This window comes from Poromitra crassiceps (assembly GCF_964638095.1).
Source record: "Poromitra crassiceps genome assembly, chromosome: 19".
NCBI lineage: Eukaryota > Metazoa > Chordata > Actinopteri > Beryciformes > Melamphaidae > Poromitra > Poromitra crassiceps.
The window spans coordinates 29,277,973-29,349,314 of record NC_139646.1 but is presented as its reverse complement, the minus strand read 5'-3'; the positions used below and the strand labels follow the sequence as shown (position 1 = coordinate 29,349,314).

General features: G+C 45.4%; 4 protein-coding genes across 5 annotated transcripts in view; 3 read left to right on the top strand and 1 right to left on the bottom strand.

The window, feature by feature from the left end:
* naf1 (nuclear assembly factor 1 homolog) overlaps positions 1-1,217 on the top strand; it is a 14,191-nt gene extending 12,974 nt beyond the window's left edge. Inside the window, exon 9 of the mRNA XM_083655236.1 lies at positions 1-1,217. This exon is cut by the window's left edge and continues 216 nt beyond it. Within this exon, the coding sequence (XP_083511362.1) occupies positions 1-221 (221 nt within the window). The 3' untranslated portion in view covers positions 222-1,217.
* A 4,271-nt stretch (positions 1,218-5,488) lies between these two features.
* On the top strand, positions 5,489-12,324 carry LOC310793822 (uncharacterized protein). 2 transcript variants are annotated; one of them, XM_083655716.1, is made up of 6 exons: positions 5,489-5,717; positions 6,241-6,330; positions 7,687-7,908; positions 9,106-9,188; positions 9,587-9,690; positions 10,622-12,324. In XM_083655716.1, exons 1-6 carry the CDS (start codon positions 5,618-5,620, stop codon positions 10,770-10,772), a joined length of 750 nt encoding a protein of 249 aa, XP_083511842.1. In that variant the 5' UTR covers positions 5,489-5,617; the 3' UTR covers positions 10,773-12,324. The 2 variants fall into 2 exon arrangements, with proteins under 2 accessions (XP_083511842.1, XP_083511841.1); XM_083655715.1 differs by having other exon boundaries at positions 9,034-9,188.
* A 2,238-nt stretch (positions 12,325-14,562) lies between these two features.
* LOC310793407 (thioredoxin-related transmembrane protein 2-B-like) lies at positions 14,563-23,122 on the top strand. The gene is made up of 8 exons (XM_083655221.1): positions 14,563-14,849; positions 15,390-15,450; positions 16,496-16,609; positions 16,983-17,059; positions 17,193-17,299; positions 17,790-17,855; positions 19,213-19,342; positions 19,659-23,122. The coding sequence occupies exons 1-8, from the start codon at positions 14,661-14,663 to the stop codon at positions 19,839-19,841; spliced, it is 927 nt and encodes a 308-aa protein (XP_083511347.1). The 5' UTR covers positions 14,563-14,660; the 3' UTR covers positions 19,842-23,122.
* Positions 23,123-35,175: 12,053 nt separating this feature from the next.
* LOC310793532 (palmitoyltransferase ZDHHC5-A-like) lies at positions 35,176-61,985 on the bottom strand (the record flags this gene model as incomplete). Its single annotated transcript, XM_083655336.1, is given in 13 exon segments — positions 35,176-35,464; positions 37,431-37,465; positions 37,467-37,676; positions 37,678-38,511; positions 40,502-40,611; positions 42,458-42,566; positions 43,346-43,457; positions 44,268-44,359; positions 47,666-47,768; positions 48,644-48,816; positions 55,339-55,496; positions 58,729-58,850; positions 61,761-61,985. Coding segments are annotated over 13 exon segments (2,514 nt in total). The 5' UTR covers positions 61,928-61,985.
* Positions 61,986-71,342: the final 9,357 nt, after the last annotated feature.

Below are 71,342 nucleotides of genomic sequence, written 5' to 3'. Positions count from 1 at the left end.
GACACGCACAGGCACCACCCCCACACCCACACCCACACATGCCTCCCATGTACCACCTGCCTCCTCCCTGCCCCTACCCTCCCCCGTTTGCACCCCCCAACTTCCCCCTCTACCCTCCCCCTCCTCTCCTCCCTCCGCCTCCCCGTCATCCCTTCTGCCATCCCTCTCTCTCCACTCCCCTCTGGCACCTCCCCCCTCCTCCCCCACCACCTCCTCAGTGACACCCAAAATGCGCTCATCACTTGTTACATGTACACCCACTTACCAGCATTCATACTGGCAAGTTGTTTTGTTGTTGGTTAGAGGAATACAGCTTTTGGTAGATCACCCTGTCTGTCAAGGTGGCTGTTTAGTGATGAGAACATGGCCACCAAAATCATCAGTGTGTAAGGTAAGTTGGTGGCCCTGGTACACCATGCTAACATTTTAGCGTAAGCTATGTTGAGCGATAGTTGGCTCCATGCTAACACTTAAGCATACAGGGCCTCAAATTCACTTTTCAAACTAGGGGGGAATTCCCCCCTTATGTTCTTTAGATAGGGGTGATTTATACACTTTGAGGGGGATTTTTTTCAGCCAGTACGATAACCGACATCTCTGCTTCTCCTGTCCAATAAGCGATAATAATTTCATATTTTTGTATTTAAAAAAGGAAGTTCTTAACCTGTACTTGATGCACACCTGAGTCTAAATTACAATGGCTTTTGTTATTGTGTTTTATCTGCAGACTAAGCAGCCATAGGTTTTCAATTCTATCAAAGCCTTTATTTTTGGTATTGAGTGATACACTTGACTAAAACACTCGCATTATATCAGAAGTGTTCATGTTATATCAGAAGTAACCCCCCAAAATAATCTCACGACCCCCAGGTTGAGAACCACTGTTCTAGTCTATCTAGAACCACTGTTCTAGTCTATCGCACAAGCATGTTTTCTGCTTTAGACCCGCAGCCTGCTTCCAGGCAGTCAGACGACACACGAACAAAAGGACCCGTTTGAAAATGTTTTTCCCTTGCCAAAATGTTGCTTATATTTGGAGCATTGTGTAGTAGGGACGGGCAATGAATTTCTAATTTTCGACTTAAAAAATGAAATATAAATCGACTTTTATTATTGAAAGTCGATTCATGGGACTGATTATGGACCAACACCCCCCAAATTTGGTGTGTTCCTCTTTAAACAAAAAAATCAGTAGAATTATAAGCAGTCCCAAGTGATACTGTATATATGGTTGGTTGATGGTTTGTTTTTCTTTGTATTTTTTTTTTATCAGAAGCTTTGTAAATGAACATGTCTACATTTGTGCTGATTGATGGGCTGATCCAGTCTCAAATAAATCTTTATTTTGGAATTTGTTGTCGTATGTCCACAGCATAATTTATGCAGTGTCACCCTGGTACTTATGGGAATTGATACGATTTGATTCATATCATTCTTTATCGATTCCCGATCAACTTTCTGTGTGTGTGACATTCACAGTGGAGAATGTCATTGTCTAATAACATTTAAACATGATGCTCCTTTTATTACAAGGATATATAGTAACATATATATATATATATAGCAAAGCTTAAAAAAAATTGTGTGTGTATATATATATAGCAAAGCTTAAAAAAGTGTGTATAGATGGTTTTCACCAACTGCAACCCCACAGCACTTCCTTTTTCTCAGCTTCTTCTGTGTTTTATGGCGGTTGGCATCCTTAAATGTTGCATTACTGCCACCTGAATTGTATCAGCTTCACAGTGCTAACTATTGACAGTGTCCACTTTCTCAGCTATTCAGGGGAAAACACTGACATAGCCTACTTCTATTTTTTATTTTTGCTATGTAAACGTTTAAATGTAAAGATAGGCCTATGTGTGCAATAACGTACTGATAGTCAGCTTACTCTGTAACATGTAGCTTTTATTAGCCTCTCAGGCTAGCTCCGGGACGCAATCTTTTTTTTCCCATGATGGCGAAGGCTAGGCGAAGGCATGACCCGCCCCTCTCTGCCTCTAATTGGCTGACTGCACTCGCCTCGCCTGCTTCCCAGGCGAGCCAGAAGTCATCTCAAACGAGCCATTATAGCCTATACTTTCATTCAATGTCACATTGCTGCCTCACTGCACTGGTCGGATGGGGGATTACATCAGAATGGCACTATTTTCCACAGGAGCACTTCTGCCCAAGTATGCCTTGTTACTGCTGCTGTGTTTTGTGTATTTGTTCGACTCCTTGCAAAAAAATAAATTAGTTGCCGCATTTTCAGGATGGGAGATATATTTTAGTGTTAAAAAAAAAAAAAAAATGCCTGGCTCCAGCGCCCCCCCTAGTGGCGACGCCCCTTGAAGCTTACCCCTTTACCCTTATGGGCGGACCTGTCCACTACACAACACTGTATTTACGTAGGCTACTTTACATATTTGCGGGAATGAGAGGGATCTCACACTTGTACTGATGTCCAGCATGACTGGTGACGAGGGAAACATGAGTTTGTTTACTGCGTCGCGCCATGCACCGGGTCTGCCTGGTGCGCGGGGTTCTGGAGGGGGGTCTCGGGCGGGGGTGTGGGACCCGGGCAGGGTGAGGGGCAGGGCGGGTGGTGGCAGCCTGGAGGTTGGGGTGGCTGGCCTGGGTGTCTGTGCCCAGCGGGGTGGTGCTGCTGGCGGCGCTCTCCTCTCCTCTCCTCCCCCCTCCTCTCCTCCTCTCCTCTCCTCTCCTCTCCCCCTCCTCTCCTCTTCTCCTCTCCTCTCCCCCTCTTCTCCTCTCCCCCTCTCCTCTCCTCTCCCCCTCCCCCCTCCTCTCCTCCCCTCTCCACTCTCCCCTCCTCTTCTCCTCTCCCCTTCCCCCCTCCCCCTCTCCTCTCCCCTCCTCTCTTCTCCCCCTCTCTCCCATCCTCCCCCTCTGCTCTCGTCTCCCCCCTCCTCTCCTCCCCCCTCTCCTCTCCCCCTCTACTCTACTCTCCTCTCCCCTCCCCCTCTCTTCTCTCCTCCTCTCCCCTCCCCTCCCCTCCTCTTCTCCCCCTCTCCTCTCCTCTTCTCCCCCTCTCTCTCCTCCTCTCCTCTCCTCCCCTTTCCCCTCTCTCCTCTCCTCTCCCCCTCTCCCCTCCTCCCCCTCTCTCCTCTCCCCCTCTCCCGTCCTCTCCTCTCCTCCTCTCCTCTCCTCTCCTCCTCTTCTCCCCCTCCCCTCTCTCCTCTCCTCTCCTCTCCTCTTCTCTCTGCGTCCACCCCCGTCTGCGGTCGCCTTTTATACACGGTAGCAAACAGCACAGGACAACGCGATTGGCTGGCTCAGATTTGAACAGATCTCAGCCAATCGCGTTATCCTGTGATGACGTAATGTCCTGTGCCCCATGACCGGATAGACCATATATGGACTTCCCCCCATCCGTCAGATTCCTCTGCAATGCCTACCCCGTGCAATCCATAAAGGTACATGGACGTTACTCTGCAGAAACTACAGTAACAAAATCACGAATTGCTCTGTGTTTGTCTAGTTAACGCGTTAATGTTAGCTAACGGCTAACATTCGCTAGTTAGCCAACCAACCAGCAGCTAACATTAGCTAGCTAGCTAGCTTACCGGAAGCGATATTTTTTTCGGATGATGGCGAAGGCATAACCCGCCCCTGGCCCTCTCTGCCTCTGATTAGTGGCAGCGTTATAAACCATAGATATGACTATATTAAAAACATAAACACACTGGCGTCTTTCATGCAGGCTAGCAAGCGTAACCCACTGAGTCTGACGGTCTGACCACAGACTGTAGAAAGAGATGTAATGCAGGATAGCCAAGCGAATGTGTTTGGATGGAAGTTTGACGCTAGGCCAATCAGAGGCAGAGAGGGGCGGGTTATGCCTTCGCCATCATACGAAAGAAAATATCGCCTCCGGGACAACAACGCTTCCTACCCAGCCTGTGCACGTCTTTCCGACAGGGGTGGTTGTTATGGCAACTATCAACAACAACAACAACAACAACAACTACTACTAACTACTACAAGACATAAAGACCGAAATAGGCTACCTTGTTAATGTGTCTGTCGGAGACACGGCCTAACGTTAACATTTAATATGAGCCGAATATCAGCCTGCGCTCAGCTATGTATACAGGAAGTAAACCGGATATTCAGGTGGGTTGTGACGGTTGTTATTGTTGTCAAGTTAAAACTGTCTATATATATATATATATATATAGAGCAAAGCTTTTGCACAAGTTCAATGAAGCAGCAATTAGATCTACGGTAGTTGGGCTCACTTCCATGCACACCAATGTTATAGTTTTGCATTTTTTATTGGTCTTTATGGTCCAGGGTGAAAAAAAAACACGGAATTCTCCGCTTTAACAGTATTTTCCCTTTACCTTCAATTCAATATTCAATATCCCCGCCCCCCCAATATATACATTTTATATTATATATAATTTCATATTTTCAATATTTTTACTTTCCCATTATATTTTCCCTTTTGTATTGTTAAACTCAATTTATACACTTTTGAAACCGTCGCCAACAGAAATTAGGTCTTTGTCGACACTTTTAAAGGAGAATTTCGTTTTTTTTTTTAACCTGGAGCCCTCTCCTCACATTAATTATTATCTGACGACTCACCCAGTGTCCTAGGCGTTGTTTTGAGATCAATAGTGTCCAAGCCAGTCCTAGAATGGAGCTCCTTCGGGGCCACATGGCAGCGTGCTGTTCCTCCATGTAAATAGACAGTTTGCCTCCATGTAAATAGACAGTTTTATTCCCGTTTTCTACCCATATCTCATTATATGATCCCTAAAGAAACATCAGACTGCTATTCACCCCCGGGCTATTTCAGTAGTCTTTACAGGGATCTCATTTCCTCATTCGGGGTGAGTTTCACCAACTATTGATCTCAAAACAACGCCTAGGACGCTCCAAATCGCTGCGGAGAACACTGGGTGAGTCGTCAGATAATAATTAATGTGTGAGGAGAGGGCTCCAGGTTAAAAAAAAAACGAAATTCTCCTTTAAGTGTCGCTGAGAAGGGTCTCCTACCAAGTGAAATTTGTAATGTCGCTGAATACGTCACATAGTGTCGCGCAAGTGTGATTGGCTAGATAGACGAGCACGCGCGGTTGACTTACTTGCTTTGGTTTTCGCTGTATTGAAATGAATATGAAAACGTGTCCCCGCTATTTTTATGGGCCTGTCCTGGATGTATCACAAAGGACACCGTCACCAACTTCCCAGAGAGAGAGGAGGTGAGTTGTGACACTGTGGTTGTGCTGCAGCCAACGTTACATCTTGCAGGGACAGCGCGGTTTACTCGTTTGTTAACCGTTTCCATTATGTTGAAATCTGTTGAAGTACAGTTTCACTGTAGCGATGTTATTACTGCACATCAAACACAACACACACCTCAAACACAACACACACCTCTAGCCTACACACATCAAACACAACACACACCTCAAACACAACACACACCTCTAGACTACACACATCAAACACAACACACACCTCTAGCCTACACACATCAAACACAACACACACCTCAAACACAACACACACCTCTAGACTACACACATCAAACACAACACACACCTCTAGCCTACACACATCAAACAACACACACCTCTAGGCTACAGTGGAGAGCTGCTTCATCATGGCTGTGTTTTTCCGCTCAGGAGAATCTGAAACTGCCGTCTATGAAGAATTCCCCAAGGCTGAAGCTGAGCAGACTGCTTCAGACGCTCCAAAGACAAGTAGGACATCAGATGACTTATGGAGTCATTTTCAGTTGCATTTACTCAGCGTTGCATTGGTTTTGTTTATAGCACATTCTGGCATTATGAGTAGGCTGCTATTAGAAATATTATGCATGTTATTATATCTTAGTGGCTTTACAGGTTAGTTCTAGCTTTCACTATACAAGTCAAGTCTGGTCACCAGAATAAAATGTCTGCAATGTACATTTCTGCAATCTATATGTAGAATATCATGTTTCTGAACCAAAATGTTTCATATCACGATACGTGTATAACAACGTTCTACACATTGGTTTTGTTTCATATCTATGTTGAGATTGTACGTATCTGTGGATTGCAGATATACAATGCCAACATTTTATCCTGGCGATTGGGTTGCTGTTCTATAAGAAAGTGTCTGTATGAATATTATGTAGAATTCCATATGTGCGTATGTTCTTTTATTTGCTCTGTGTGCACGTGCATGTGTGTGTGTGTGTGTGTGTGTGTGTGTGTGTGTGCGTGCGTGTGTGGTCCACAGAGTGTCGACACTTCAGCGTGGTTCTGCTGAGCTTCGGGCTGCTGTGTGTTCTTCAAGCTGTTCTCAACATCTCTCTGAGACTTGCTCTGAGTGAGTCCAACGACTAACATCACTTTACCAAACTGACTGACAGCTGAACCTGCTGCATAGAGATGGCGACTCCTTACATTGATATCATCTGGTAGTGATGCAAAAAAAAATCCACGAAGGACACGCTAATGTGCAATAAATAAAGTGAACAGATATTATAGTAACTATCTGGACTGTTAGTAATTACTGTAAAAAAAAACAGGCCTAAATGAGAAAATAAGACAATGAGAATCAAAAGGCTTTAATAACCCTAAAATACTCATATATACATTATATATATTATTATATATATATACATATATATATATAATATATATATGTATGTATGTATGTATATGTACATATATATATATATATATATATATATATATATATATATATATATATATATATATATATATATATATATATATATATATATATATATATATATATACAGTGTATATATATGTGTATAAAATATATAGAATGGCGACTTCTACTTTTTTTTATTTAAAATGTTTATTTGACGATCAACTCCTTGAGATGTAACTCGCCTTCCAGGAATAACGTTAATGTCCGCGGGTCTTACCCTGGACATTCCAGGCCATCAGGCAGCACATCTGCCTTGGCTTTCAAACAGCACTACACGCGGAGGCAGCCAGTTCCTCGGTTCTCTGCGGATCCCACTCGTGTAGCGCCACAAAACGCTGAATCCCACTGGATTTGGGGGCAGAACACGCCAGGATAAAAATAGGATTTTTAAGTCTCCCTGACAACTTCGGTTTGATTGGCATCAGCAGAAACGATAATTGGTTTTGAACTGCGACGTGAAAACAGGGCATCTGAAATGTTTGTATTTATGTCTTGTCAAAAGCTTACTTTCCGACACACAGCGGCTCATATGCTTATTATATCATAGAGAGAACATAAATTAGCAATGTAACGTACCTCCGTGCTGCTGACAGCTTGCTCTGTTTGCTGTCCGTCACAGAGATAGCAGCTCCTGCCGTATCTCCCGCCGCTGTTTGTAATCCATATGACGTTATTCCATATGGGCGGCAATTGAATTCAAATGAATCGTCCATAATCTTGAAATCAGATAATATCTGCTACGCAAGGCTTAGCTACACAACAAACTGAGTGAACTATGACCTCTCCTGGATGTGCTTCTCGTCTTCTTCTGTGCTTCTCTTCTTCTTCTGTTACCAAACAGAAGACATCATCACACTTAGTTACTTACCTAATGTCTTCACAGGAAATTCCGGGTGTTTACATTTCACTCCCCATTTCACTTTTAGCCTCTTTTAATCAATGCAGGCAAACATTTTGCAAGCTATCCTTACTAAATCACTTGTCCCTGCCCCTGCCTACCAGGCCCAACAGATGCAGCTTCAGGCCCAGGACCACTGACTCTACCTAGCCCTACCCCAACCAATGAACCAGCCCTACTCGCAACTACCCCAACCAATCAACCAGCCCTACTCACAACTACCCCAACCAATCAACCAGCCCTACTCACAACTACTCCTACCAATCAACCAGCCCTACTCACAACTACTCCTACCAATCAACCAGCCCTACTCACAACTGAAGGAGGTGAGCAGCATCGTGTTGAATGATATGTCAGTTGGCATAATTGCAGGGGGTCCATGGGAATTATTTGTATTATTATTATGGAATAGATAGATAGATACTGTAGATAGATAGATAGATAGATAGATAGATAGATAGATAGATAGATAGATAGATAGATAGATAGATAGATAGATAGATAGATAATATTGTACTGTAGTGTATTGTGTTGTGTTGTATGTCGTGTGCGCCATGATGTGGCCAGTGGTGGAAATATGGGGGGGGGGGGGGGGGGGGGATTTGGAAATGCCACGAACAGAGTTCCCAGAGTGTAAACGTTGAGAGGGAACGGCATTCCTCCTCAGGTCCCCCTTAAAAAATGTCTTGCAATGCAGTGGAGAGCAGAGCAGTGGAGAGGGGGGCAGTGGAGAGCAGAGCAGTGGAGAGCAGAGCAGTGGAGAGCAGAGCAGTGGAGAGCAGAGCAGAGGAGAGCAGAGCAGAGGAGAGCAGAGGAGAGCAGAGCAGTGGAGAGCAGAGCAGAGGAGAGCAGAGCAGAGGAGAGCAGAGCAGAGGAGAGCAGAGCAGTGGAGAGCAGAGCAGTGGAGAGGGGGCAGTGGAGAGCAGAGCAGTGGAGAGCAGAGCAGAGGAGAGCAGAGCAGTGGAGAGCAGAGCAGTGGAGAGCAGAGCAGTGGAGAGCAGAGCAGTGGAGAGCAGATCAGTGGAGAGCAGAGCAGTGGAGAGGGGGGCAGTGGAGAGCAGAGCAGTGGAGAGGGGGGCAGTATGAAAGGAGCAGAGAAATATCAAGTCTGTCATGAATAAAATCAAGGGGAAATAATCAGTAGAGCTCGGCAATCTTATGTAAGTAACTTTTGCAATATTTTAGATTTTTAGGTATCTGTATATGGTTTAATCATTAAACCATATACAGATACCTATTTTGTATTGATTTGACTCATTAAACTTGAATGAGTCAAATCAATAAAAAAGACAGTCAAGCATTCAGAAACAATATTGGCCGGGGGGGGCGGGCCGCGCTGCATCCGGAGGACCCCCATCCTGCATAAGTAGGGTTCCCAGAATGAAACCTGGCCATTTCCACCACTGGCTGTGGCGTGTTGCATCATGACATGTTGTGTTATATTGGCTCAGAGGAAACACAGAGAGAGCGTTGCCCAAACACTTGGCGGAGGTTTGGCTCCAGCTGTTACTTCATCTCTTCAGAGAGGAGGAACTGGGACCAGAGCCGACAGGCCTGTCGACAGGACAAAGCTGACCTGGTCATCATAAACAGCAGAGAGGAACAGGTACTTTTGATGTCAAATCATCGTTATTCAGTTAAAGTCGTAGAGTAACGGGAATAAAACACATGAGTATAGGACATTAAGCTCAAAGAATTAGATCTTGATGTAAAACGTTTGTTCCCAAAAATGATATATATATATACACCCTAAAAGAGAGAACTGAGGCACATAAGGCTTTTACATAGAAGTTTGTTTTAAGAAGAGATTTAAAAGAATTATCCACATAAGAGATGAAGGCATCTGAGCACTACAGTAGGAAGCCAGAGAGCTGGAATCCAATTAAAATGTGCCTCCTTATTATAGGCTTAAATATGACCATGAGAAAAATGCAAATAAGTCAAAAGATGAAGATCTGTCTGTCATCTGAACCTGTTGTTTCCTAACATCTTGCTTCCTGACAGGACTTTCTCCAACCATTCATCGAGGCAGCGTGGGTTGGTATGACTGACAGGGATAAAGAAGGAACTTGGACATGGGTGGATGGAACATCAGTGAGAAGAGACATGTGAGACAAATTATGTTGGCCTAAAAAGTGGGCATATAATTATAAAAATGTGGGTTGTGTAAATAAATACATTGTTGAATCCAGTTTTAGGTTCATTAGAAATTAATTTAATATATGTTACACTTTCTGGTTTTGAAATGGCCGTCATTTCATTTATGGACAGTAGGCTACCACAGATAGTGATTCACTCTATAGTATCAACTGTATTGTATTATAGGGTATTTGCCACAATAATGCCTAATCATTTTTGAAACACAACATACTGTATCAATGTTAAAACATACATTATACAACAGTTAGTTCCGGCCGGGCAATTTGATTGGACAAGAGGGATCCTACCAGTGCCAATATTTCATGATAATGCACTGGCGCTTCACTGTGTGTAGATCACTCCGCTTCACAGCTGCCCTAATCAACAAAACGCTTCACAGCTGTAGAGTAGACAGTAGTAAAGTAGGCAGCCTGCAGTTAATTAGGCTACATTTTCGGCAAAGCAGAAAGCTGAGGGGACTATTTTTGTTGGCGGAGGAATAAATAGAGAAAGCATATATTTTCTCAGCTTTTTGTCATTTTTTTAATCAGCTTTGTTTAATAGAACTGTTGCATAAAAGCAATATCACACTCGAGGTCGTGCTGTTGTTGTCTAATATCGTCACTGCTGTGATGATCTTCGACCGAATCACAGCAGTGCCGATATTAGCCAACAACCGCACTCCCTCTCGTGTGATATTGCTTAATTAAAACACAAGACATTGACAACAGGTTCTGCATCTGCCATCTGACCTGTACCTGTCAAATTGCCTTATGTTGATTTGAATGGTTTCCCTTCTAATTCAGTCACTGTACAGTATGTGTTGCTCGGTGGTCAGGTTGCTGTGGGCACCTGGACAGCCTGATGATTCAGTCACTGTATCTGTTCCTCTCTGGTCAGGTTGCTGTGGGCACCTGGACAGCCTGATGACAGCCTTGGGGCAGAAGACTGTGGTGACATCCGTATGCAGCCTAGGTTCCGTGGTCTGAACGATAACGCATGTAGTGCCATCAACTCCTGGATCTGTGAGAAACCATTGTACACTTCATAATAACCGTCATTAGTAAATGTAAATTGATAGTTAACAGGCACTACGTGAGTATTTTTTACTACAGGGTGCCACGGAATGTCCCTAACATGGTGAGAGGGTGACTTTAGTAAAACACCCCAAAAAAAAAGACCTGGGCTTAATTTCAGACCCCTAGGACCAAATTGTTTAAAAAAAAATCCATGCCATGGACTAACAGGGTACACTTTAGTTTAATTTATGTTAGTTAATACCAGTAGTTATTTTACTGTTAATAAACAATAAAATGATAATGAATGATGTTTACATGCTGGTATTTTTCAACCATTACAAAGTATGATATAAACATCTGTTGTAACTTAATAATAGCCATTTTGGAGGTCAGAGGAGGTCAGCGGGGACACTGGGGACAGAGGGGACACGGGACACAGAGGAGGACAGATAAACAATATTTGGATGGCTATTATAACGTTGCAACTGATGTCTATAATACTTTGTAAATGGTTAATACATACTGTGCAAAGATTATTAGTTATTTCATTGTTTGAGAACGGTAAATTAACTAAGGTTTAATGAACTATCAATTTACAATTGATTAATTATGGTTATTATAAAGTCTTACCGATTTGACTAATGCGTTGTTTTGCGCTTTTACGCACAGACTCATCTTCTCAGCCTTAACCTGCTGTTAGCCTGCTGTTAGCCCTAGCCTGCTGTTAGCAATCCAAGTCTGATGTGTCTCGCTCATGATGCTGCTTATTGTGGAAAAGCACATTCCAGGAAATCCAGTAAATTCATGATGATGGAACATGTTTATGAAATACCTTTAAGTTTGTTACTTTTCATTATTTCATTGTAGTTTTGGCCTTTTGCTACTGAAGCACCTTGGGCGATGTGCCGGTAATATTACGTGTACAAGTGGTACAGCAATATGACGTTTAAGTATGACTTGCAATGTATTAGATACGCCAACATTCCCCAAGATTCTGCCTATCTGCCATATTCCCGATAGTAAAACGTGAATGTAGATGTCTTTCTCTCTGTGCGTGCAGGAGAAAGTGTGTTTCACCCATCACTGCTAGTGAGCTTAGCACTACAATGGCAGCAGTCTATGGTACAGCTGTCTACCCCGTTCATTTGCCAAAAATGCACATTCCAACAGCGCCAGAAACACACATGTACATGTTGTGACTTGTGTGCTCACCACACGATGGAATAATAATCCAAAGTTACGGGAAACGGTCATTTTCGAAGTAAATCCATAGCCAGAACTAATGTGGCCGAACCAAAGTTACTTCCGCGTTTGCCTGAGGCGCACACGCTGTGTGCAGTCATCATTCTTCCTGGTATGAACGGGGGTAGGCTCATGTACCAAATACTGCCATTGTAGTGCTAAGCTCACTAGCAGTGAGGGGTGAAACCATTGGGTGAAACACACTTTCTCCTGCACGCACAGAGGAGAGAAAGACATCGACATTCTAGTTTTACTATCGGGAATATGGCAAATCGGCGAATCTCCCAAAATGTTGGCGTATCCCTTTATTAAGAAAAAGAAAAAATCAAGTTACAAAAAAATAAAAACAAATTCCCATCACTTTGTCATACTGTGAATATACAAGATACAAGATACTTTTATTGCCACACAACCAGGTTGATGGTATTTAGTTTCAGTACAGATATATTATAGCTCTGAAAACATGAAACAGCACATGACAGGACATCGATACATTTAGACATTTTACACAATGACCACTTTCCCAACAATAAATACATAAATACTAGATACAAGACCAACAGACGTTTAGTTAAGGTGAGGGGGGAGAGGGAGTGGGGTGCTGAGGGAGTTCAGAGTCCGTATGGCTGAGGGGAAAAAACGGTCTTTGAAGCGGGTGGTTTTGGTGGGAATTGAACGGTAGCGTCTCCTTGAGGGCTGGAACAGGGGGTGGGCTGGGTGGGAGGGGTCCTTAATGATCTTACCAGCACGGGTGATGGTACGGGAGATATAGGTGGAGTCCAGAGTGGGGAGGTCACGACCAATGATTTGTGCTGCCTTTTAAATGACGCGCTGTAGTTTGGATTTGGAGAGTTGGTCAGCTGAACCATACCAGACAATGATTGATGAGGTGAGAATGATTTGAATGATGGCAGAGTACAAACGGAGCAGCAGGTGTTGTTTTACCCTGTACTTCCTCAGTTGTTTTACCCTGTACTTCCTCAGTTACCCTGTACTTCCTGTACTTCCTCAGTTGCCTGAGGAAGTACAGTCGCTGTTGGGCCTTCTTGATGATGGAGGTGATGATATGGGTGCCGAGGAATTTGAAGGAGTCTGTGAGAGTTATGGGTTGGTCAGATATTGTCAGTGAGGGTTTGGGTGTCTTTTTTGCAGTCCTGAAGTCTATGGCTATTTGGATGGTTTTGGAGGTGTTGAGCAGGAGGTTGTTATTAGAGCACCAGGTCACTGCTCTCTCCACTTCTCGCCGGTATGATGATTCCTTATTGTTTGTGATGAGGTCAAGGATGGTGGTGTCATCTGCGTATTTGAATGTTTTGACTGAGTTGTCCAGGGAGGTGAGTTGATTGGTGAATATGTTTGAAACCCAGCAAAATATTCTATTATTATAAAAATCTAGTGCTACAGCTGGCACCGTTTCTTTTATTGTGTTGTATTTATAGTTTTGCCAAAGAAATCAGGAACTCTGGTTACAGTCACAGGAGGCAGGCTCACAGTGCCTGCACACATGCACACAAAAACAACAACCTACCCCTGGAAGGGTACACACACACACACACACACACACACACACACACACACACACACACACACACACACACACACACACACACACACACACACACACACACACACCATGCACATGTCTAGTAGTGGCTAAAACGCGTGCGCAGCACACAACTGCACGCGCACACACACACACACACACACACACACACATCAAAAGTAAATAAATAAAATACATAAAAACAGTTTGTGTTTAAGAAAATGAGCATGCTGCATGACTTTCTGAGGGAGAAGCCGATATCTCTCCTTACTGAGTGTGTCCCCAGCTGTGGAGAGGAGGGCTGAACACAGAGGTCAGTGAGAGAAGAGGAAGTGTGCCCTTCTCACCACTAGAGGGCAGCAGGGTCTTCTGAGGTAGGAGATTCACTCTTCACTCTTCATGGATGGTTGGGGCTGTATGAGGCTTCTCTAGTCGTCTTCTGCAAAGAGACTGCAGACTCATCATCCTCCACAGCTGAGAGGGAAATTACCAATGTTGCTACTTGCTATGTACATTATTACATTCAAAATGAAAATACACATTGTAATAAACATTTGCACACATTCTCAACCTACATTTTGATGGTTACTAGGCTTACTGCTGCCCCGCCCCCTCACCGCTGTTTTTATCTGCCATTCGTCCTCATTGACCTCTGCACTTCTTTCTGCCCCTTTAAATCGTGATTCCCATACATTACGCCGACTAGAAACGACAAAGCTATCTATGCCAAGTTAGACAAAATTAACCAAAGTACCACCGGAAGTTACGTATTTTGCCTTGAAAGTTGTTGCTTTTGGACAGACAAAATTAACGGAGTATTTAGTTGTGGACAACAAAAAGCATGTCAACATATTTACTGGCATTACATTAATAAAAAAAAACGTATATTCTGTCGTTGTGCATCAGTGCATGGAATTTACTCGCGAAAGAGGGATTTTATTTTTTTAATTTTATACGGAAGTTATATTATGCATCCTGGCTAGCTTGACACTGGTAAACCACAAGCTAGCAGCGGTGGTTCGCAGTGAGCTAACGGTGCAATATCATCAGGCTAGACTCTCTGCTGCATCACTCTCTTCGGGCTTGACCTCCCGGTATAGTCGCAGTGCGTTAGGGAGCTAAGCTTAACGTTAGCATGGCGCTGCTAACGCCGCTGCTCGCCTTCCTGTACCACCTGCCGCAGGTGTACAAGTGGCTGCTGAAGCCCTACTATGTGGCCTCTCTCTTCATGTCTGTGGCCTTCCTCTCCGTCCGCAAGACGCCCGGCCTCTGCGACCATCTGCCCACAGAGCGAGAGGACGGCAACTCCTGCGACTTCGACTGGGTGCGTAACACATGCTACAAAGTGACACTTAACTAACAGTCGTCATTTTAATAAGGAACATTCACTAGTAGCTAACGCTAACTAGCTAACGCTATGTAATGCCAGGATGAACAGACACCAGATGAGAATGGTTGGGCCACTTCAGAGGTTGTAAATTCGTGCTTTTGCTTGAAATGAATAATGAAATATGAGTGGGCCATGTGAATAAGTCTTTTACTGGGTCTTCTGTTTTTAGAAAACAAGAAGCCCTGAACTATTTCAGAACTACTCACAGAACAAAGTGGAGAAGAATATGCATCAGCCATGTAGGCTGAATAGCCGGAAGTTGTTTCATGCATCATGTTTGTGTCCCATGGCAACTGATCTGTCCACACTCCTGGTCCCACGGGTCAATTTAGTGGAGTTGTACACAGGGCCACACAACTGCTAATTATGATCTTTCCAACAGCACTTGAAGGCAGCAGCAGACTGGTGAATCTGTCTGGTCATGGTGTGTGATGGTCATGCACTTAACGCCTAACTTCATGTTTGTGTTCTCAGAGAGAGGTGGAGATCCTCATGTTCCTCAGTGCCATTGTCATGATGAAGAACAGAAGAGCCAGTGAGTAGATGTTCTGGATTTATTTGTCATATAGATGGTCATGTTCAGTCCCAGACACCGGGCCGACGGTTAGGTTGCTTCCACACTGGTGCCCCGGTACTGTTCCCGAGCACACTTGCCCCCAAATTGACCCCGGTTTCAGAACGTTTGATGAGTGTGAACGTTCGGTTCCGCGCCCGGGCGTCCAATGGGGAACCGTGACAGGATCCACTTGAAAAGGTGGTCTGGGGAATGCTTTGGCGTGCCCGGGAATGGAACACTAGCGAGTGTGAACGCCAACCGTTCCCAACCACATAGACAACACACGGGCGAGGATACACTCCAGGCGTAGTTGATGACGCAATTAAGTGCACTCTCTTCTGTTCCCGAGCGCAGAAGAAATGTTATGAATACAGGTGTGCCTTGGACACAAAAAGTTTGAAAACCACTGCTCTAGTCCAAGAGTTCCCAAACCTTTCAGCCCGCTACCCCCAAAATAATGGTGCCAGAGCCTCGCGACCCCCACTACCCCCGGAGGTGTTTGATGCCAGTGCGCATGCGTCTGGACTCTGTTTCCAGGCAACCCAGTGATTCTCGTGAAACTTTGTCTTTTAAAAGAACAACTGCTCACTTTTTGGCGCAACTAGGCTTCCGATATAATAAGGTTGCCCCATGCGACCCTACCTGTGACTTCAAAGTGCAGAAATAAGGTGAGTTTAATGCCCAACACAGATTACCTAACGAAAAATGAATGGTCGGTGTGAGGGCTGTTACTACAGTGAAGTCCTGAGACGAACATAGAAAGAGCCTGAGGGCTAGTTTGCCGCTAGTTCGTTGATGTCGGGTTGGGGCGGCCTTGAAAATATGAAAGCTGAATTGAAAACTAAAAGCTTCATCCCCCTCTTCCTCTCTCTCTCTCTCTCTCCCCCTCTTCCTCTCTATCTCTCTCTCTCCCTCTCCTCTCTCTCTCTCTCTCTCCCCCTCTCCTCCCTCTCTCTCCCTCTCTCTCTCTCTCTCTCTCTCTCTCTCTCTCTCCCTCTCCTCTCTCTCTCCCTCTCCCCTCCAGTAACGGTGGAGCAGCACGTTGGAAACATCATCCTGTTCACTAAGGTGGCCAACGTCATTCTGTTCTTCAGACTGGACATCAGGATGGGACTGCTCTACCTCACACTCTGCATTGGTGAGGAATAGTCTCTACTGCAGGGCCGCCACTCCCTAAACACGCACAACGCGCTGAGCGTAGGGCATCATCCAGAGCGGGAATACCACGTCAAACTACACGCACACACAGACACACACACGCACACACACACACACACACACACGCAAAATGCTTTAGTCTCTCTCTCCCTTTCCATTAGGGATGCAAATTTTTATTTTTATTTTTTAATGACCTGTAAGCCTCCTCTCTACATCTTCTATGTGTTTTTAATGACCTGTAAGCCTCCTCTCTACATCTTCCCACAGTGTTTTTAATGACCTGTAAGCCTCCTCTCTACATCTTCTATGTGTTTTTAATGACCTGTAAGCCTCCTCTCTACATCTTCCCACAGTGTTTTTAATGATCTGTAAGCCTCCTCTCTACATGGGACCAGAGTACATCAAATACTTCAGCGACAAAACCATCGATGTGAGTCAAATGGACAACATTTGCAATAGTGACAACGCTTGATCAAGAGCACATTTCTGGACATCACTTACTTTCTTCAGAAGTCAAAATTGAAAGTGTGTGTGTGTGTGTGTGTGTGTGTGTGTGTGTTCAGGACGAGCTGGACAGAGACGGTCGTGTAACGTGGATCGTGGAGTTTTTCGCCAACTGGTCTCCAGAGTGTCAGTCCTTCGCCTCCGTCTACGCCGACCTCTCCCTGAAGTAAGGCTCCATTCAGGCAGCTTGTCTCAGCGTCTGGGACAACGATTGCTTTCCCCGGAGCTCACAGTGCAGCAGAGAGGCTGCTCTCTAACATTATACGTACATGCTGCTCTCCACTAAAACAAGCAAATTGTCCGCAAATTCCTACGTTAATGATCAATCAATCAATGGATTAATTTGAATTAAAAATATAAAAGTTTTTCAAACAATACCAAATGCATTGTTTCCTCAATAAAACCTTAGTACATGTTGCTTTCTGAAATTCATGTCAATATTATGTGATTTAAAAAAAAGAAGCTTGTGTCCATTATTCAATAACATTGCTATTGGCTATCCAACTAGCTAGTAAGGCTAGCAAACTAGCTAGCACAACCATGCTAATGCAAATCAAGGTTACGGAGTAAAAAAAAAAATGGAGTTAAAGTACCCAAAATGTTACTCAATTAGAGTGACCAGAGTCAATGTAATTACTGCCACACCTGTGTTTCAGGTATAATTGTCCCGGGCTCAAGTTTGGCAAGGTAGACATCGGACGGTATGGAGAAGTTTCCAAGAAGTAAGTCTCTTCATTTCATTTCATATTTCTCTCTCACTCAACCTCTCCCTCTCCCTCTCTCTCTCTCTCTAGGCTCTTTCATACACAGATCGCGCAAAAGTTGCCGTTTAGGAGTCCCGTAAAGCGAGCCGCCTCGCCACAGAAATTGCTTTCACACGAGCCAAGCAGCACGGCCACATTACCGTGCTGCTCTGTACTTTCAGGTGAAATCCCCCGCTCCCGCATTGAAAGGCGAGCGGAGGGATTTCCAGCTCCTCCTAGCCCAAATTAATATTTTCATAGGTTAGTGTAGCCTAGGCTACTGTATGATGAATGAATTAATTCAACAACAGACTTTCCTCCTTCTCCTAGTCCGCTGAGGAGATCTGTATCGGCATTTTCATTGGCTGTTTGCCGATATCATAACTTGATAAAAAAATGCGCTAATTTGCGGCTGCTGCACCTGGAAGAATCCTCTCCTACAGTAGTTCTGTGTGTGGAGCAATGTCCCGCCCACAGCGCTATCTGATTGGTTACACATCAAGCAATAGCCTATCAGAGGGCTCAGAGATGAAATCTTGACACCTCACCTCAGTGCTCTCTGTTCAGCGCAGCCTGCACTAGACAGGGGGACAGTGCGAGGCTGCCTGAAGCGAGAGCAGCGGACTAGTTGGCTGTTGTGACTGTAACAGTCACACTGTGTTAAGGTAAAGCAGCAGATATTGCCATGCCAAAGTTGTAATAAAGTTAATATACATAATAATTACCTACGCTGACATTGCAAAAACACCACGATCTTATGAGCGATTCGTATGAAGCGCTGCCTCGCACAGTGCAAAGTGTGGTGTGTGGAGATAGGTCTGTCTATCAGTCTACTTTTTTTACTTTCACTCGTCACTTTCTTGATACATGAGGTGATTTCCCCTGTAATTTTTTTATGAATGAGCTGACCATTCGCACCTTTTCCGGCTCGCTGCGACAACCTTTCAAGTGGAGGCGGGTTGTCCGCCAATACGGCGATGTGACAACCTTTGGTGCCGGGACAAAAGGCGTACAAGAATTACCCACCAACGCGCGTTCATGCCTTTCACATCGGAGCCACGAATCCTAATTTCCGTGCATATTTCGGCTTTCAAGGCCGGTGTGAAAGACCCTTCTCTCTCTCTCTCTCTCTCTCTCTCTCTCTCTCTCTCTCTGTGAGAGGGAGATGACTAAAATACAAAGTCTCTCTCTCTCTCTCTCTCTCTCTCTCTCTCTCTCTCTCTCTCTCTCTCTCTCTCTCTCTCTCTCTCTCTCTCTCTCTCTCTGAGAGGGAGACGACTAAAATACAAACGTGTCTCCATTTGTCTTTTTTTCATGATGCTGTCCCCTCCTCCAGGTACAAGGTGTCGGCGTCTCCTCTGTCCAAGCAGCTTCCTTCCTTGGTGTTGTTCCAGGGAGGGAAGGAGGTGATGCGACGCCCCCAGGTGGACAAGAAGTGCAGAGCTGTGTCCTGGAGTTTCACAGAGGTCAGCTTGTCATATACATTGTAATATATATTTCACTTCAGGGACGGTTTATTGAAATAATTTGCAATTTATGCAAATCATATTGTGATGAGCAATTAGGGCTGGGACAGGGCAATATATCTCATTTATTATTATCCGTATTGTGATATGAGACTAGATATTGTCTTCGATTGTGGATATATTTTCCTGATTTGAAAGGCTGCATTACAGTAAAGTGATGTAATTTGATGAACTTACCAGACTGTTTTAGCTGTTCTATTATTTCACTTGACCAAAGGCCTGATATAAGAACCCCTGTGTCTCTCTCTCCCAACAGGAGAACATCATCCGCGAGTTTAACCTCAACGAGCTTTACCAGAAGTCCAAGAAGCTCAACAAGACCCAGGCTGGCCTGGGAGACAAGTCCAGCCCGTTCCCCCCGCTCCATGAGGAGGAGGAGCCTGAGCAGGAGGCAGGCCATGCCCAGGGGGAGGAGCTGGAAACGAAGAAGGACAAATAGGAGCGCTCCTCCGGAACGCCGGGATGAAACTTTGGACTCTGGGATCTCCGCCTCCTCCTCTTTGCTCTAAGTGTCCATTTGTTCACTCCTGCCCATGTTTTCTCCCCCCCCCCCCATTTTTCTCCCCAGTTGCACTTGGCCCCTCCCCCCTGCTGTCACGGTCACTGCTCCACCCCCTCTGCTGCTCTGGGGAGAGTTGTAGACTAGCACATGCTTCCTCCGATATATGTGCAGCAGAGATGGGGACTTAGACTTTGGACTTGGACTTGAGTCGCACACACAGTGACTTGAGACTTGTCCTCAAAGACTTGAGACTTGACTTGGACTTGAGGTTTGGGACTTGTGAACAATCTTTATTTTTTATTAGTATTTTTTGGGGTGCATTGACATTAAGGAAATCTCTACTGATGTCATCCAATCAATGCTGATACTGTATGCTAATAGATAAAGGAGTGAGGATAATACAATACATGCTTTGAATTCCTTAGTTTTAGCTCTGCAGTGTTCTAAGCAGACCGGATGGCATCCAACACTCCTCCATAAGAGACTTGACTTAGACCTGCCCCTCAAAGACTTGAGACTTGACTTAGACTTGCAGAAAATTACTTGTGAGCATCGCTGATGTATAGTCGCCAGCTGCTTCTTTTCACCTGACAGCGAGGGATTTCCCCGACGAATAGACCGACCAGAGGAGGCGCTAGTGCAGCAACCAGGACACGTACCCTTAATGCTTCCCACCTGCAGACATGGCCAGTTGTGACTGTATAGACGTGCGACCAAAACACCTACAAACCTGATGAAGCCTAGAGTCTAGGTGGTTTTTGAAGGTGTTTTGACCGTAACAGTAACAGACCTTTCTATTATTGGTCACATTTCCCCCCCTCTTTCCAAGTAACAGATGGTTTTTAGACCTCTCCATTGAAACGCAACAACATTATCTCACTGCCCACAGTGACCTGACACCATATTTCCTCCCTTTTTTATTTAATAAATCAACAAAGTGAACACGCGGCACTTTAGCGGAGTAGCGAAAAATAAGAATTGAGATGCAGCCAGCTGGATTATTAACCGGTCCAATAGGTTTAACCTGTGGAAATGTGTCATGTAGACCTGAGCTCCACACGACACACAGAGAATGCCTATTTAGAGTTTTTACTCATTAACAATAAGCGAACATTGATTGTTATTTTGATTTTGTGTTTTTAAGTTGCTGATTCAATTTGTTTTGTTTTAATCATTGATCGATTAACTTCTCTTAATGTCAACTAAGTTAAATCTAGACGTGTAGGTGAAGTAAATAGTTTGGTTGTTGAAATCATTGGCAGTGTTACTGGTTCAGGTTTCTAATGGTTTTGGCTTGACCTTGAAGAAACATGGCTACTTACACTACAGAATGAGCCGGGGCCGGGGGACACCATATTTGTAAGGAGTCTCAAGGACAGACTTGAATTTGTATTATTGTCCACCTACCAAGTGGAACTGTTTTCCCCACTAATTCAAGCTTTTCGGACACATTCCATTATGATTATTTTCGTGGACAATCCTACTGATTCCTGCCACTTTATTTCCATATTGTTTTACGTTTGTATTTTTTGTGTGGTGATTATGTTCATTCGGTATTTACCTCTCAAACTGACATGATCTTGATTGTATTTAGTGTGTATTTAGCTCTCAAAGTTAACAGAGTATCCTGCTATCTGAGTGGGGCAAGTTGTTTTGTTTCCCTGGAGATTCAAACATCCCAAATTCTGCTTTCTTTTTCCATTAAGCTTGGTAAGGCTGCATTCACGTCATATGGCAAAGACGGGAGAGAAGCGTTTTCTGAGGCTATTCCCATATGCAGTGGTGGAAAGTAACACAAAAGTACATTTAACTCCTGTACAAATTTGAGGTACTTGTACTTTATTGAGTATATTTCTATTTTCTGCTACTTACTACTTCTACTCCACTGCATCTCAGTACTTCTTAAGACTTAGTTACTGTTATTAGCCTTAATCTCAAAGTACCTAGTAACTAAGAACAGATTTTTTTTTTGTTTTATTGGTCCCCGGGGGAATTTCACAAGCTACCCAGCGGTATGTAAAGTAATCTATAAAATATATACAAATAAATTAAACTAGCTCCAGATTGACCAGCTGCGACATTAAGGTGCTGAACACAATGTATCGATAATTGTAGTCCAATAATATACATGATTCTGAAATGTGCCATTCTGCCTAATGACTACTTTGACTTTTGGGAGTACATTTTGAGGCTAATACTATTGTACTTTGACTTGTATATCATTTTCAATGAGGGACGTTTATTTGTAGCAGAATATTTCCACACCGTGGTATTGCTGCTTTTACTTAGGTCAAAGAGCTGAATACATTTGCCATGTGACGTGAATGCAACAAAAGCACAGAGCCACCAATAAGACCACTCCAACTGCCCGTTAGATGGCATGTGGTGGAATTATGGAAAATCTATATCTGAGCCTCCTGTCTGTCTTTGCCTGCCTCTGGCGTAGCTCCAGTTCACTTTTAGTGTCCTTTTAGCCAATCAAGTGATGTCAAATGCTATAACTGCGAGTTCATTGGTCACAAACCGGTCAGACATTTCATGCTACCTACCCCTGATTGGCATCATGATCAAATGCAAGCGTGTCTTTTGTTTGTTTTTGTTTTTTATGGCTTGTTTATTTGAAGCTACCTGAAGTGAATTTATTATGTAGTCCATTACCTATTCCACTCATTCCATCATAATGGTATAGGTAGCATGTTATCTGATCAGTGCTATGCTAACTAAGTTCTCCTGCTGAAACTTTTCTTTTCTTGCTTTACTTTTTGAGTCTAGATAAAAGGAGAAACAAGACAAGAAAGTCATTTAATTAATTCCTTCCTTCCATTTACAACCATTAACATTTACAACCATTAATTCCTACTTTTTTGTGTTGCCTGATGTTGCCGGTTATGAGCTTTTTCACCAGGCTGCAACAGGCTTGTAACAAGGTAACAATGTAACATTTGTAACAAGGTTTCTGTAGGTTTCAGCAAGTGACATTTAAGACTATAATGAATGCAATTTAAGACCTATTTCACGTCCATACTTGATAATCCAATACATTTTTTAAGACCTGTCAAAATTGTAATCAAGACATTTTAAGGCCTACAATTCAGATGATTGGATCTTAGATGGGACTTGCAGAAACTCTTAACACCAAATACAATGTACACCCTGTTGAGGTTTGATCCCTAATGACTGTTCTGTTACTAAAAGTTTGTTTTTTGTTGTGTTGCGTACTTAGGGACTGTTCCATTTCTTCGGGGGGGGGGGGGGCATTTCGATTTTATTTTGACTACTGGGGAGGGCAAGGTGTTTTATTTTCAGGCATAACTGATTGGTAGTTGTCAGTTTGTGATGTGGTTTTTCCACGAAAAAGGTGCACATAATGCGTCAAAGCTGTGAGAGCGCGATACAAGAGAGACAAACGTTACATCATATTTGTCATGCATTCAAATTAAAGTAACTAGCCTGTTTTGAAAATGTAAGGAGTAGAAAGTACAGATATTTGTGTTAAATTGTAGGGAGTAAAAGTAAAAAGTCAGAAAAATACTCAGTAAAGTACAGATACCTGAAAATCCTACTCAAGTACAGTAACGACGTATTTGTACTTAGTTACTTCCCATCTCTGCTCATTAGTCAGCTATAACTGACGGCACGACCAAATATATGAATATGAAAACATGAGCCTACTGGTGACGGGCGCACCTGCACATACACATCCTTTCTGCGCTGCGCCTTTGAAGAATATTGTTCTCATAATTTAGTGTAGGTTCAATAGAAGGCTTGCAGTCATGTAATGGAGTAGAAACTTCAACAATCGATCAATATAGCCTATTTCACCTGTATCTTCTGATTGACATTAAATGGATTGAAATGGTACTAGGATCGGTGATAACTAACATCTCAAATCACATGAAACGTTACTGCCATTGCTGCTGCACATACAGAAATACAATTTCAATCAGGCTCTCAATATCTCACCAGATATGAAGGTCGGGTGATAAAAAGTTAATATTGCTGTTTTGTTTCAAACAAACTAAGTTGTGTATAAAATTATAAAACAAACTGGGTGGGGGAGGGCAGATCTCTTTTTTTTTTTTTTTTTTTTACATGTGCAGGGGGAGGGCAGAGAAAATAATCTAAATGTCAGGGAGGGCAGTTGATTTTTTTTTTATTATATATCATATTTTACCCCATCCCACGTAACTATTGGACAGTCCCTTAACTTTAAAAGTTTGTTTTTTGTTGTGTTGCGTACTTAACTTTGACATCGGTTCAACTTTTTTCTGTGTCATATAAATTGCATTTGTTTTGTTGAAGGATGTGTCGGTGAGCTCATGTGAGTGAAGGAAGAAGCTGCTGAAAATAACTAGGAGTAAAATGTGGCCTGTTTCTCTTTCTTTCCATGCAATAAAACAATGTGCACATGAAACCTAACAAAGCCACCTAGGTATCATAAGTATTTGAATGAGCGGTATTCTACACCAGTGTGGAATATTGACAACACATTAAACTTAATATAAAAGAAAAATGGCAGTTGCTATTTGCACCCGGGTGTAAATGTGGGACTATTTACACCCGGGTGTAAATATCCGGATTTGGCTCCACTCCTAGTTCAGACCTCTAGCAGTTTGTTTGAGGATTTGTTTTCTGATTGGCTGTTGAATGAAGTAATACATTTAAAATGACACGTAGCAGAGGTTCCCCGGTAGCTCAATGAGTTGAGTGTGTGTTATGTAAGACTCAGTCCTTTCTGCACTGACCCTGGTTCAAATCCAGCCTGTGATCATTTGCTGCATGTTCTACTCTCACTCAGATTAAAATAGTGTAAATTAAAGAAAAGTAGGGCATATGATGCTTTATTGACAGATGTAGAGTGAGAGTCTGAATTGTGCAGATAATCATAGTTATGTACAGTAATAATGTTTCCAAGAAAGGTTCCCACAGCAGGTCTTGAACCCCGGTCTCCCAGACTACAAACAGCTGCACTACCCACTCTGCTACACAGTCACAGCTGCACTGCCCACTCAGCCACACAGTCAGATGGACCAGCAGCTATTTAAACATCCATGACACATATGCAGACAGCAGAGAAAACAAATCATGTTTAAAACATTTGTACAAAATAAATGTGTAAAAAAAAAAAACACACACTTTGTGCTTTTCCGAATATTATTTGGATTTGGCTCCACTCCTAGTTCAGACCTCTAGCAGTTTGTTTGAGGATTTGTTTTCTGATTGGCTGTTGAATGAAGTAATCATTTAAAATGACACATAGCAGAGGTTCCCCGGTAGCTCAATGAGTTGAGTGTGTGTTATGTAAGGATCAGTCCTTTCTGCACTGACCCTGGTTCAAATCCAGCCTGTGATCATTTGCTGCATGTTCTACTCTGCCTCTCTCTTTCTCTCCCACACCCTTCTGTGTCTCTTTCACTCTACATCTGTCAATAAAACATCATAGGCTATGCCCCCAAAACCATTTAAGATTAAAATAGTGTAAATTAAAGAAAAATAGCATGTGATGAAACCACCTGACCGTAGTATGATTTTAACTTAGTTTATCAATTGATGTTATTTATTATACATAACTATGATTATCTGCATGTTAAAAATTCAATATTCTTCTACCATTACAAGTTTTCAGGAACTTTCTGAACTGTTAAACCACATTTCAGAGATCCCACCCACCCACACACACACACATTATGTTTTACAGCAGCGATTTAACTTTTTTACCCTGGGTTTCCTGTGGGCGAGAGACATAGGCAGAGTGATAGAGAGAGAGAGAAAAAACAGAATTTGGTTAAAAAAAGTTAAACACGAGATCCCGCTGTAAAAAGTTCAACCTGTGTGTGAGACAGGCAGAGGCAGGTTGAACTTTTTTTAACCAAATTCAGCTTTTTCTCTCTCTCTCTATCACTCTGCCTAGGTCTCTCGCCCACAGGAAACCCAGGGTAAAAAAGTTAAATATCTGCTGTAAAACATCATAAATATGATGTGTGTGTGTGTGGGGGGATCTCTGAACTGTGCAGTTTATCAGAACCAGTTCAGAAAGTCCCTGAAAACCGGTATTGGTAGGAAAAAATATTGAATTTTTAACATGCATATTAAGGCTATTCCAGCTCCAAGGACAGTGCAGATAATCATAAAAAAAATAACACTAAATAATAAATTAAGTTAAATTATATTTACACTAAAGTCAGGTGCTTTCATCACATTCTTTGTTATTTTCCTTTAACTTGTGCTTTTTTGTCTTCCATCCATAATGGATTTGTATTTGAATAAAAGTGGAAATAGGCATAACAATCTTCTTTTAGTTTTTATTACACTTCTAATTAATTTGAGCATATTAAAATGGGCCGCTAGGCGTAAACAGCTGGTGACGTAAAGGATAGGGGCGGTGCTGTAATATGTCTCCTCCATCGGGAATCAAACCAATAATCCACCTGTCAGGTAGCAACACAGACACAGGGACTCAACCTGCTGAGCTATGAGCTGTTTGGAGTTAATCTTCTGAATTCTACACACTGTGTTCAGACTGACAACAACACAGAGCATAAAGAGTGAAGTAGGTTGGAATTGAACGAGTGAGAAGCTGTTTATCTGACTGAGCTAGAGTCACAGACTGACTAGACTCCTACATCAGCTAGCAGTTTGTTTGAGGATTTGTTTACTGATTGGCTGTTGAATGAAGTAACACATTTAATATGACACCCAGCAGGAGATCCTCTGTGGCTCAGTGAGTTGAGTGTGTACCATGTAAGAATCAGTCTTTTCTGCAGTGACCCCAGTTCAAATCTGGCCTGTGATCATTTGCTGCATGTTCTACTCTCTCTCTTTCTCTCCCTCACCCTTCTGTGTCTCTCTCATACTGTCACACATATCTGTCAATAAAGCATAATATACCAAAAAAAGATCTTTAAAATAGTGTAAATTAAAGAAAGATTGCATGTCATGAAACCACCTGACCTTAGTATGATTTTAACTTAGTTTATCATGTTATTTATTATACATAAAAGATTATCTGCATGTAATTTTTTTTTTCTACCATTACAAGTTTTCAGGGACTTTCTGAGCTGGTTCTGAACTGTTCAACTGCATAGTTCAGAGATCCCCCCCACACACACGCACACAAACATCAGATTCATGATGTTTTACAGCAGCGATTTAACTTTTTTACCCTGGGTTTCCTGTGGGCGAGAGACATAGGCAGAGTGATAGAGAGAGAGAGAAAAAACAGAATTTGGTTAAAAAAAGTTAAACACGAGATCCCGCTGTAAAAAGTTCAACCTGTGTGTGAGACAGGCAGAGGCAGGTTGAACTTTTTTTAACCAAATTCAGCTTTTTCTCTCTCTCTCTATCACTCTGCCTAGGTCTCTCGCCCACAGGAAACCCAGGGTAAAAAAGTTAAATCTCTGCTGTAAAACATCATAAATCTGATGTGTGTGTGTGTGTGTGTGGGGGGGGGGGGGGGGTCTCTGAACTGTGCAGTTTATCAGAACCAGTTCAGAAAGTCCCTGAAAACCTGTAATGGTAGAAAAAAATATATAATTTTTAACATGCATATTAAGGCTATTCCAGCTCCAAGGACAGTGCAGATAATCATATATCTATTTTTATAATAACACTAAATAATAAATTAAGTTAAATTATATTTACACTAAAGTCAGGTGCTTTCATCACATTCTTTATGTTATTTTCCTTTAACTTGTGCTTTTTTGTCTTCCATCCATAATGGATTTGTATTTGAAAAAAAGTGGAAATAGGCATAACAATCTTCTTTTAGTTTTTATTACACTTCTAATTAATTTGAGCATATTAAAGTGGGCCGCTAGGCGTAAACAGCTGGTGACGTAAAGGATAGGGGCGGTGCTGTAATATGTCTCCTCCATCGGGAATCAAACCAATAATCCACCTGTCAGGTAGCGACACAGTCACATGGACTCAACCTGCTGAGCTATGAGCTGTTTGGAGTTAATCTTCTGAATTCTACACACTGTGTTCAGACTGACAACAACACAGAGCATAAAGAGTGAAGTAGGTTGGAATTGAACGAGTGAGAAGCTGTTTATCTGACTGAGCTAGAGTCACAGACTGACTAGACTCCTACATCAGCTAGCAGTTTGTTTGAGGATTTGTTTACTGATTGGCTGTTGAATGAAGTAACACATTTAATATGACACCCAGCAGGAGATCCTCTGTGGCTCAGTGAGTTGAGTGTGTACCATGTAAGAATCAGTCTTTTCTGCAGTGACCCCAGTTCAAATCCGGCCTGTGATCATTTGCTGCATGTTCTACTCTCTCTCTTTCTCTCCCTCACCCTTCTGTGTCTCTCTCATACTGTCACACATATCTGTCAATAAAGCATAATATACCAAAAAAAGATCTTTAAAATAGTGTAAATTAAAGAAAGATTGCATGTCATGAAACCACCTGACCTTTGTATGATTTTAACTTAGTTTATCATGTTATTTATTATACATAAAAGATTATCTGCATGTAATTTTTTTTTCTGCCATTACAAGTTTTCAGGGACTTTCTGGGCTGGTTCTGAACTGTTCAACTGCATAGTTCAGAGATCCCCCCCACACACACGCACACAAACATCAGATTCATGATGTTTTACAGCAGCGATTTAACTTTTTTACCCTGGGTTTCCTGTGGGCGAGAGACATAGGCAGAGTGATAGAGAGAGAGAGAAAAAACAGAATTTGGTTAAAAAAAGTTAAACACGAGATCCCGCTGTAAAAAGTTCAACCTGTGTGTGAGACAGGCAGAGGCAGGTTGAACTTTTTTTAACCAAATTCAGCTTTTTCTCTCTCTCTCTATCACTCTGCCTAGGTCTCTCGCCCACAGGAAACCCAGGGTAAAAAAGTTAAATCTCTGCTGTAAAACATCATAAATATGATGTGTGTGTGTGTCTCTGAACTGTGCAGTTTATCAGAACCAGTTCGGAAAGTTCCTGAAAACTTGTAATGGTAGAAAAAACATTGCATTTTTAACATGCAGATAATTATAGTTATGTATAATAAATAACATGACTTGATAAACTAAGTTAAAGTCATACTAAGGTCAGGTGGTTTCATCACATTCTATTTCTCTTTCATTTACACCTTTTGAAAGATTTTCTGGGGGCATACGATGCTTTATTGACAGTGTGAGAGACACACAGGAGGACAGTGTGAGAGACACACAGGAGGACAGTGTGAGAGACACACAGGAGGACGGTGTGGGAAAGAAAGGACATGCACAGCAAATGAGAACAGGATGGATTTAAACCCATGAATGTTAGACCGTTGCCTGAGGCAGGGATAGAACCCACAACCTTCGCACATCGCCCAAAATCCACACATTTATCTGAGTGAGCTACAGCCCAGTGCTTCTTTTCACATTTTCATATTGTAGCTTTAAACCTTGATAAGTAGGCCTGCCATGAAGGAGAGAACTATAAGAGAGTGTGATTTGAAAAATAAAGTTGCGCTTCACAATACAATTAGGAAATTCTTTCCCGGCCTTGAGAGCCTGAAAATCTTCCGGAAAGTATCCTGCAGCCTTTGATATGTCCCCTGGACCAGATCTTTCTAGGTACTAAATCGGCTGGGATCCAGTAGATCTGGATCCTGATTGATCGGTGTCATGCCACCAAACAGGTTTCCTCAAGTCAGGGAGTGGATCATGGGTGAAAAAAAAAAAAAAAATGTGTTTACTTGATCCATTTTCTGCTGGAAAACTGCTGCCATGCTCCATGTTTGTTTTAATTTGTTCATGTTTGTTTTTTCATGTATTCGCTATGCTTTTTATATCTGCTTGCACACAAATTGCCCTTCTGGGACAAATAATAAACTTGAATCTTGAATCTTGAATCTTGATCATGGGTGTGTGTGAACAAGAAAAGCTCTGTTCCATCTGTGAGCTTCTGTCAGCTGTGATGGTTTTGGCTCCAGTTTGGAACTCCTTATCAGTTTCTCATTTTGCTGCTGGCTACACTTCAAGCCTTGGCAAGTGGCACACCCATCAAAGTCTGATATATATTTATTATATATATATATATATATATATATATATATATATATATACGGTATATATAAATAAAATATACGTAGAAAATCAAAGCACAAAATTGCAATCATTTGGAAATTGAACAGAATCTGTTTCATAAGTTTATTATCAATCCTCCAACACCCCCCTCCCCACCCCACACATACTACATCCACAAACATACACACACATTAAGCTATACAGTACATTTTCTCTCGTTTCTTCAGATAAAACAGCCATTTCCCAGCCCCGCCCCCTTACACACGGCCCAGAGGCATTGGCTGCTCCTCACGCCTGTTAAATGTGCTTGCTAACATACGCCCCAAAGCCCGCCTTCTTGCTCCACCATCCCTTGTGGTCCAAAGCAATAACCTGAAATTGGTGGCAAAGTATAGCAACATGAGCAAAAGGCAAAAGATTGAAATCATATATATATATGTGTATATGTATATATACATACATATATATACACATATATATATATATAAAAGCTTAATCGAAGGAAGTCTTGCTCTCCTGTGAGCTGATAACTTCAATGAAAAATGTCAAAAAACAGCTATGTTGTGTGTGGGTGCTCTGTGTGTGTGTGTGTGTGTGTGTGCTCTAAGAAATATTTGAACTACTTGAGGTGCTCCGTTTATTTTGCCAGACAACTGAACAGCCACAAAACTGGACACATCATTTGAGATCAGAGGAATAAAGTGTCGTCTTTTCCCCGTGCACGTCCATTTTGTGTCCTCCAACTGACTACACCCTAGAGAAAAGGGAATTATTCCAAATCTGGTCAAACTTTGCCCACTCTTCTCCACTGTTGAGTGACAACGCGGTTACAAAGCATTCTGCCACTTACCTTTCACTGTAACAGAAACGCCCTGCAGTGTGTTGCACCAGTTACACTTCAGGTCAAGTCCAATGCTGCCAACTCTGTCAGTTACACTTCAGGTCAAGTCCAATGCTGCCAACTCTGTCAGTTACACTTCAGGTCAAGTCCAATGCTGCCAACTCTGTCAGTTACACTTCAGGTCAAGTCCAATGCTGCCAACTCTGTCAGTTACACTTCAGGTCAAGTCCAATGCTGCCAACTCTGTCAGTTACACTTCAGGTCAAGTCCAATGCTGCCAACTCTGTCAGTTACACTTCAGGTCAAGTCCAATGCTGCCAACTCTGTCAGTTACACTTCAGGTCAAGTCCAATGCTGCCAACTCTGTCCAAGTCAGGTGACGCATTGCCAAAATGGACAGTGGCACAAACGGATGTAGTTGCAACACAGACGAGTTACAACTGGTGTCGACTTCTGGAACATTCTGTTTGCATAATAATGACTGGATTTTCATATTTGGGTGATCTTATCCTTTAAGTGAGCGGCCGGGAAATCAAATCATCGCAAGTTGTGGATGAGTAGTCAGGAGCTTTCATCTCCCCCCCCCCATTCTGAAATTGACAAAACAACCCCTCATTTGAGTCAATATTAAAAACTCTTCAATTATCAACAGCTATATTTCAATATAAATTCATATAAAACAATTTGAAATTAAATAAGTGAAACAAAAAGACATTTTTCTTTGATTTTCAAGGCAATTGCGCAAGGAATTACCCCCCCCCCCCTAGAAAAGGCTGCCTTGTCTTAAAGACCCCCAATAACAACAAAAGGCGAAAACACCATTTCCTTGTTCACTTTAGTATCCTTATCTCCGATTGGTCAAAAGACAACAGACAGCGTGGTCCACAGCCAATCACAGTGGCTTGTAGTAATAGTAGTGCATGCTGCAGTCCGTTATGAACGCCACTTGTTATTTTTTCTTTTTAGGAAATCCACATTTAAATCACATCATCCTGTACAAACATGGAATCATATTCACATCTAGGAAGAAATCAACAAATGAATAGAAGAGGGAATCTGCATGTTCTTCTTCCAATGTCATGTTTTGCTTCCCTCCGTCAAAAATAATCATAAAAATCCATTCGCGCATCAACGTCAATCTGAAGTTGATGGATCTCGTTCCTTCCAGCCACTGGTAGATTGTCGAGGATGCAGGTGGTAAGGTAGGTGTCTCCTGCCAGGTAGAAAGTAAGGTAAGGTAGGTGTCTCCTGCCAGGTAGAAAGGTTAGGTTGGTGTCTCCTGCCAGGTATAAAGGTGTATTTCCTTGAGTGAGAGACAGTGGAGGAGAGAGAGACAGACCTTGCCTGGGGTTTAGTCTTTGCCTCCCTGCAGGACAGAACACCTCAGGAGTGGTCAAATTATACACAGCTCCATCTGGTGGCCGCTTTACTCAGTGTAGGGCTGACCTGACAATAATGTCCGACTACAGGTTTGCTCCAGTCATTGTGGTCCAACCGTTAAATACATTATTGATTGTAGAATTGATCCGTATTAAACTTGTCATTTATGGGAACCCCGTAACCTGAATTGATTCTAATGAGACATTTGGATCAGATTCCACAGGACGTCTTATGGTCTGAATGCGGTTTCGGATGACGAGCTCTGGGGAGAACGCTGAATAGTTGGAATTTTGAGCATTTTCAAATACCTGCCCAAAATATCAGCTATTGGCAGCGTCAATCCTTCAAAGCCCTAATCCGGTTAGCTTTACAGTGCAGCGAGTGGAGCGGTGGCCCCAGTGGGAATCAAACCCCTAACCCCCCTGGCAGTGTTAGTGCCTTGCTCTGTAACTGAGCTACACAGGAAAATGGAACCATTCCCCCACGACCCCTAGTGGGGCTAGCAGTGCCACCTAGTGGGCTACAGTGGGAACAAAAACTGTTCAACCATCGTGAGAACGTGCTCTCACATTCAGTCTCGCTCTACGTATCAGTCTGGACTTCCAGCCGCCCACGGTGATTTCAGTGGGCGGGAGTTCTTGCCTTGACAGACAGTTCCTTCAGCCAATCAGCGTTGCCAAATCCCCACCGGCAAAAACATATTTTCCACCAAGAAACAACACTGGTGCATACAGTACTCTTTTTCTTGTTGGATTGTTGCTATTGAGTCTATTTCTGCAATAACTGCTCTTATGGCTGTTTACTAACGTTAATGTTACGCTCGTTGGTTCAGGAGCCGCCATTACTGTTGCCCACGGCGGCCCTGATTGGTCAGTTACGTGACGTCATCATCAACTACAGCGCAGGTCTCTGATTGGCCCGGCTACATTGCCAGGGGTCAAAACTTCTCTATACCTGAAATCAGGCCTGAAATGGGGCCAGACATCTTTAAAGGGGGACTGACCCCTCCAGATTTCTTGCAAAACGGTATTCTACTTGATTTGAAAACTCTGCAGGCAAGATGGCCGCCTATACTCCCTTCTTTAGCTGGCAGAATAGACTACTTGCACAACTCCACTACTTCCTGAAATGAGTAGGGTATCTTGGTTTCCTGTCCTACACTATTGGATGAACTGATTAATGTCAGGTGTGCCTGACTGCTGCAGTCACAACAACATTGATCAGGCACACCTGACATTAATCAGTTCATCCAATAGTGTAGGACAGGAAACCAAGATGCCCTACTCATTTCAGGAAGTAGTGGAGTTGTGCAAGTACCGGTAGTCAATTCCTCCCCCATAAACTAACATAACTTGGCCAATAAGTATGTAACATACAAAATAAAACAAACGGTAACATCTTCATTTGATGTAGAATGCAGAGGACATGTAACTGTTTAGTTAAACTTGCACTCCAGGAATATTGCTCTAAAGATAACGTAAATGGCTCGAGACTGTTTCGTCCTGAAACCCACTCGCTTTGCGCCAGAACACAATCGATTTGGGGGTGGAACATGCCAGGATTGGCCAACGCCAACGCCAGTGCCCAGAACTGTCAAATCAAATAATCGACAGATGCTATGGCCCGCCTCCCAGTATTTTCAGTGTATCAGATAGATATCATAGAAAACGTTATGAATATAGCCACGTTATAAACAACAAACTAACGCTGGTGATCCGTATGGAAACAGTGTTACTCGAAATGGTTAAAAGTTCTATCAATTTGGTCATTCAGTGGCGTTTTACTGCCATGTAACATAACTAACTAGCGGCTAATATTAGCCACAGTAGGCATTACCCATGGATGCATTGCTCTTAAAGGGCTCGCGCCGCGTGAACTACAGTAATAATCACATGGGGGGGGAATTTTTTCCCCCCACATGAGTGGGGCGTGTGCTAAACCCACCGTGACGTCATGATGTACCAAATATCCCATTCATTTGAGGGCTGTGCACAAAAAAAGCAGGTTTCAACCCATAGAGGGAACTTATGCTACTGAAAATGATACAAATGGTACAATGGTAACAGTTTGGTCTCAAATGTGGAGATTTTGACCAGAATTCTTCACCCCCCCCCCCCCAACATCATATATATATATATATATATATATATATATATATATATATATATATATATATATATATATATATATATTGGTTAAAAGCTGAAAAAAAGTGTTTTGGGGGTAAGTTAGACTTTAAGCCCTGCATTGTGGACATCTGGAAGTCCAGACTGATGGAGCCAAACAGGAAGTGAGGTCACGCTATCAGGATAGATTTAATCAGGCTACCAAAAACCTTACGCACACTGCAATGGTAAGGGCATGGACCAGCGTGATCTAACCCTAACCCTAACCCTAAGGGCATGGACCAGCGTTATCTTTGCTAGTTTCTAGCACTCAAAATCTCCCTTTTTTTCCTTTTAATGACCACTGGGTCGCTGAAACATGTGCTGACCCAGTGGTCTTTGATGTACTGACCCAGTGGTCTTTGCTGTACTGACCCAGTGGTCTTTGCTGTACTGACCCAGTGGTCATTAAAAGAAAAAGGGGAGATTTTGAGTGCTAGAAACTAGCAAATATAACACACATAAGTGTGTTTACACCACAAAGCAGTCCGGTATCAGCTCAGTCCTGGTTCTGTCAGTCCAGATTACGCTGTCCTTTACCAGCACAGTTGAGCTCTGTCTAGTCACCCGAGGAGGAATACGATCATTATTCCCTTTCTCTAGGTCTATGGTAGGTCACTGGTTTCTAGTGTCACTGCACGAAACAAAACAATTCAGTACAGGGGGAGGGGGTGGACACCTGTTCTCTGTGACGATGGAGAGAGGCGGGGTTACATCTCCCTGTGACGACCGAGAGAGGCGGGGTTACATCTCCCTGTGACGATGGAGAGAGGCGGGGTTACGTCCAGCAGTCTGAGCTGTCTCTCCATGCCATTGGTTCCCGCCCCCACCGCCAGGTGCAGACTCATTGGTTCCCGGGCCTCCGTCAGACGGAGATCTCGTAGGTGGTGCCCCCGACGCCCGTCACCTTCTTCACCCCCCCACCCCCGGGCCTGTGGGCGGGACTCTGCGTGGATGGCGGGCCGGGATAGGCCGCTCCAGGCCTGTGGGCGGGACTCTGCATGGATGGTGGGCCGGGATAGGCCGCTCCGGGCCGGGTGGACACGCCCATCGGGTGAGAGGGGGAGGAGGGGGTGGAGCAGGGGGCCGAGGAACAGGAGAGGGGCTGGCCCCCGTTGGTCCGACTCAGAGGTTTGATCTGGAGCAGCTCATCCCTGAGTTCATGTGAAGAAAACACATGGAAAAAATGAATAATCGATCAGTCATTTGGTCAAATCCAAAATCCAAAATCAAATGTCACAAAATTTTGAAAAATTTCGATCACTTTTCTTTTCCCCAAAGCTCCAAGATGACATCCTCAAAAGTCTTCTTTTGTCCTGACAAACAGTTCACAACCCAAAGACAATCAGTTTACTGTCACAGAAGACTAAATATACTAGAACATGTTCACATTTAAGAAGCTGGAATGAGAGAATTGTATTTTTTTTCTTTAAAAAAAAATGTGTAAAGGATTAATTGATTAATTTTCTGTCGATTGACTAATCGATTCATCGACTAATCTTTGAAGCTTGACCGTTCAGGAGAATACGTTCATCTCACAATACGAGTTCATATGATAATGATATGGTGTAAGACTGGAGAATTATATTCATTGGTGAATAAGGGCTAATGTCCACCAGCAACGGAACGGCTGCGAACAGACCCACACTGGCTCATCTGTCAGACATATATATATATACATATCTGGGATCCGACCAAAATTCAAGGATTCAAGGATTCAAGATTTATTAAGTGTCCCAAAAGGGCAAATTGGATTGCAGGAAGCGTAGTACGAAGTACATACATAAAAACAAATAAGACAAAAAGAACATTGTAAAAGCAGTCTAGAGCAGCAGTTTAAAGTGCAACACAATAGTTAAAGTGCAAATGACACAATAGTTAAAGTGCAAATGACAACAGTAGCAACGATCTAAAGTGCACAGTAGAGATATAAAGTGCATAGTAGCAAAGTGCAGTTCACTCACAGCAGCACATTTATATCACAAGAAAGAGCTACAATGTATCATTGTATTAAAGCACAAGAGAAAAAAAAAGAGAAAAAACCTCAGTCCAGACCAAAGGGCAGACAAAGTATATAATACAGATATACTGTATTGTACCCCTAAGAATAAATAAAGATAAAAGAATAAAAGAATAAAAGGATAAAATAAATAAATAACAGCAACGGCAGATGGGGAGACATTACATTTGTACCCCAGCAGCGTTCAACGCTCTGATAGAGACAGGCACAAAGGAATTTCTGTACCTGTTCTTTTTAACTATGGGGGCACGAAGGCGGAGCCCGGAAGGAAGCAGCTCATATGGAACAGGTGCGTCATTTTTCCGTACCGGATGTATCGCTCATCTATTAACATTGGCGAGAGTCTGATCAGCAGTGTTACCGTAACGCATCTCGTGCACATTGGGTGTTACAAAGCTTTCTAGTGATGCCAGGCAGTGGCTACTAGATCACAATGTCAACATCAATTTAAAAATGTCATTACATAACGCTAATAATTGAATTTGGATGGAGAGCTTTGTCATTTTACTACAGCAGAATAACGTGGAGCTGATATCCTCACCATTCATATTTCTGACCCTGTACGTATTGTCACATTTTTGTATCGTGATATATTGCGTTTTTCTTTGTTACTATATATCGATCTCAAACTCTAATATCAGTTGATAAGTGTTTATTTATTGCATTTATTTTACTGGGCCCAACAACTACATGTAGGGCCAAACATCCTATCGCATTATTTTGAGGCTGAATGGTGATACTGTAGTGATCTCTCATATCACAATATCCATATATTTCACAAAGCCCTAGACCCAACTGGAATGAAAGTTTTGAAACCAGTAAAAATGGGAGTTTTGGCGGTGGGAAAGATGAGAACAAAATGGCCGACCACAACAACGTCACAAACACAGCAGTGAGAGACAACAAGCAGACAAAATGCCAAGAAGCCCACAGACGAGTGGAAGACAAGCAGAGGGAAACAAAGGAAGAACTTACAGGAAGTCTGGCAGGAGGAGGAAGGAAGAAGGGAGGAAGAGGAGGAGCAGGAGGAGGAGTCAGGCAGGCGGGCGGCGAGCAGCAGAGAGCTCGTCCTGACGGGTGTCACTCAAACTCATACTCACTTTGGCGCTTGCATCCCCCCCCCCTCCTCCTCCTCCTCCTCCTCCTCCTCCTCCTCCCACCACCGCGGCGTTGGCTCCAGCCGAGGCCGAGGCCTTTCGGACCAGCCGGTACTGCATCTCGGCGGCGGCGGCGCTGGAGTACGACAGCGACTTGCCCAGCGGGGGGGGGTGTGGCCCGCGGGGAGGGAGGGTGGTGGTGGGCGTGTCGGTGGAGCGGGTGCGGTAGGGGTAGCCGTGGTGGGGGGGGCGGGGGGTGGGGGGCGGCGAAGCGTGGCGGAGGGCGGGAGGTGGAGGACGAGGAGTGGTGGTGGTGGTGGTGGTGAGAGTGGTGGTGATGGTGCGGAGGAGGCGGGACTGAGGAGGAGGAGGAGGGGGTTGTGGGCTCGCCCAGCAGGGGGCGCTCCCTTTCAGGCGGCGGCGAGGAGGAGGACGAGGAGGAGCGGTGCAGGAAGGCGTGGTTGTGGTGGTTGGAGGGCCGGTGGTGGTGGTGTTGGTGGTGTTGGTGGTGGTGTTGGTGGTGGGGCGACTGGGACGTCTGCGACTGGAAGGGCGTGCGCGGCCTCCCGGGGGAGGCCTCAGGGGCCATGGCCAGGTCCAAGTCATCGCCTCCTGCCAGCAGGCTGTCGTACGACAGGCTGCCGTTGCGGGACGGGTGGTGGTGAGGCAGCGGCGGCGGCGTGTGATTGGCTAAGCTCTTGTAGCTGAGCGAGGGGGCGGTGGCCTCAGAGGTGTGGGCGACGCCCCCGGCCGCCGAGGTGTGGGTGGAGCTAGAGGAGTGCGTCGCGCCCCCAGACAACACGGCGGGGTCGGAGAAGGAAGGATAGGAGCGGCCACCCAGGGAGTAGCCGGGGATGCCCCCTCCTCCTCCTCCTCCTCCTCCTCCTCCACCTCCACCTCCACAGTCCCTCCCCCCGTCCCTCCTCTCTCCTCCTCCTCCTCCTCCTCCTCCTCCCCGCTCGGGCAGCGCGTCGCGGGCGTCCAAGCTGGGCTGCGAGCGGAAGCCTGGCTGCTGGCTGGCCTGCAGGAGCGAGGAGGTGGACGAGGAGTCCCTGGTGCTGCACACGCTCTCCCCTCGACTCAACTGCAGGAGGGGGGGGGGGGGGGGGGGGGATAAAGTTGTGTCAGTTGAGTGTTTCTTCCCCACACATATAACCATGGAGCATCGTCCCCCTCTAGTGGTGACACACTGACACATCACCTGAACTGCTTTTACTAGGACACAATTAGCAGACAGGACATTGTAAAGTGTGACAGGTAGGGGGCGTACACAGCCACACCTTCTTCAACATCAAATTCAACAACCTGCCTTCGACATGGGACATACAGGATTTCATTTTCCCATTGACGTGTGGTCAAATCTCACTACTAGAATACTACAAGGCGGCCGTGGGTTCTGCTGCGGTTCCGAGTTTTACTTGGTCAAACAAAGCGATTCAGCTTCAGAACCACAAGAGAACATAGAACATTTCACTCTTCTTTTTCTATTTTTTTGGTGGGGGGGAGAGGAATGTTCTATGGTCTCTTGTGATTCTGAAGCTGAATCTCTTGGTTTGTCCAAGTCAAACTCTTTGTAGGATTTGAGGAAACGTCTTCCTCAGGACTCATGGGTGGGAATGACATGGAGGTCATGGCCTCCGTTGGCCCTGGCTCCCTCATGGAGGTCATGGCCTCCGTTGGCCCTGGCTCCCTCATGGAGGTCATGGCCTCCGTTGGCCCTGGCTCCCTCATGGAGGTCATGGCCTCTGTTGGCCCTGGCTCCCTCATGGAGGTCATGGCCTCTGTTGGCCCTGGCTCCCTCATGGAGGTCATGGCCTCCGTTGGCCCTGGCTCCCTCATGGAGGTCATGGCCTCCGTTGGCCCTGGCTCCCTCATGGAGGTCATGGCCTCTGTTGGCCCTGGCTCCCTCATGGAGGTCATGGCCTCCGTTGGCCCTGGCTCCCTCATGGAGGTCATGGCCTCCGTTGGCCCTGGCTCCCTCATGGAGGTCATGGCCTCTGTTGGCCCTGGCTCCCTCATGGAGGTCATGGCCTCTGTTGGCCCTGGCTCCCTCATGGAGGTCATGGCCTCCGTTGGCCCTGGCTCCCTCATGGAGGTCATGGCCTCTGTTGGCCCTGGCTCCCTCATGGAGGTCATGGCCTCCGTTGGCCCTGGCTCCCTCTGGCCGTGACGCCCTGAGATCCCTAAGTAGCCGTTCACACCATTATGTCGAAGCAACGCTCAACCTACGCTGAACCCACAACTTTCATTTAGAGTTTCCCATTCATTTGCTCCATAGACATTTAGAAAAATAATTTTTAAGGATTTTTAAGAGTTCCTTTTTAAGAGTTTTAAGGCTGGAACCAAGCCAACCCGTGACCTACTGAATCCTGAGTGACCATAAAACATTTCAGTTGGAGCAAAAATAAACTAGAACGACCGCACCGTGGATTTATGCCTCCGCCATTAGTTCATTCTTGAGTCCAAATCGCCATTTGAGGCAAATTGGAAGAAATTCCGTCAAGGCGCTCCTGAGATGTTGCATTACAGAGCTTGGAAATTGGGTGTGTGAGGTCACAGTGACCTTGAACTTTGACCTTTACCCATCAAAATCTAATCAGGTCATCCTTGAGGCCAAGTCGATGTTTAAGGCAAATTTGATGAAATTCCGTCAAGGCGTTCCTCAGATATTGCGTTAAAAAACAAACTTTAGATTTTTCCCCCCTCTTTATTTGTTGTTTTTGCTCTGAAGGTATTGGGGGGTGTTGCTTCAACAAGCTAAAAGTGTTGTGATAGGCTGATGTCTAGAGCAGGGTTGTGATAGGCTGATGTCTAGAGCAGGGTTGTGATAGGCTGATGTCTACAGCAGGGGGCAGATTTTCACGCGTTTTATTAAGCCTAGATTATGGAGAAGCGTGCTTCGTTTATTTGTATGCCTCTTGATGTGGTATCGGAATTTTCTTGGGTATCGGATTTTCTTGGGTATCGTATCGAAGTTAGAAATTCTAGCATCACAACAACGTACTTTGTATGTTACCTGGCTTTGTCTATCGTGTGTGTGTGTGTGTGTGTGTTGGTGTGTGTGTGTACATTACCTGGTTGGCGTAGGCGTGTGTGAGTGCTGTGTGGTTCTTGCCGGGGCTGTAGGTAGGCCTGTACTTGTACATGGTGGGGGTGGGCGGGGCTTTGTTCAGTAGAATGCTCTCTGTTGGGTGGGGTGCGGCAGAAAATAGAAATCACAGTGAAATCAGCATCGAATAGTAACAATCTCACTTTTTATGGCAAAAGTTTAAGAAAAAGAACTGTCTGTTACATAGCCCACTTTCCCTCTGTTCAGTACTGTTACAAAGCCTTACCCTCTGTGTTCCCTCTGCTCAGTACTGTTACAAAGCCTTACTCTGTGTTCTCTCTGTTCAGTACTGTTACAAAGCTTTACCCTCTGTTCAGTACTGTTACAAAGCTTTACCCTCTGTGTTCCCTCTGCTCAGTACTGTTACAAAGCCTTACTCTGTGGTCCCTCTGTTCAGTACTGTTACAAAGCTTTACCCTCTGTGTTCCCTCTGTTCAGTACTGTTACAAAGCCTTACCCTCTGTGTTCCCTCTGCTCAGTACTGTTACAAAGCCTTACCCTCTGTGTTCCCTCTGCTCAGTACTGTTACAAAGCTTTACCCTCTGTGTTCCCTCTGTTCAGTACTGTTACAAAGCCTTACTCTGTGTTCTCTCTGTTCAGTACTGTTACAAAGCCTTACCCTCTGTGTTCCCTCTGCTCAGTACTGTTACAAAGCCTTACCCTCTGTGTTCCCTCTGCTCAGTACTGTTACAAAGCCTTACCCTCTGTGTTCCCTCTGCTCAGTACTGTTACAAAGCCTTACCCTCTGTGTTCCCTCTGTTCAGTACTGTTACAAAGCCTTACCCTCTGTGTTCCCTCTGCTCAGTACTGTTACAAAGCCTTACTCTCTGTGTTCCCTCTGTTCAGTACTGTTACAAAGCTTTACCCTCTGTGTTCTCTCTGTTCAGTACTGTTACAAAGCCTTACCCTCTGTGTTCTCTCTGCTCAGTACTGTTACAAAGCCTTACCCTCTGTGTTCCCTCTGCTCAGTACTGTTACAAAGCCTTACCCTCTGTGTTCTCTCTGTTCAGTACTGTTACAAAGCCTTACTCTGTGTTCTCTCTGTTCAGTACTGTTACAAAGCCTTAGCCTCTGTGTTCCCTCTGTTCAGTACTGTTACAAAGCCTTACCCTCTGTGTTCTCTCTGCTCAGTACTGTTACAAAGCCTTACCCTCTGTGTTCCCTCTGCTCAGTACTGTTACAAAGCCTTACCCTCTGTGTTCCCTCTGTTCAGTACTGTTACAAAGCCTTACCCTCTGTGTTCCCTCTGTTCAGTACTGTTACAAAGCCTTACCCTCTGTGTTCTCTCTGTTCAGTACTGTTACAAAGCCTTACTCTGTGTTCCCTCTGTTCAGTACTGTTACAAAGCCTTACCCTCTGTGTTCCCTCTGCTCAGTACTGTTACAAAGCCTTACCCTCTGTGTTCTCTCTGTTCAGTACTGTTACAAAGCCTTACTCTGTGTTCTCTCTGTTCAGTACTGTTACAAAGCCTTACCCTCTGTGTTCTCTCTGTTCAGTACTGTTACAAAGCCTTACTCTGTGTTTTCTCTGTTCAGTACTGTTACAAAGCCTTACCCTCTGTGTTCTCTCTGTTCAGTACTGTTACAAAGCCTTACCCTCTGTGTTCCCTCTGTTCAGTACTGTTACAAAGCCTTACCCTCTGTGTTCCCTCTGTTCAGTACTGTTACAAAGCCTTACCCTCTGTGTTCCCTCTGTTCAGTACTGTTACAAAGCCTTACCCTCTGTGTTCCCTCTGTTCAGTACTGTTACAAAGCCTTACCCTCTGTGTTCTCTCTGTTCAGTACTGTTACAAAGCCTTACCCTCTGTGTTCTCTCTGTTCAGTACTGTTACAAAGCCTTACTCTGTGTTCCCTCTGTTCAGTACTGTTACAAAGCCTTACCCTCTGTGTTCTCTCTGTTCAGTACTGTTACAAAGCCTTACCCTCTGTGTTCCCTCTGTTCAGTCCAGGGTACCGGAGCTCTGGTTTGGGGGGAGGAGGAGGCTCTGCATCACATGACTGGCTCTCCATCATCTCTAGGCTGGACTTGGACTGGAAGAGGACAGAGAGACAGGAAGAGAGGGGAGGGACAGAGAGTCAGGTTGACAGACAGGGGAGGCACAGGGAGGACAGAGAGACAGACAGGGGAGGCACAGGGAGGACAGAGAGACAGACAGGGGAGGCACAGGGAGGACAGAAAGACAGAGACATTGGACAGACGCATGTCATTCAATAAGCAGTGGCCCTGTGCTTGTGAAGTTAAATGTGGAAAACAGATCCCCCTCCTGAGAGAGAGTGAGTCCCTCGGGGTGGCTCCTCCCTCGAGGTGGCTCCTCCCTCGGGGTGGCTCCTCCCTCGAGGTGTCTCCTCCCTCAGGGTGTCTCCTCCCTCGGGGTGTCTCCTCCCTCGAGTTGGCTCCTCCCTCGGGGTGGCTCCTCCCTCGAGGTGACTCCTCCCTCGAGGTGGCTCCTCCCTCGAGGTGACTCCTCCCTCGAGGTGGCTCCTCCCTCGGGGTGGCTCCTCCCTCGAGGTGACTCCTCCCTCGAGGTGGCTCCTCCCTCGGGGTGGCTCCTCCCTCGAGGTGACTCCTCCCTCGGGGTGGCTCCTCCCTCGAGGTGGCTCCTCCCTCGGGGTGGCTCCTCCCTCGGGGTGGCTCCTCCCTCGAGGTGGCTCCTCCCTCGAGGTGGCTCCTCCCTCGGGGTGGCTCCTCCCTCGAGGTGGCTCCTCCCTCGAGGTGGCTCCTCCCTCGGGGTGGCTCCTCCCTCGAGGTGGCTCCTCCCTCGGGTTGGCTCCTCCCTCAGGGTGGCTCCTCTTACCCGGTGCAGCTCTGCCTGGATGCCGTTGTCCAGGATCTTGGCAGCCAGCTGGGCCTCAGTCAGCTGGGGCCTCAGAAAAGGAGGCTGCACACACACACTCTGCACACGCTTCTTCCTGCCCAGATACCTACAGGAAACACAGAGACAACATGCCTTCAGCGTGTGTATAGACAGGAAACAGGAAACAGAGACAACATGCCTTCAGCGTGTGTATAGACAGGAAACAGGAAACACAGAGACAACATGCCTTCAGCGTGTGTATAGACAGGAAACAGGAAACACAGAGACAACATCCCTTTCAGCTGTACTGAGCATTTATATCGGCTGGAGATATAAATCTTTGGCGGGGATACAACGCATTATTTTCCGCCCGTGTTCTTCTTCTACTCTCAATTTAATGTATTTGCCTCTCCTTTTCCGGTGTGAGTCAGTGATTCCCACAGGCTGAAATTCCACTTTAATTACTTTAAAATGTGACGAAAATGTGACAGAAAAAATAAAGAAAAGTGTCTGACGGAGGAGACGACTTTCACTGCAGCTGCTGGACCAGTGTCAGTGTCATGTGACCAAAGACAGCCAACTAGTTAACACACAACACACACAATTTATATATGCAATCATTTTGTTGAATTAAAATATACAATGCTGCTGCCCATTCAGGCGGTCATTTTGAGCTCACTGAATTTCCCTTAGTTCTAAGGCCTATTTTTGTGTGTGCCTATTTTCACATTTTGGTGTTTTGTCTTTTTTAAAGATATTTTAACACAATGAATGCATTAATTTCTCTCTTCTCTTGTGTAATGATCATGATAGATTATAGAGTTTGGGATATAGAGGTCAAAATGACCGCTTACGGCCGTTCTAGTGGTCATGGAATTCTGGCCCTTCTAGTGTTGGAAGGAGAAGAGTCAAACAAACAGAAAGAAAACAAGTGTACCTGGGTGCTTGTGAACTGCAGAGGACATGAGATACGTTCTTCCAACAGCCATTGGTGAAAGGATTGACGCCTCCTCTGAATTTCCCCGTTACCTAGAGAGACAGAAAGAGAGGGACAGAGACAAAGAGAGGGACAGACACAGGGAGAGAGGGACAGAGAAAGAGAGAGAGGGGGACAGAGACAGAAAGGGCCAGAGAAAGACATGGGCAGAGACAGAGAAAGGGACAGAGACAGAGACAGAGAGAGAGGGACAGAGAAAGACAGGGGCAGAGACAGAGAAAGGGACAGAGAGTGAGGGACAGAGAAAGACAGAGACAGAGAAAGACAGAGACAGAGAGGGACAGAGACAGACAGAGAGAGAGGGGGACAGACTAATTACTTGTAATGTTCATGCAGACTAAGATGTAATGTATGGACATTCAAAGTTGTTTTGCAGACAAGATTTTGATGTAATGATCCAGCCGTCTATTCGGCCTAAATCACAAAGTGCACAACACACGACTGAAATGGTAAAATAGCACAGTGGTTCTCAAATGGGGGTCCGGGGACCCCCAGGGGTCCGTGGCACTTTGCAAGGGGGTCCGCAAAAAGTTTTCAGGAAAATAGAAAATAAAAACTTTTTATTTTATTTTTTGCAAAAGCTTCATAGTTCAATGAAAATATGTTATGCTTTAAATCTAAAATGGTTCGTGGATTACATTCTAATCTAACAAACCTATCAATTTAAAAGTCAAGCACGTTACCGTGGAAACAATTAAGCTTAGCCCAAAATCACAAATCAGAATGAGGGGGTCCCCGGTATATTTTCTATCTTGTTAGGGGTCCTTGGCTGAAAAACATTTGAGAACCTCTGAAATAGCAGAAACAGAAACAAAACTAAAGAAGAGAGACTAAAGCTACAAAATAGTCTACAGCCTTTTAAAAATGTCTTTCCCTGGTTCGCTCGCACACATGCTTGTTTTGAAGGGGAGGAGAAGACAGAAAGTGTCTTACCTGTCTACCCTCACGCTGAGCAGAGTGTCTTACCTGTCTACCCTCACGCTGAGCAGAGTGTCTTACCTGTCTACCCTCATGCTGAGCAGAGTGTCTTACCTGTCTACCCTCATGCTGAGCAGAGTGTCTTACCTGTCTACCCTCATGCTGAGCAGAGTGTCTTACCTGTCTACCCTCATGCTGAGCAGAGTGTCTTACCTGTCTACCCTCATGCTGAGCAGAGTGTCTTACCTGTCTACCCTCATGCTGAGCAGAGTGTCTTACCTGTCTACCCTCATGCTGAGCAGAGTGTCTTACCTGTCTACCCTCATGCTGAGCAGAGTGTCTTACCAGTCTACCCTCATGCTGAGCAGAGTGTCTTACCTGTCTACCCTCATGCTGAGCAGAGTGTCTTACCTGTCTACCCTCATGCTGAGCAGAGTGTCTTACCTGTCTACCCTCACGCTGAGCAGAGTGTCTTACCTGTCTACCCTCATGCTGAGCAGAGTGTCTTACCTGTCTACCCTCATGCTGAGCAGAGTGTCTTACCTGTCTACCCTCACGCTGAGCAGAGTGTCTTACCTGTCTACCCTCACGCTGAGCAGAGTGTCATACCTGTCTACCCTCATGCTGAGCAGAGTGTCTTACCTGTCTACCCTCACGCTGAGCAGAGTGTCTTACCTGTCTACCCTCACGCTGAGCAGAGTGTCTTACCTGTCTACCCTCACGCTGAGCAGAGTGTCTTACCTGTCTACCCTCATGCTGAGCAGAGTGTCTTACCAGTCTACCCTCACGCTGAGCAGAGTGTCTTACCTGTCTACCCTCACGCTGAGCGGAGTGTCTTACCTGTCTACCCTCATGCTGAGCAGAGTGTCTTACCTGTCTACCCTCACGCTGAGCAGAGTGTCTTACCTGTCTACCCTCACGCTGAGCAGAGTGTCTTACCTGTCTACCCTCATGCTGAGCAGAGTGTCTTACCTGTCTACCCTCACGCTGAGCGGAGTGTCTTACCAGTCTACCCTCATGCTGAGCAGAGTGTCTTACCTGTCTACCCTCACGCTGAGCAGTGTCTTACCTGTCTACCCTCATGCTGAGCAGTGTCTTACCTGTCTACCCTCATGCTGAGCGGAGTGTCTTACCAGTCTACCCTCATGCTGAGCGGAGTGTCTTACCTGTCTACCCTCACGCTGAGCAGAGTGTCTTACCTGTCTACCCTCATGCTGAGCAGAGTGTCTTACCTGTCTACCCTCACGCTGAGCAGAGTGTCTTACCTGTCTACCCTCATGCTGAGCAGAGTGTCTTACCTGTCTACCCTCATGCTGAGCAGAGTGTCTTACCTGTCTACCCTCATGCTGAGCAGAGTGTCTTACCTGTCTACCCTCATGCTGAGCAGAGTGTCTTACCTGTCTACCCTCATGCTGAGCAGAGTGTCTTACCTGTCTACCCTCATGCTGAGCGGAGTGTCTTACCTGTCTACCCTCATGCTGAGCAGAGTGTCTTACCTGTCTACCCTCATGCTGAGCAGAGTGTCTTACCTGTCTACCCTCACGCTGAGCAGAGTGTCTTACCTGTCTACCCTCATGCTGAGCAGAGTGTCTTACCTGTCTACCCTCATGCTGAGCAGAGTGTCTTACCTGTCTACCCTCACGCTGAGCAGAGTGTCTTACCTGTCTACCCTCACGCTGAGCAGAGTGTCTTACCTGTCTACCCTCATGCTGAGCAGAGTGTCTTACCTGTCTACCCTCACGCTGAGCAGAGTGTCTTACCTGTCTACCCTCACGCTGAGCAGAGTGTCTTACCTGTCTACCCTCATGCTGAGCGGAGTGTCTTACCTGTCTACCCTCATGCTGAGCAGAGTGTCTTACCTGTCTACCCTCATGCTGAGCGGAGTGTCTTACCTGTCTACCCTCATGCTGAGCAGAGTGTCTTACCTGTCTACCCTCATGCTGAGCAGAGTGTCTTACCTGTCTACCCTCATGCTGAGCAGAGTGTCTTACCTGTCTACCCTCATGCTGAGCGGAGTGTCTTACCTGTCTACCCTCATGCTGAGCAGAGTGTCTTACCTGTCTACCCTCATGCTGAGCAGAGTGTCTTACCTGTCTACCCTCATGCTGAGCAGAGTGTCTTACCTGTCTACCCTCATGCTGAGCGGAGTGTCTTACCTGTCTACCCTCATGCTGAGCAGAGTGTCTTACCTGTCTACCCTCATGCTGAGCAGAGTGTCTTACCTGTCTACCCTCATGCTGAGCAGAGTGTCTTACCTGTCTACCCTCATGCTGAGCAGAGTGTCTTACCTGTCTACCCTCATGCTGAGCAGAGTGTCTTACCTGTCTACGCTCATGCTGAGCAGAGTGTCTTACCTGTCTACCCTCACGCTGAGCAGAGTGTCTTACCTGTCTACCCTCATGCTGAGCAGAGTGTCTTACCTGTTCGTTGGTAGTTCTGCCTCTGGCCACCAGGACTATGTGGAAGCCGGTGAGGCCGGCAACAGGGATGAAGAATAGTCCTGCAACACACATCACAGCCAGCCTGTAGGGGGCGCTGTTAAGGAATCTGAGGGCTGAGATGATGTACTTTCTTTTTGTTGTGGACTGAACACAGCACACAACCTTTTACTACCTGTTTTTACAGCCTCGCCCGCTCTGCAGCTCGCATACACAGCTCGGCTGCTGCGCGGTCTCACCTGCCCTATTGGTGCATGCGCAATGTCTCCCTCTCTCTCCCTCCCTCAGTCTCTCCATCCTCTCTCTCCCTCAGACTCTCTCTCTTGTGTGTGTGTCACACATCACAGATCTCACAATGCCTATGACATTATCAGTGATGTCATCAGTGACATCATCACTGAACTATAGCCTCGTGTGTGGGAGTTAATTTATGACATTACTGATGATGTTATCAGTGGGACAGACAGACAAACAGAGCCCTAGCTCCCATTGATATACTGATGATAATAATATAGATATATATTTACACATTTTTAAAACATGTTGAACACGACATGGTTGACAGTAAGTAAGTCTGCACAGCAAATAGAAGGGATCTTGTTGTTTCAAATTGGTCCTCAAGATGGCGCCACAACAGTTGTGTGATGTCAACAGAAATCTATTAATAGAATAGGGACATCTCAAAGATCTGCCGTCTCAAACGCAAACTGGCAAAGCCTCCAAACTTGCTGTGTGAAAGGACACGTGACGATAGCGTGTGTGAAAGGACATGTGACGATAGCGTGTGTGAAAGGACACGTGACGATAGCATGTGTGAAAGGACACGTGACGATAGCATGTGTGAAAGGACACGTGACGATAGCGTGTGTGAAAGGATACGTGACGATAGCGTGTGTGAAAGGACACGTGACGATAGCGTGTGTGAAAGGACACGTGACGATAGCGTGTGTGAAAGGATACGTGACGATGGCGTGCAGGCGCTCGATGCTCTGGCGGTGGTACAGGATGAAGAGGAGGCCGAAGCCGAACACAGCCATGATGTGGGCGGTCAGCGACAGCAGGAACAGGAAGAAGTAGCGGTAGTTCCTCCGGCCGATGCAGTTGTTCACCCACGGACAGTGGTGGTCAAAGTCCTACAGGGAAAAGACACAGGTCAGAGGAGACAGTGGAGGTCAAAGTCCTACAGAGAAAAGACACAGGTCAGAGGAGACAGTGGAGGTCAAAGTCCTACAGAGAAAAGACACAGGTCAGAGGAGACAGTGGAGGTCAAAGTCCTACAGGGAAAAGACACAGGTCAGAGGAGACAGTGGAGGTCAAAGTCCTACAGAGAAAAGACACAGGTCAGAGGAGACAGTGGAGGTCAAAGTCCTACAGGGAAAAGACACAGGTCAGAGGAGACAGTGGAGGTCAAAGTCCTACAGAGAAAAGACACAGGTCAGAGGAGACAGTGGAGGTCAAAGTCCTACAGGGAAAAGACACAGGTCAGAGGAGACAGTGGAGGTCAAAGTCCTACAGGGAAAAGACACAGGTCAGAGGAGACAGTGGAGGTCAAAGTCCTACAGAGAAAAGACACAGGTCAGAGGAGACAGTGGAGGTCAAAGTCCTACAGTGAAAAGACACAGGTCAGAGGAGACAGTGGAGGTCAAAGTCCTACAGTGAAAAGACACAGGTCAGAGGAGACAGTGGAGGTCAAAGTCCTACAGGGAAAAGACACAGGTCAGAGGAGACAGTGGAGGTCAAAGTCCTACAGAGAAAAGACACAGGTCAGAGGAGACAGTGGAGGTCAAAGTCCTACAGAGAAAAGACACAGGTCAGAGGAGACAGTGGTGGTCAAAGTCCTACAGTGAAAAGACACAGGTCAGAGGAGACAGTGGAGGTCAAAGTCCTACAGGGAAAAGACACAGGTCAGAGGAGACAGTGGTGGTCAAAGTCCTACAGGGAAAAGACACAGGTCAGAGGAGACAGTGGAGGTCAAAGTCCTACAGAGAAAAGACACAGGTCAGAGGAGACAGTGGAGGTCAAAGTCCTACAGGGAAAAGACACAGGTCAGAGGAGACAGTGGAGGTCAAAGTCCTACAGAGAAAAGACACAGGTCAGAGGAGACAGTGGAGGTCAAAGTCCTACAGGGAAAAGACACAGGTCAGAGGAGACAGTGGAGGTCAAAGTCCTACAGGGAAAAGACACAGGTCAGAGGAGACAGTGGAGGTCAAAGTCCTACAGAGAAAAGACACAGGTCAGAGGAGACAGTGGAGGTCAAAGTCCTACAGAGAAAAGACACAGGTCAGAGGAGACAGTGGTGGTCAAAGTCCTACAGTGAAAAGACACAGGTCAGAGGAGACAGTGGAGGTCAAAGTCCTACAGGGAAAAGACACAGGTCAGAGGAGACAGTGGTGGTCAAAGTCCTACAGGGAAAAGACACAGGTCAGAGGAGACAGTGGAGGTCAAAGTCCTACAGAGAAAAGACACAGGTCAGAGGAGACAGTGGAGGTCAAAGTCCTACAGAGAAAAGACACAGGTCAGAGGAGACAGTGGAGGTCAAAGTCCTACAGGGAAAAGACACAGGTCAGAGGAGACAGTGGAGGTCAAAGTCCTACAGGGAAAAGACACAGGTCAGAGGAGACAGTGGAGGTCAAAGTCCTACAGAGAAAAGACACAGGTCAGAGGAGACAGTGGAGGTCAAAGTCCTACAGTGAAAAGACACAGGTCAGAGGAGACAATGGAGGTCAAAGTCCTACAGTGAAAAGACACAGGTCAGAGGAGACAGTGGAGGTCAAAGTCCTACAGGGAAAAGACACAGGTCAGAGGAGACAGTGGAGGTCAAAGTCCTACAGGGAAAAGACACAGGTCAGAGGAGACAGTGGAGGTCAAAGTCCTACAGGGAAAAGACACAGGTCAGAGGAGACAGTGGAGGTCAAAGTCCTACAGAGAAAAGACACAGGTCAGAGGAGACAGTGGAGGTCAAAGTCCTACAGGGAAAAGACACAGGTCAGAGGAGACAGTGGAGGTCAAAGTCCTACAGAGAAAAGTCACAGGTCAGAGGAGACAGTGGAGGTCAAAGTCCTACAGAGAAAAGACACAGGTCAGAGGAGACAGTGGTGGTCAAAGTCCTACAGAGAAAAGACACAGGTCAGAGGAAACAGTGGTGGTCAAAGTGCTAGAGAGAAAAGACACAGGTCAGAGGAGACAGTGGTGGTCAAAGTCCTACAGAGAAAAGACACAGGTCAGAGGAGACAGTGGTGGTCAAAGTCCTACAGGGAAAAGACACAGGTCAGAGGAGACAGTGGTGGTCAAAGTGCTACAGTGAAAAGACACAGGTCAGAGGAGACAGTGGTGGTCAAAGTGCTAGAGAGAAAAGACACAGGTCAGAGGAGACAGTGGAGGTCAAAGTCCTACAGAGAAAAGACACAGGTCAGAGGAGAGAGTGGAGGTCAAAGTCCTACAGGGAAAAGACACAGGTCAGAGGAGACAGTGGAGGTCAAAGTCCTACAGGGAAAAGACACAGGTCAGAGGAGACAGTGGAGGTCAAAGTCCTACAGGGAAAAGACACAGGTCAGAGGAGACAGTGGAGGTCAAAGTGCTAGAGAGAAAAGACACAGGTCAGAGGAGACAGTGGAGGTCAAAGTCCTACAGGGAAAAGACACAGGTCAGAGGAGACAGTGGAGGTCAAAGTCCTACAGGGAAAAGACACAGGTCAGAGGAGACAGTGGAGGTCAAAGTGCTAGAGAGAAAAGACACAGGTCAGAGGAGACAGTGGAGGTCAAAGTGCTAGAGAGAAAAGACACAGGTCAGAGGAGACAGTGGAGGTCAAAGTCCTACAGTGAAAAGACACAGGTCAGAGGAGACAGTGGAGGTCAAAGTGCTAGAGAGAAAAGACACAGGTCAGAGGAGACAGTGGAGGTCAAAGTGCTAGAGAGAAAAGACACAGGTCAGAGGAGACAGTGGAGGTCAAAGTGCTAGAGAGAAAAGACACAGGTCAGAGGAGACAGTGGAGGTCAAAGTCCTACAGGGAAAAGACACAGGTCAGAGGAGACAGCGGAGGTCAAAGTCCTACAGGGAAAAGACACAGGTCAGAGGAGACAGTGGAGGTCAAAGTCCTACAGAGAAAAGTCACAGGTCAGAGGAGACAGTGGAGGTCAAAGTCCTACAGAGAAAAGACACAGGTCAGAGGAGACAGTGGTGGTCAAAGTCCTACAGAGAAAAGACACAGGTCAGAGGAAACAGTGGTGGTCAAAGTGCTAGAGAGAAAAGACACAGGTCAGAGGAGACAGTGGTGGTCAAAGTCCTACAGAGAAAAGACACAGGTCAGAGGAGACAGTGGTGGTCAAAGTCCTACAGGGAAAAGACACAGGTCAGAGGAGACAGTGGTGGTCAAAGTGCTACAGTGAAAAGACACAGGTCAGAGGAGACAGTGGTGGTCAAAGTGCTAGAGAGAAAAGACACAGGTCAGAGGAGACAGTGGAGGTCAAAGTCCTACAGAGAAAAGACACAGGTCAGAGGAGAGAGTGGAGGTCAAAGTCCTACAGGGAAAAGACACAGGTCAGAGGAGACAGTGGAGGTCAAAGTCCTACAGGGAAAAGACACAGGTCAGAGGAGACAGTGGAGGTCAAAGTCCTACAGGGAAAAGACACAGGTCAGAGGAGACAGTGGAGGTCAAAGTGCTAGAGAGAAAAGACACAGGTCAGAGGAGACAGTGGAGGTCAAAGTCCTACAGGGAAAAGACACAGGTCAGAGGAGACAGTGGAGGTCAAAGTCCTACAGGGAAAAGACACAGGTCAGAGGAGACAGTGGAGGTCAAAGTGCTAGAGAGAAAAGACACAGGTCAGAGGAGACAGTGGAGGTCAAAGTGCTAGAGAGAAAAGACACAGGTCAGAGGAGACAGTGGAGGTCAAAGTCCTACAGTGAAAAGACACAGGTCAGAGGAGACAGTGGAGGTCAAAGTGCTAGAGAGAAAAGACACAGGTCAGAGGAGACAGTGGAGGTCAAAGTGCTAGAGAGAAAAGACACAGGTCAGAGGAGACAGTGGAGGTCAAAGTCCTACAGGGAAAAGACACAGGTCAGAGGAGACAGTGGAGGTCAAAGTGCTAGAGAGAAAAGACACAGGTCAGAGGAGACAGTGGAGGTCAAAGTCCTACAGGGAAAAGACACAGGTCAGAGGAGACAGCGGAGGTCAAAGTCCTACAGGGAAAAGACACAGGTCAGAGGAGACAGTGGAGGTCAAAGTCCTACAGAGAAAAGACACAGGTCAGAGGAGACAGTGGAGGTCAAAGTCCTACAGGGAAAAGACACAGGTCAGAGGAGACAGTGGAGGTCAAAGTGCTAGAGAGAAAAGACACAGGTCAGAGGAGACAGTGGAGGTCAAAGTCCTACAGGGAAAAGACACAGGTCAGAGGAGACAGTGGAGGTCAAAGTGCTAGAGAGAAAAGACACAGGTCAGAGGAGACAGTGGAGGTCAAAGTCCTACAGGGAAAAGACACAGGTCAGAGGAGACAGTGGAGGTCAAAGTGCTACAGAGAAAAGACACAGGTCAGAGGAGACAGTGGAGGTCAAAGTGCTAGAGAGAAAAGACACAGGTCAGAGGAGACAGTGGAGGTCAAAGTGCTAGAGAGAAAAGACACAGGTCAGAGGAGACAGTGGAGGTCAAAGTCCTACAGGGAAAAGACACAGGTCAGAGGAGACAGCGGAGGTCAAAGTCCTACAGGGAAAAGACACAGGTCAGAGGAGACAGTGGAGGTCAAAGTGCTAGAGAGAAAAGACACAGGTCAGAGGAGACAGTGGAGGTCAAAGTCCTACAGGGAAAAGACACAGGTCAGAGGAGACAGTGGAGGTCAAAGTGCTAGAGAGAAAAGACACAGGTCAGAGGAGACAGTGGAGGTCAAAGTGCTAGAGAGAAAAGACACAGGTCAGAGGAGACAGTGGAATGCTGGTCAAAACATTAAAAGCAACACCAACTAATCTGACTTAAGAATATTTTTTATATATAAAAATATATATTTATATAAATATATATTTCTTTAGGCTTTTCCTTCATTTCATTCCACAAATGTAACAAGCAAACAGACATTACTGTACACAGTTCACAATAGAAAAGCCAAGAAGACTCTGAGAACAGTTCACAATTATATATATATATTAGGGATGCACCGATTGCCATTTTCTTGGCCGATTCCGATTTCCGATTTTTGAATAGTCTGACTTGCCGATACCGATTTTTGCCGATTCCGATTTTTTTTTCTAAAAACAACAATTGACAGCTTACACAAACGTTTTTGTAACTTTGTTTAAAAATTAAGATTCATAGAACAATTCTTACATCTAATGGGGATCCAAATAAACAAATAAACAATTCTTATCATTTGCATGAAGTAGGACCTTCTCACTCAAACACATCTCAAAATAAAAGTGTTCCAGGTTAGGCTACTGGACAGAGCTTTTTTGTGCAAATACAATGAATACAAAAATTAAATTAAATCCAATAGCCTATATCCCACAGCTATCATGCTTTTACTTTTCCAAAAGAAAACAGGTGCAACAGAACATCAAAATGATCCATGGACAAGGAGTTTATAGACTGGCTCCAGACCAGTCCTCTTGAGTAGAGGGGAAATGAGTTTATGAGTTACAGTAACGATCTTCAGTCTGAATATCAGGCGGAGTTTACACACAGTCCGAAGTTTGGTATGCGTATTTTTATCTGCCATCCGAAAAAATATCGTCACGCACAGAAAACGTTGCACACTTGTGAGTCCGATGCATTTTTATTATTATGTCCGTCGTTCTCATGTCGTTCTATTTGCAATACGAAACAAATAGTCTCTCCTGTATCCACGTTACAACATGACTGACAGGCTGAGGCAGCAGCGCTGATGTGGAATGGAAAAGCAGGTCGGGGAATGGTTATCATACTGGACACAATGCTCGCGTTCACCTCGCCAAGCCGGCTGTGCGCGGTGGCGGGTTGCTGGAGCACCGCTTCCCGGGGAGAGAGAGCAGAGAGAGAGAGGGGCCAGTGAGGTGAAGCGAGCCGCTCAGACTGGACTCCAGCCGAGCGGGACTCGGCCGCATCTCTGTCTCCACGGCTTATTTTCGACTTGCATGTGTGACAAACTGCGAGCTTTGTCTACTTCACTGACGGTGAAAAAAATCCACAACGAGGAAGGTATGCTGGCGTGTGTGGTGTGGTGGCTGGGTGCCTGTCTCGGTGCTTTGAGGTGCGCGCACGTCATGTGAAAATCGGCTCACAGAATCGGCTATTTAGAGTGACCGGAACAGATCACCGATCGAGGCCGATCACGTGAAAATCGTCCATTTCCGGTCACGTGCCGATCGATCGGTGCATCCCTAATATATATATATATTATATAGCAACACACATTTCCATGAGTAATATGTCCACACAGTTGTCACACACAGAGCAATGTGTGTGTGTGTGTGTGTGTGTGTGTGTGTGTGTGTGTGTGTGTGTACCTCCACACAGTTGTCACAAACTGAGCAGTGTGTGTGTGTGTGTGTACCTCCACACAGTTGTCACACACTGAGCAGTGTGTGTGTGTGTGTGTGTGTGTGTGTGTGCCTCCACACAGTTGTCACACACTGAGCAGTGTGTGTGTGTGTGTGTGTGTGTGTGTGTGTGTGTGTGTGTATGTGTGTGTGTGTACCTCCACACAGTTGTCACACACTGAGCAGTGGGAGCAGCGAGGAGGTCTGTAGAAGCGGCAGGTGGAGCACCACTTCATCCTGACCTGGATCCCTCTGATCTCCACCGTCTTATAGAGCGGGGCGCGGAAATCATCTTCCTTATCCTCGTCCTCCTCCGCTACACACACACACACACACACACACACACACAACACACTCATGATCAAACACACATTCTAACATGCATAGTGATTTCAGGGTTTTTGCTGGACCTTTGGGGGTGACTACAGCATGATCAGTCCGTGTAAAAAGTGAGTGAAGTAGTATGCAGTCAGAGGTCAGAGGTCAGTCCTGAACTCAAATACATCAGTCTGTCTGCAGGCTCCTCCCCTTACAAAACACAGCATTCCAGCATATTTTAGAATCTGAAGTGTAAAATGGATCTCATCGCTCTATAATGCGTCTATATGCGCACATCATGTCTGTCATTTGGCGATGCAGAGCTGTGTACTACTCACCCTGATAGACAGTCCGTCTCCCGTTGTGAAAACGTTTGTAAAAAAATATATAAAATTACACAATTTCTCCAAACTGTCTTGCGTTGTAACGGTAAAGAGTAACTTGATAGTTTTCAATAGGGATGCAGATATATCGGCAATCATATCGGTATCGGCAGATGTTAGTCATTTTTTAACATATCGCCATCGGTCCGATGTTGCAATGTTAATATCGGTTATCGGCATCAGCCAAAATGTTCCCATTGAGAGGAAACATTGTGATAAATCTATGATTTATGGGCTTTTCCAAATGTTTTGGAAATAAAGAAATGCATTACTTTTTCAAATGCACAGTGTTCACATGTGTTTTTCAGTATGTGCAAAATGTTATTATCATAGAAATGTGTTTTTATACAGATCATATCGACATCGGTAAACATTGGTTATCGGCCATACCAGCAATGATATCGGTTATCGGTATTGGCCAAAATGTTCACATCGGTGCGTCCCTAGTTTTCAATCATGGATTAATGCTGTTCAACAACGCTCAACAAACAGTGCAGATTGTCAGATTTCAAAGTGGGCCGCTTAGGGACCCCTGTGGGACCCCTATGTAAACGTGGCTCGAGTTTTAGAGGCGGTCATCAAAGTGAATAAAGCAGAGAAAGTCTCAAGGATGATGTGACATGAATTGCATGCACACACACACACACACACACACCTACACCAGGGATTCCGCTAGACATTTTCTCAGACGACCAGTGCAGCCGGTAACGTTCCAGAATTCCGGCCCTATCGAATATTTACCGGCCACTATAAAAAAAAAGAATGTTATAAAATAATTGTTTCCTAAATAAACAAATCAATTTATTTCTCTATAGTCTATTCTTTATAGCCTCTATAGTCGTAGTCGATCATATTTATTCCAGTGTTGTCATTAAGAGACCGATTTCGCAGCAAGAATATTTAATTGGTCGGCACATCGTTCTCGGTATTGGACGCTTTCGTTATTGAAACAGACAAGATGCATGCATGCTCCTACTGTAGCCTATCTATCTGCATTTGCAGACACTCATGAACCAATATCTTCTGGACATTGCCTTGATGAAAAAACAACGTAGCGTTAGCTAAAAGTAATAAGTGCGATAGTGTCAGTGCAGCGCACAACTTGAATCTCCAGCAATAGGCTACGCACCTTATCGCTCCCACTCCACACCTGGCGGCACCTGCGTCAGCTCTCCTGCACTCGTATTCGGCTTCCATGTGGCTTTATTTGTGGTAAGCATTTTGATTCATCGCCTCATCATACGAGCGTCGTGCAACAAGCACGAGCCATTGATTGATTGATTGATTCGGCCGACGTAGATAAAAAGGCTTTTTACCTCCTCTAAATTGACAGCCTACGTCGGGTCGCTTTCGCTTTTGACGGCGGCAGGCACGCTTGTGTTTATTCCCTGCCGTCTTGCTGGCCTCGGCTGAAGTAGGCTACTTGTTGCATGATCTCGATTAAAAAAAGAACTGGCCTAGCAAGGGATGTCTGTTATGACATTTCGGTTTCCTCCTGTGTGTTTCCTCACAGCGGGTCCAGCGCTGGCCGGTGGGACTGATGCTGCTTGTACGGCGCTCTACAGTAAAGAAAGCGTCTGCTATATTTTTCTTTTTCACCAACACTCAACATACAGGGGGCGGAAAACATATGATGTAATAAATCTCTATTTAAGTCGTAGCTTATTGGCAACATCACTTAGGTTATAGGCCACACAATATTAGGCCATTTTATATAAGGAATTTATTTATCTGGCGTATTTTCAGCCGGCCAATTGAGCCGACGACCTCTTAACTCATTGAGTGCCAAGGACGTCGATCGACGTCAAAGTAAATAGTGACGTAGAGTGCCAAGGACGTCGATCGACGTCAAATGCGTTTTTTGACGGTGGGACGTGGATCAAAGCCTCCTGCATCTCCTGTACAAATATTGTAGCTATTGAAGGTGTATAACCTATTTTACGGACTCATTAGGTGGCGACAGTGCTCTCCAGATTAGAGAAAGGTCCGGAAAACAGCAGGAAAAAGCCCCGTGATCAAAAAGAAACCGCTCATGCTGCAATCAGAGCCATATAGATGGCTCTGGCTGCAGCTGAAGTTGGCTGCGAACAGCAGTCAATCCGCTCCCACAACTGAGCCTCTCTGTCTCTGCAGAAAGGCAGCACCCGACGCCGAAGGGCCAAACCTTTCCCTGCAGTCCGGTTTGGCTTTTCCGTGTCGCGCTGGGAGCCGGCGCACAAAAAACGGAGCGCTCCGAAAATAGACTGGGTGCGTGAGGCTGTGTGTTAGTGTGGGGAGGAGTTTGCAGCTGAGGGGGGGAGAGGGGGGTGGGGCACGCAGGCACCACACAACTACACCACGTCACTACATCAGAAAATATTATCTTCAGACTCAGTGAATGTGCTTGAAATGCTGCATTTCACAAAAGGCGGAATATCTCAGCTTCTAATTTGAAACGTGTCTTTTTGCTCAAAACAGCCTATCTTCTCCGGCTCATAACTAAAGAACGGAAAATGGTATCAATAAACTTTTTTTTGCAGATGATAGAAGAGAGTCCCATCGTTCTTTGTGCGTGTTCGGTGTTTACATTGTAATATCACACAATATTCTGTGGGCCTCGAGAAATCACTGAAAACGCTCTGAAACTCTGGCACTGGGAGCGTCCGTTCTCCAAAAGTGGCTGGCACTCAATGAGTTAATTTACCGGCCCACGGGAACAAATACCGGCTAAAAGCCGGCTAACGGAATCCCTGACCCACACACACACACACACACACACACACACACACACACACACACACACACACACACACACACACACACACACACACACACACACACACACACACACACACACGTCCTCCTCACCTCTGGGGAAGATGCCAGGGTCCATGAAGGTGGCCATACTGAAGTTGGCCAGAACGAAGAGGAAGATGATTCCGTTGTAGACGGGCACGGCCACTGAGAAGCGCTCTGACAGCCACGGACAGCTGCAACACAACACAGCACCACTCTGATTACTGGATTAGGATTAGATTCAAGATTATATTATTATTATTATTATTCGTTTTTTTTATTATATATTATTAAAGTTTATATGACGACACATGTTGAACTGTGGTCAAGGTGTTCCTGAGATATCGTGTTAACTAGCTAGGAAATGAAATGGCGTTTGTGAGTTGTCACAGTGACCTTAAACTTTGACCTTTGCCCACCAAAAATCTAATCAGTTTATCCTCGAGTCCAAGTGGACATTTGAGCCAAATGTGACGAAGATTCAGTCAAGGTGTTCCTGACAACAAACTAACTCTTATTATTATTATTATTATATTATTATTATTATTATAACAGGCCAATATTGGCAATGGGAAGTCAGAGAGAACGTTTGAATGGCTGCAGAGAGAGAGAGAGAGAGAGAGAGAGAGAGAGAGAGAGACAGACAGAGAAAGAGAGAGAGAGAGAGAGAGAGAGAGAGAGAGAGAAAGAGAGAGAGAGAGAGAGAGAGAGACAGAGAAAGAGAGAGAGAGAGAGAGAGAGAGAGAGAGAGAGAGAGAGAGAGAGAGAGACAGAGAAAGAGAGAGAGAGAGAGAGAGAGAGAGAGAGAGAGAGAGAGAGAGAGAGAGAGTGACTATGAGGGTCTTTTTCTCAGGGTGACAGATGTTGGCCTATTTTTCTCTTCTCTAATCTGAATCACAGAGCCCCCCCACACACACTTCACCCCCCCCCCCCCCCCCCCCCCCACACACACACATACACACACAAACACACACTTCACCCCACACACACACACACTTCACCACACACACACACTTCACCACACACACACACACACACGTCACACACTTCACCACACACACACACACCCACACTTCACCACACACACACACTTCACCGCACAGGCTGCCATTGACTTTCCTCAGATATATGCAAGCACACAGGACTTATCAATCTCAATTTCTCACATTCATAAACTGCACACACACACTCGCTCACACACACTCGCTCACACACACACACACACGTACACTCCGGTGGGCCTCGTTCACACGCACACAGACTGAGGTGCAGTCAGATCTCACACTGTTGACAGGTAAGAAGGTTCTGATGTAGAAAAGCTGCCCCTCACTAGGGCTAGGCAATTAACTAAAAAAATATATCAAAACCCACATTTAGAACCTCTAACCGACTTAATCTTGCTCATGTCAATTAATTAATTAGTTAATTGATTAATGTTAATTGGGTTAATACTTCCCCCAATGTGTGCATTCATGAGCTGTCCCCTTAAAAAAGACGTGGTGTTCAGTCACGTGCCTCGCTCGGCCCCGCCCATCTACAGAACAGTCTGCATTCAGGTGTCACTCAAAGCCCCGCCCATCTACAGTAACAGTCTGCGTTCAGGTGTCACTCAAAGCCCCGCCCATCTACAGAACAGTCTGCATTCAGGTGTCACTCAAAGCCCCGCCCATCTACAGAACAGTCTGCGTTCAGGTGTCACTCAAAGCCCCGCCCATCTACAGAACAGTCTGCATTCAGGTGTCACTCAAAGCCCCGCCCATCTACAGAACAGTCTGCGTTCAGGTGTCACTCAAAGCCCCGCCCATCTACAGTAACAGTCTCCGTTCAGGTGTCACTCAAAGCCCCGCCCATCTACAGAACAGTCTCCGTTCAGGTGTCACTCAAAGCCCCGCCCATCTACAGAACAGTCTGCGTTCAGGTGTCACTCAAAGCCCCGCCCATCTACAGTAACAGTCTCCGTTCAGGTGTCACTCAAAGCCCCGCCCATCTACAGAACAGTCTGCGTTCAGGTGTCACTCAAAGCCCCGCCCATCTACAGAACAGTCTGCGTTCAGGTGTCACTCAAAGCCCCGCCCATCTACAGAACAGTCTGCGTTCAGGTGTCACTCAAAGCCCCGCCCATCTACAGAACAGTCTGCGTTCAGGTGTCACTCAAAGCCCCGCCCATCTACAGTAACAGTCTGCGTTCAGGTGTCACTCAAAGCCGAGCTGTCAGCCTGGAGGATGACACGCGCCAACACACCAGTACAGACCTTGTCAGAGTGTTTAAAAAAAAGGTAATAAAATAAATGTCATGCATTGAATGTTTATTTGTATAGGGACAGATACATAAACATAGAACATTTACAGGAAACAGTCTTATGTCATAATATGATAACATAACAAAACGCATCATTCGGACAGGGAAGTGAACAGCTGTTCTGCTCGAGAGCGGCTGGTCCAACTACAGATCGTTTATTTTTTCTGTATACGAACATCCACGGAGAACAAGCGTTAATGAGCCATACCAGCTGGTGGGGGCGGAGTTTCTGCAGGCAGACAAACATGGATTTCTCGATGGAGAAAACGTCTAGAGAAAGTAAGTACTGTCAATCTGCATATTACCAAGATTATAATGATACAAAGGGGGGTTGAAATCGGGAAAGCCTTCCTTTAATTGTAATTAGGGCCGTTGGAATGATTTTAGATATTCGAATATAATTAGATTTGAATATTATCACAAAATAAAGAAGATGAATTAAAGTGAAGCAATTCAGCCTTCTTGTGTGCGGTGACTCAGATAGATAGTTTCAGTACCTGAATAGCCTGAACCAGAACTCAACTCGCCCGGCCACACCCCTTTATGCTGATTTTACCTAGCGCTCACACTATTATTCCGGTTTTCTTTGACCATGCAGACAGATTTTCATGCAAATCAAAAATGTGTCGAGAGATTAGCGCTGCGAACGCTCCCAATGGAGTACAATTTAGGTGTGAGTGTGAGCGTGTGTGTGTGTGTGTGTGTGTGTGTGTGTGCCAGAGATGGGGACTCGAGTCTGTGACTCGATTGCACTTAAGTGGCACATGCAGAGACTTGAGATGTGAAACTCCCCCCAGTCACTTACGTGAAGCAGAAGAAGAGTGTGGTGGATCCGACCAGGAAGAAGGTGGCGGCCGACACGGGCACGTAGCGGGAGGGTCTGAGGGGCCGTGTGGGCGGGGCCACGGCGTGGGGGAGGGGCGACGAGGACGACCCGGCCCCACCCCCACTCTTACTGCTGCTGCCAGGCATCGCTTCCCGTCTGCGTGTCAGCCAATCGCCTCTGTGGAGGGGCGGCGTCCTCTCTGCGTGTCAGCCAATCACCTCTGTGGAGGGGCGGCCTCTCAGGAGGTGCTCAGTGGGTCAGACGTGCGACGGGTAAGACGAGAGCTGGCTTCGTCGTCTTGGGGCGGATCGGCATCGTCGTGAGAACGAGGAGAAGATGCGCGCACACGGTTTTGCTTAGGTTCAAGTCCAAACCCAGTTCAACTCTCAATCCTGCTCTTCTGTGTGTGTGTGTGTGTGTGTGTGTGTGTGTGTGTGTGTGTGTGTGAGAGAGAGAGAGAGAGAGAGATTGACAAAAAAAAGGTAGTGTCTGGGTATCTCTGATGAGGGGATCTCTCCACTATTCCACCCTCCTTTGGTTCATCGCAAACACCAGCCAGTTCAAAATGAGAATTCTTCAGGCTCAGTTGCCACAAAAGTAAAGTAAATCTCTTTGTCTGACTGTTAAAAGAGGAGGAGGTACAGCTGGGTCAATAAAGGCTTCATAAGAGAGTAGTGCAATTAATAAAAAAAAAAGAACATGGCTCTTTTTTTGGTGTGGTTAAAGGAAAAAACTGTATTTGAACCCTCCTGGAAAAAAGATATAATAATACTAATAATTTCCTTGTATATGTGTATATATTTAAACAATGATTATGAGCGGTTTGGTGCTGTGAAAATGATGGGACGTGAGACGGATCCAACTTATTAACTCATCTGTCATACATTCTGCTTCCAACACCAACACACTTGACAGAGATAGTGGGGTTGTGTCTAATTGTGTTGATTAGAGGTTGGCTTTGATTGGCTAATTGGCTGAACGGTTTGATTGGCCCGGTCTTCCAAACGAGAGTTGGGTGACTGAGGTACGAGAGGTGAAGAGAGGTAGACTTGTCAAGAGAGAGGGCGAGAAACGAGGAGAGAGCAGAACGAGAGAGTGGTGAGAAGTGCAAATCAAGACCAAAAACAGAAGAAGAAAATAAAGTTTGAACTTAACGATGGATCACTTTTATAGATAGTGTTGGAGCATGGTCTTCCAGGGGCCAGGTATTTGATTCAGAAACCCAGATATCTGCTTTAGCAGCCTATGAAAAGTTGTAGTTTTTTATTTTAAGTCCAGGGCTCGTATTAGAAACTGCAGTCTGTAAGCCGGCCTGCTTTTCCTGTGTCGGGGCATGCCTAGCGCCCCCCGGTGGCCGCTTCACACCACCTCACCTGCCCGTCGTCGTCGTGCCGGGGACGTGATTGGAAGAGGCGAACAGAAAGCAGGAAGTGACAGTGGGGAAATATCCGACGCATCTGGGAGGAAATCCAGTCCCACGCCCATTAGTCTCCATGTAAGTAGAAAAGGGTTGCAGGTTACAACACCAAAGTGCGTCAAAAAAAAAAAAAAAGAAAAGCACCAGAGTGATTCAAGTCATCCTAAAGGTGTCAAAATGGCAGAGTCGGTGGAAAGACAGAGGGACATTCACCTCACGTGTGTGTGTGTGTGTGTGTGTGTGTGTGTGTGTGTGTGTGTGTGTGTGTGTGTGTGTGTCGTGTGTGTGTGTGTCGTGTTTGAGAATGACTCCAACGTCCGTCGGTTACATAAGTGCTGGCCTCTCAACTAGAGAGCGCTTTCCTTTTTCCCTCTCTCTGTCCTCCGGGGAGTTCCAGGGCCATTCCTCTGCTTCCTTCCCCAGCGGAGAGCACCGAGGCCAGGGCAACACTCTCCAGTAGACTCCCCCGGGGGAACCGGGCTCTGTAGAACAACAGATTAAAAAAAAAAAACTCTGTGACCTTTATGTGGGAGACGGAGTTGCTCGGACAACTTGTGGCTTTTAGGTCTTAGTTCTGTTTCTGCACAAGTTAGAACTGACAATTTGTCCGACTCTTATCCACGGCGAGTTGGCGTATCCTCATCTTGGGTCTTCTAAACGGAAGTGGTTAGCTTTGGGTTGGTGCTGCTACGTGGATCTGCTCTGCGTACATGGGAGGAAACCGTGGAGAGCAGAGCACCGTCAGATACAAAGTCCCACAGGGTGTCCCTGGCTGGAAGGAGGTTGAGGTGCTGCACCTAGGAGGGAGAGGCAGAGAGGGTGGCTTCAACAACTGACAGTCACAACAATGCAATCAGCGTGTTCCAAAAACCCTGCCGCCTTCTTCCTGATCTGTTACGTCTCACACTGACATAAAACCTTCTTCCTGATCTGTTACGTCTCACACTGACATAAAACCTATGCTGGTCAATATTGAATAGCCTAAAACCGCTATGCAGACGGTAAGATTTTAGCAATCCTATAAGTTTACTGCAGACCACACCTGTTTACTGCAGGCCACACCTGCAGGCCACACCTGTTTACTGCAGGCCACACCTGCAGGCCACACCTGTGAGACATGGCTCTAATAAACGTACGATTGGGTACGACATCAGGTTTGATGTGTGTTAGTCTCACTGGCCAGCCTCCCCTCCCTTCCGTGAGAGGAAGTCTGGTGGCGCAGGTCTCCATAGTGGAATTGCGATGGGCGGCGCTTAGCGGGCAGTGCCCTTGGAAAATCCAACAACAAAATTCCAACAACAATCCAATTTGCCATTTTCAGCGTGTAGCAACGAGCTAGCGTGTAGGTTTCTGCCGTTAGCTTGCTAGCTAGTTAGCATTGTTTTTTTTCACTGAGGCGGCAGGGCACTATTTACAGCGACACACAGGGAGGAGGGAGCGGAAGCCGCTCTGATTGACATAGTCGGAGCCAATGACAGAGCTTGTAGTAAGCCGAGAGCGGACATCCGGCTGCGACTGAAACAGTCGCTCCAATGGGAGAGCAGCTGTAGAGCAGGGGAGGGCTTATCCCTGTTGCCTGTTTCCGACTGTACGATGATGACACAGCATTGGATTGCAGGTTAGGACACACGTCACATGTCACACTATGTTCAATGTGTGAGAGAGATGCCAACAATGAAGCTTTGCAAGAATGGAGCCCTTAGTTGCAATAGTGCTATTTATGTGTCTGGAAAAACATCCAAAGAAGAGGAGGAGAATGTGGACCCGGTCGTTGCTATGGGAACAGAGGCCAACACACGGGGATGCCAATTTTGCCGAGAGCTTGAGGTAGCGTTATGGTTACTAGCATTTAGCATCGACTGTCATCGTAGCTGTCACCCTACATTTCTGACAGTGTCAGAATTGGTCCTAGGCCAGGCTATCTTTGGTAAGAGACTGTGACAACGGCCGTCTTTGAACCTCTCTCGCTGCGCGACGCAGGAGGACCAGCGTTTTGAAGCCACGACCCAAGATATCTCCACGTTTCTTTCACGTTGGCAGGGCCTGAAATTCGGCCTCAAAAAGTATACATCGCTTATATTTTGACATTCTGAGTGAGAGCAGAATTAGCTCAAGAGTTTGATGTATAATATATAACATCTGTCGTGTTAAAGTTGTGTGAACTGTCGCCGTTTTTAAAATGTAAACAGGGTCAGCCGGCTAGAGTCAGATGCTCAAACTCAGGCTCCATAGGGTCCCATCAATATTCGTATTGAACGGCCAAATCCGATTCAACTGACAGAATTCTGAGTCGGGGACAGCCCTAGTTTCATCCCTATTCCCTAGATTAGATACAAATGTGTTCAAATCCCAATAGATCTAATATCTAAAATGACTCCAAATCAGGGAAGCAATTTTGCAAACCTCACTGGGCCAAGTCGAACACTGTTACATTACTGTCATTGTTCCTGTCCTCTTGATCTTGGTGTCTATGCTGACTTTAGATATGTCCAGTCCATCTGGGCCCTGGTGGGGTCCAGTCAGCTGGCACTGCCTACAGCCGAGGAATCAACTGCTCTTACAGTTGATACTGCTGACATAACACACTGCTGAAGAGATTTGAGCCAACGTAAGTTGACATCATGACAGGTTAATCAAACATATAAATAAAATCTTTAGATTTAGTTAATTGGCAACCTAAATGCATTATGTGCTTAGTGCTTTTGATTTCTTAAAACAAAGAAAACGTTTTTTAGCCTTGTTTTACTTTAGGTTGTAAGGTATTTTTAAAATGTTTTCTCAATTGGTGGGTCAGATAAGTCTGCCTTTTTACTTCATTGGGTTTTTAGCCCTATAGTTGCACAACCCCTCCCCCCCCCAATAAATTTGAGTGGGATAAAAAAATTAAAATAAAGTCCAGACTTAAAGGAACACTCTGCCCATTTTCAACCAGCTTTGTATCATTAGAACATCAGTAGTATATCAGAAAACTGTAAACTGTTTTGAAGTCTGTCATTTAATTTGACAGTTATTGAGTGTTAAAGTGTGGACCAGTGACATCACTGGTCCACACTAACTCAAATTAATAACTCATTATCTAGTTTGACAGTTATTGAGAGTTGATTTGAGTTAATCAGTTATTAATTTGAGTTAGTGTGGACCAGTGATGTCACTGGTCCACACTTTAACACCCAATAACTGTCAAATTAAATGACAGACTTCAAAACAGTTTACAGTTTTCTGATATACTACTGATGTTCTAATGATACAAAGCTGGTTGAAAATGGGCAGTGTTCCTTTAATGACAGAAAACATGTGGGTCCTGACTGAGGCTGGACCAGTTGAGAACCACTGATCTAAATGAGCCTATAGCTTTGTCATTGATACTGGCTTGGGTGTGTATAACATTATTTTGCTGCAGTCCAGGCATCTCTCTCAATGTTAATGTAGTCAAGGCCCCCCTATATCTGGAAGATGGCTCTCCCTAGATGTGAACATTTCTCAACCAGGAGTCTCTCTTTTCGAGTGCCTTTGACGAAAAATAATTTGAATGTGAAATCTGACTCATTTCACAATTAAATGCCGACAGGGGGCGTGTTTACTCCCTTGTCGGGTTAGAAGGCAGTTGCCACACAAACCCCAATCGATTCTGTCAAACAGCCTATAGAGCTCGGCTTGACAGCTCCACTGATACGATTCTGCCTGGGTGGGAGAGAATATCACGCCAAACTCCATTAAACAAACTGTCAGCTTAGTGTGGCCCTTCTAATACGCAAATGTATGGAAGTTCCCTGGAAGAACATTGACTTACTCTCCAAGTCGGCATGTATCAATACACCGGATAGCAATTGGTTCGCCTGCTATTTCCCCAACCATTTTCCACCGAAATGCACACAAAATGGGCGGTAGCGAGCAGCCTGAACCAATTATAAAAATAATAATAATAATTTAGTTTACATCAAATGAACTGCTGGTAAATTAGATCTACATGCCGAATATATCAGAAGATCCTAAAGATGGGTAAATCCACTTACGTCATATTCTACCTGTATGTACGTTTACCGATAATCAAGGAAGCAATTAACTGTATTATTTTGCAATAGAGTTTGGCGTGGCGTTTAGTCCGTAACATTGACGCCGGGGTGGGGACGCAGAGTGGGGCGAGCAGTAAAAAGGCTCCGGGTTATAACGTTTAGCTACACGTTATAATGACACAGTCACCCTTTGGTTTTAGAAACTGGGCTGTGGATCACGTTTAGCCAACTACTGATACATCAGCAGCAAGATCATGCTAACGTTACTGCTGCTACATTAGCAAGTTGCTGCTAAATAGCTAACGTTACATATTAATAAGAGTCACATAAGCATTCTATCAATATGAAGATTGTTCATTGTTTGCCTGTTAGCTAGATTAACGGTAACGTTATTAGTCAAGCGGTGTTATGTTATGTCAACACGCTCGCTATCTAACATTAACGCTAGCTACTTGCAGCATTCTTCATCGGGTTAGCGTTACCTTAACATTGTTATTTTATTGGTTGGCACTAGCAGCAGGCTAACGTCATTAATCTCACCTGTATAATGGGTTCACAATGAGGCTTCGATCCCAAAAACGGTGTTGCAGGTTTTCCGTTTGGGATTATAACGGTAAATGGCAGAGGCATCCAGTCATATCCATGATCCGTATGAGGCTGACTTGCGTTGCTAGCAGCAGTCGCACGGGTCTTGCTTTGGTTTGAACGTTACCTAGTTTTCACTCAGATACAAGGTTGGCTAGCAAGCCTGCCACCGTTAGCTAACGTTACCTCTATCGTTATTCTGCTACTAAACAGGCTAGCTTCAATAACTGTTAGCTGCGTTAAACAGCTTGGTTTGTAACTTTATGTTAGCATCTAATGTAAACTACACAGAAGTCCAGGGTGAACAGAATCCCAGCCGTGTGTGAAATCTGATCATAGATCCATCATAGTGGCTGCAAAGAGTGTCCCAGAGGCCGACATATTCCTCTCCCAGCACTACAAAACTCCACACTCCAACAGCAGAATGCTAGCAATAATACAGTTACCGCTGATTGAACGAGTAGGGTGCCAATCAAACTGGGAGCACATTTTATTGGTTCTCGAGGAGCCATGAACCCGCCCCCGTAACCTGATTATCGTTGACTGGTTCAACTAAAAGAGACATCACTAGCTACATGTTGTTTTTTTTGTTTAATGCTAGCGATATTTATTGTAAACGTGTGATATTTTTTTATATGGAAAATATTACATTCAGAAGTGAAAATGGACTACAAACCTTCAAAATGAAAGCCCAAAAGACACACAGACCTTCAAAATAAAAGCCCAAAGCACACACAGACTGCCCAAGGGACATCACAGTTGGGCAATTGTGCGCCATCCGCCGTTCAATCACAGTTGCTCGAGTGACATCACATTACTGATGACATCACAACTGCCCGAGTGACATCACAGTTGGGCAATTCACAGTTGGGCAAGTCCTCGTGCAACTGCGCCATCGGCTCATACTACATCACAGTTGCTCTAAATATAGACACAAATCAGTGATGTCCAGATGGTTTTCATTCTCTCCTTTGGGCTAACTTCTTTCTAGTCATTGAAATCCTAGTGAAATCACACAATTTACTCATTTTGCTGGAGACTCCCCTGCGACCCCTCGTCAGCTGGTCGAGTAGGCTAGCCTATAGCCTACTAGCTGCTGCTGCTGGCAAGGCTCCAATCGTGGCTGACGCAGAACAGACTGTTTTCTGTCTCACGTCATTTTTTTATGTCATTCCTTTAGCCTACTTTAGATCAAAGATTCTGAGTCTCTGTTTCTCTGTCTGTCTGTCTGTCTGTCTATAATCATATCATCTGTCTGTCTGTGTTTGTCTGTGTGTCTGTTTGTCTGTCTGTCTGTCTGTCTGTCTGTCTGTTTGTTTGTCTTTCTGTCTGTCAGCAGGATATCTCAAAAAGCTATCAACGGATTTGCATGAAACTTGCAGAAAAGCGGTGATAAACTTGTACGCTCAGGGGCCCGGCGCTCATGTTTTAACCACCTTGAAAATCAACTGATGTGGTTTTCCTTGTGAGGACGGGCTGCTGTCTGGCATAAAGTGGGCAGACGGTGGTCCAGGTCAATAAAGTCCATGTTCTCTTTTTTCAGTCCAATTTCCTGCATGTTAGACTTGTCACCAATTCTATTGTGTTTATTCTCTTACAACAGCAATAAAATAAGGAGTTCAAATGAATCACAAGATACAGTGTAGGTGTCTTTACTGTTAAAGTGAAAATTCAATGACACACAGGTAACCTATTACTACGCTATTACTATGGTATTATCATTATCATGATCAATCTAGTGACTAGATGTGTCATTGCCACATTGTGCCACTTCCGGCTTGGCTGCTGGTCTGAGAGCGGCGTAGATGGTTTTCTGGGACGGTCAGACAGAGGAAACTGACTCCAGACCCGCTCCAGACCAGCTCGACTCTGCCTTAATTCTAATTTTCTCCAATCAGAGCCGCTCAGCCAGCGGACTGGGGCGTCCGCGTCAAGGTTGGGAGAGTGAGACAGGAACATAAAAGACTATAAGCAAATTTGCCTTCAAAATAAAAGCTCCCTCTATGCTGTGTATGCAGTTAGTCTATGTGATAGGGTGGTAAGTAGGCCTACTCACAGTACCTGACAGCGAGGGGTTTCACCGGCAAGACGTAGCGCGTGGGAGGATCACGCTATTCCCCCCAGTTCCCCTCCCCCCTAAACACGTGCCCTGCCCCTGACAGACCAGAGGAGGCACTAGTGCAGTGACGATGTTGTGGTTTTGTACTGTATAGTATGAATAACTCTGAGTGGTGGTCAACTAACTCTAAACACTGCTAATAATAATGTTATGGAGGCTAGGAGAGAGTTACCGACATAATATAAAAGTCTCAGTGATTGTTACTTTTACTGTGAAAAATCGGTCCGGAAGTGCTCTGTGTCATTCTGGCTGACTTGACTCCGGTCTATTTTATTGTGAGGGTCGGGCCGACAAGCCGCTGGTGAAGCAGGAATCAGACAGGATAATCCTCCCGACAGACAGACAGGCAGGCAGGCAGGCTGCAGACACCTTGTGAAGTGTTGGACATCACTGCAGGCTGTCATTTAACATGAAGACTTGGATTAAAGCCACATGTCCGGACAAGCCGTGGTGAGGACTGGAGAGAGGTCAACTCTGTGGGCTGCCTGCCCGCAGCTGTCAGCCACACTTCCCGGTCATATTATTTAATTGTCTAGAATAAATGACGACATTGCAAAGGGCTGCTTTTTCGGGCTTATCGCCTTGGTTAAATAATTACCAGCAATGAACAGTTGAGAAAAAACGTTTTGAAATAACGGCTGGTCGTAATTAGGCTACTATATCGAAACATGTCCCTGTCTTTTATTCTATGGAGGTTATGGCTTATCGTAAGATGATTCGCTGTGCCACCATACACGGCCAATGTAAGGCCTGTTGCCGTCACAACCAAACCAAATGCGACAAATAATAATGCAGTGGTGGGCTTTATGGAATGAGGCGCCCTGCTAATATTTTATATAGCTACAGTATTGTGATATTCCTATATTGTTCCTATGGGGACTTAACCTTATACTGTAATAGAATAATTGTCTTCTACTATATGGTAGGCTAAATAGCCTTTAAGCCTACATTTTGTATCCCTCCCATATGGCACCAAGTAAGTAGGCTAATAGATTTTTTTTATTCTATTTAGGCTATATGGTAGCCTATAGGGCAGGCTATAGCCTATATTTTGTATGATCTACGGCACCCCAGTAATTCCAATATTTCTACAGGGATGCATGGCAGCTGGCTGTTGTCTCCTGTGTGTGAAACTAACGGGATGACGAAGGGGAGCGAGCCTCCTCACGCACCCACACGCTGAAGACACCTTCACGGACTGCAGGAATTCCCAGCACCAACGCCTGGCCCGGACCTAAGATCTCAGTGAATCAGCTGTTTATTAGTCATCTTTTACCTGGTTCCTATGGTTGAAGGACAGACTCGGATAGTAGTCTTGGCCAGGAGCGTTGTAGCAACAACACCACTATACGAGGGATCAGCCGAGCAGCATTTTGGTAAACAAACCGGATGGAAACTGCAATGGGACTCTATGGAACCAGCTTTGA

Bases quoted from the DNA above. Each gene is read 5' to 3' on its own strand.
- LOC310793407 (XM_083655221.1), top strand. From the start codon at position 14,661: ATGGCGCTGCTAACGCCGCTGCTCGCCTTCCTGTACCACCTGCCGCAG. The intron at 14,850-15,389 runs GTGCGTAACACA...TTGTGTTCTCAG, and splicing joins ACTCCTGCGACTTCGACTGG to AGAGAGGTGGAGATCCTCAT. The intron at 17,856-19,212 runs GTAAGTCTCTTC...CCCCTCCTCCAG, and splicing joins TATGGAGAAGTTTCCAAGAA to GTACAAGGTGTCGGCGTCTC.
- LOC310793822 (XM_083655715.1), top strand. From the start codon at position 5,618: ATGGCTGTGTTTTTCCGCTCAGGAGAATCTGAAACTGCCGTCTATGAA. The intron at 7,909-9,033 runs GTGAGCAGCATC...ATATTGGCTCAG, and splicing joins CCTACTCACAACTGAAGGAG to AGGAAACACAGAGAGAGCGT. The intron at 9,691-10,621 runs GTGAGACAAATT...CTCTCTGGTCAG, and splicing joins ACATCAGTGAGAAGAGACAT to GTTGCTGTGGGCACCTGGAC.